The sequence below is a fragment of the Marmota flaviventris genome, chromosome 11 (genome assembly GCF_047511675.1).
Source record: "Marmota flaviventris isolate mMarFla1 chromosome 11, mMarFla1.hap1, whole genome shotgun sequence".
Taxonomy (NCBI): Eukaryota; Metazoa; Chordata; class Mammalia; order Rodentia; family Sciuridae; genus Marmota; species Marmota flaviventris.
Window position 1 is genome coordinate 20,069,895 of NC_092508.1, and position 72,089 is coordinate 20,141,983.

The 72,089-nt window shown below is 46.1% G+C and overlaps 1 protein-coding gene and 1 long non-coding RNA gene across 4 annotated transcripts in view; one reads left to right on the forward strand and one right to left on the reverse strand.

The window, feature by feature from the left end:
* Positions 1-14,677: 14,677 nt before the first annotated feature.
* LOC139707703 (uncharacterized) lies at positions 14,678-41,881 on the reverse strand. Of its 3 annotated transcripts, XR_011709164.1 has the most exons (7): positions 41,256-41,881; positions 36,055-36,179; positions 34,934-35,087; positions 30,249-30,379; positions 29,839-29,949; positions 22,643-22,772; positions 14,678-15,486 (listed from the first exon to the last, which is right to left on the reverse strand). It is a non-coding gene; the product is annotated as an uncharacterized lncRNA (long non-coding RNA). The 3 variants fall into 3 exon arrangements; XR_011709163.1 differs by lacking the exon at positions 22,643-22,772 and having other exon boundaries at positions 41,256-41,876; XR_011709165.1 differs by lacking the exons at positions 22,643-22,772; positions 41,256-41,881 and adding an exon at positions 36,796-37,142.
* Positions 41,882-65,333: 23,452 nt separating this feature from the next.
* Igfbp5 (insulin like growth factor binding protein 5) overlaps positions 65,334-72,089 on the forward strand; it is a 19,814-nt gene continuing 13,058 nt past the window's right edge. The window contains exon 1 of the mRNA XM_027942031.2: positions 65,334-66,468. Coding sequence (XP_027797832.1) covers positions 66,135-66,468 — 334 coding nt within the window. The 5' untranslated portion in view covers positions 65,334-66,134. The remainder of the gene's footprint in view (positions 66,469-72,089) is intronic.

Genomic DNA, 72,089 nt, shown 5'->3' on the forward strand with positions numbered 1-72,089 from the left:
CAGTGGAAAGGGACCATAAATCAAGGAATTCAGGCTCCTTCCAGAAGCTAGAAACAGGTTCTGCCCAGAACCTCCAGAAAGGAATACCATTCCGTCATAATCCATCAGTACCTATGACAATCTCTGCCCTCCAGAACTGTCAGATGATAAAGTCATGCTGTTTAAAGCCATGAAGATTGCAATAGTGTGTTACATCAGCAAATGGAAAACTTAATGCACCAAGTTGCCTCTGTGTGGGTTGCAGTCTTGCAAGTTCATGCACCTGCTCTGAGAGCAGATTTCAATGGCCTGCCACTGGGAAGGAGGGTAGGGGGCAGGCAGGACTTCTCTAGGCACATGTGGTTGAAAACCCCTGGTCATTTGTGTGTCTGCACACTTTCCTGTCCAGCTCTAGTCTTTCCACCTCTGGGCCGGTTGCCTGCTGCCCCTGCCTCTCTGGGCCTTGTCCTAGCCTCTCCCCAGTAGCACCTTCTGCATAGAGGACCCTGGAAGTCTCAGTTCAGCCAACCCAAGCCTCAGACAGCCTCATCGCTCAAAAGACTGACCATCAGTCTGGAGAGCCAGAACATGGCTGTCCACTGGGGTTGGGCATAACAGAACCCAGTTAACAGAAAACCAGTTAATAAACCTAGGTGGCCTGCCTTTCCTATGGCCAGAGATTGCTTTGCAGGCAATTGGTGGCTCATTAGCATATTAATGGACTAGGGAGATTTTCCCCATTAATAATGACCCTAGAGAGTGGAGAGTTTTGAATGTGGATGAAGTGATCAACATGACCTTTCTCTTGGGAAAGCAAAAGGGAAAGTGACAACTCCCCGCAGTGAGTAGCTCTTGATGAAGTGTGACCTAGAATCCCCTAGGGACCTTTTCCAATGCCCCACTCACAACAGGCACATCCTACTCCATCCAAGCTCTTGTAACCTTGTGGGGGCCACTGCCTTGGGAGCTGATCTGTGAGAGCATCAGTACACCACCTGACAGCGTGGAAATACACACCTATGAAACACCCCCTGTGCGCATGTGCACACATGTACACAGTGCACACATGCACTTCTAATCAATGGTCTCCCCAAACTAGGGGCCCCTCTCACCTGAGGGTGCCACTCCTGTCTTTTCATTTTATACATAAAGATGAGAAAGAAGAATGGATTGTCATTCTTCCAGAGATTTTTGGACATACAACCAAAGAAAACATGCCACCGACTATGAGACTTTGGAAACAACACAAAGTCTCCCTCCTTCATTCAGCTGATATTTGTTCTGCAAGAACATCAGAGACGTCACCCTAGGTCAGACCAAAGTTACAACCTCCTTCTGCAAGCTCCCAGAGCAGCCCATCAACATCCCTAACAGCACAGGCTGCGACCGTGGTTCCAGCCCATGTTCCCTGACCTTCGGGCCAGCCACCAAGCTGCATGTGTGTCTTTATTTTTTCTGCCCCTGGGTATACACACTGACAGGGCATAGGGGGCCATGTGGCTCTTTGAGTCAACTCTAGTCAGTGAACTCAGTTTTGAGCAGGTTTTGTCTGCCGTGGGTTAAGAGGACAGAGGTGAGCTCCCGAGAAGGCGACATGCTCAGTGGACCCTGTGAAGTCAGAATAATAAAGAGCTCTCCTCAAAAATCACAGCACGGAAAGGAACCCCAGAGGATCATGGGACAGACACCAAAATACAATATCAACTGCACTGTTATGAACGGTGACTCATTAAGCGCCATCTTAGGTTCTTAAAAATAATCATATCAAGCATGTTTTCGGTATTATGCCACAAGTAGAAAAAGGTTAGAAACTAGTGGGTTTGGGGCTTACCCCACCCCACTATCCTCCTGCAAGCTTGTTTGTGATCTACTTGTACCACTTTTGAAAGATAATAATCTCTACTCATTGTATTAATGGTCCTGAAAATGTGTGTCCTTTTACCTTCTTTTCTAAAATTACCTGTTTTATGCTCCTAGGGGTGCTGCTTCCTCATAAGGAAGGAGTGGGGGAAAAAAAATCACATCTAGGTTGACCCTATTTCATCCTCCAACAGCCTCATAAATATGTTCCGAATGACTCCTCAGCCTCTCCATTTTCAGGATGAGGAATTTTCTGTAAAAGCAGATGGCAGGTCTCCCCTAAGCTGGATCACCTGGTGAGCATCTTTTATTTTTATTCAAGACCAGAATGAGTATATACCACAGCTATAGGAGGAGCAGAACACTGGCTCCTGGATTCAACCTCCATTTTGCCAAAGCTCTCTGGCAGGCCCCTCTCTGTCACAGCTAATGGCCTTGTCTCCAGTGGTCTGCAAAGACTCTTGGTTTCTGTTTCTAGGGCTGCAACGCTCAATAAAAGTTAAAGACAGCAGAATACAACAGACACTAGTATGGCAATATGTAAATCAATGGATGTGTAACTGATATGATTCTGCAATCTGTATACAGGGTAAAAATGGGAGTTCATAACCCACTTGAATCAAAGTGTGAAATATGATATGTCAAGAATTATGTAATGTTTTGAACAACCAACAATAAAAAATTAAAAAATAAATAAATAAAAATAATCATGAAAAAAAAAAGTTAAAGAAGACTTGCCTGGCCCTAAAAAGTCAAGGTGAAGAATTTCCCACCTCTCAAGGAGGTGTAATAAACTTAATGTATATTTTTAATTATAAAAGCGATATGAGTTCATTGTACAAACTTGGGAACTTGAGAAAAAAATAAAACCAGACTTCCTCATATCCTCTGTGTGGATCTGTATATTTTAACACAATCAGGATCGCACTACTACTTTTTTGACATAGTAATAAGATGTGAACATTTCAATAAAGACTCTCCCCTTGACCAAACTTGAGCCAGGATGCCTGTTTTAGTCAGGGTTTTTTTGTTTGTTTGTTTGTTTGTTTGATGCTGTGACTAGAGGACCCAACCAGAACAACTGTAAAAGAGGAAAAGTTTATTTGAGGACTCACAGTTTCAGAGGTCTCCATCCACAGACAGCTGGCTTCATTCCTCGGGGCTCAAGGTGAGGCAGAACAAAATGGCAGAAGACTGTGGCTGAGGGGAGCAGCTCACATGATGATCAGAAAGGAGAGAGAGAGAGGGGAGGGGGGAGAGAGAGAGGGAGGGAGGGAGGGGGGAGAGAGAGGGAGAGAGAGGGAGGGGTAAGGAGGGGGAGAGGGGTGAGAGGGGGAGAGAGGGGGGGAGGGGGGAGGGGGGAGAGGGGTGAGAGGGGGAGAGAGGGAGAGAGGGAAAGAGGGAGAGAGAAGGAGGGAGGGAGAGGGAAGAAGGGAGAGAGGGAGGGAGGGAGAGAGAGAGGGAGAGAGGGAGGGAGGGAGAGAGGGAGGGAGGGAGGGAGAGAGAGAGAGAGAGAGAGAGAGAGAGAGAGAGGGAGGGAGGGAGGGAGGGAGACCACTCACCAGATACAAATATATACACCAAGCCACGCCCCCCCCAGGCCCCACCTCCTCCAGCCATATCCCACCTGCCTTCAATTACCACTCAGTTAATCCCAAGAAGCCAGGATTAGGCAGATAGGCAAGGATAGGATCCAGAGAATGGAGGGATTGAAATGTTAATTCCTTCAGAGCCCTTCCTTCACCCTTATCAAGATAACCTGCCCCTGCTCCAATCTGTTGCTAAGGTAACCTGTCCCCACTTCCTGCCTAGATCACTCCACCTTGGCCACTCCAGCCCATCTGCTTCTCATCTCTTGGCCATCCCACGGAGCATCTCCTAGGCCTAGTCATGAATGCGGGAAGGGAAGAGATAAGGGGGAGAGAGCAGGAGAACAAAGGAAGCCTGGGACATATAAAAAGGCAGAACACTCTCACTTCTTGGGATACCAGGATACCAGCTGTGGCCCCCTGCTCCCTCCCAGGAGAAGTCCATATTACCCCTTTTTAAGTAAACCCTGCTGTATATGCTTGCCTTGGTGTGCTTCTCTAATGTCGTACTTCAACACATGGGGAGCAAAACTTGTCACCAATAACTGGCGGGATTGCCATCAGGTGAATAATTCACTGATTGGGTTAAGGCTCTCATAACCCAATCATTTTTCTCTGAACCTTCTTGCATTTTCTCACACAGGAGCTTTTGGGGAACAACTCACATCCAAACCACAACAATAACTTTCAGTCCTGGAGTTCTTGACCTTGACATCCATCACTGTCAAGCCTGTATCACCGAGTTGCAGCAAGAATCTTGTTCAATCCATTTAGAAAGAACCCCCTAGCCTTGACATCTGATCAAATTCCTCAGTTGCCCCTTTGGTTTCTGATCGCCCTGGCCTGTCTTCAGCAAGCATCCAATCTAATATCCTTAGCCAGAATTCCCCCCTCCTCCTGATGTTTCCTCTTAGTAATTTTCCATCCATTGATCCCACCTGCCCCTGCTCCAAGGCTATAAATCCCCATTTGTTCATGTTGTACTCAAAACTAAGAGCCCAGTCCTATACTGAGGTCTCTTACTCCCTAGCTATTACCATATCACCACTGTCCAGCTCTGGTTTTCTCTAACAATTTCTCCTGTCATTTGTGTGGATTTCCTCCGACATAATTGTTCCTGGCAACTGGCATTCTACCATGTGGATATGTCCTAATTTATTAAACTGATCCTTTATTAGTAGCTGTTTAGTCCATTTTTTTTTTATTTTTCACTACTTCAAACTGTCTTCTTTATTGAACCATAATCTGTAGTGCAAAAGTTTTAAATGTTTCGTAAGAATGCTAATTTCATGATTGTGTGACAAGTATCTAATTGACATCCATTTAAGCTGATGACTTTACCAGGAGCAACGAGAGAAACAAACAGAAAGTCCTCAGAGAAATTCATCTGAGGCTCTGAAGATAGTACTGCTTCAGTGGGTTTAGAGATGAAAGTACACAGACCAACAACATGGAGTTTATCAAATCTAAAATACATGCCTGAGAAGATGCACCATTTATTTAAGGTCCCATTGAAAAAGAAGATGTCGTCATTTGTAAACAGCATTGGGTTATTTCAGAGACCAAAATCCAAGGAAGAAAGTCTTGCTGAAGAGATGCTGGCCAGGAATAGAATCTGCGAGTATCTGGGTGGAAGGCAGTCTCTCCCTAGAACCCAGGACTATTTTTGGAACATTGGGAACAAATATCCCATGACTATGATGAAAACCAAGCTGGCCTCCCTGGGGAAGACGAGGCTGGGATTGCCAAATCACGGTCATTTCATTTGGCCGCCCGTTACCTTGAAATAGTGAAACAGGCCTTTGGACCCAGCACGTACCCCTGCAACCTCCACTCCCTGACTTCACCAGGCTGTTCTGTCCCTCCTCCTGTGCACTTTCAAAAACAGTTCTCTCTGCCCAAACACCCTTTTGGTCACAAAACACGCCTTCTCAGGGAGACCTTTCTGATGTCCCAGAGAAGGAGCTGTAGCCTCCTGACCAAAGGCACGCTTCCTCCTGGGCCCCCCACTATCAGTGTGAACCAGGCCCTCTTGACCAGAGCGGCTTAGTAAAGACAAAATCCTCAAAGAGGGCTCTTGGCCTGGTGTTGCCACCTCTGGGAGCCAGAATCTTAATGATCAAGCAAGGTTCCCGCAGTCTGGTAACGACAACCTTTAACTGACACCTGACACAGACCTTTTTGAAGATAGTAAAAGGATTTCATGAGAAAGGTAGAGCCCAAAGAGGTTAACATTTACAGAAATGCCAACTTCACTGTATGCAGTGCCGCCGGAGGCTGGGGTGGTCTGCTAGGCACAGCCGGCTCCCCTCCCTCTGCTCCAGGAAGCCCTCAACTGCAGGAAGCAGCTGAGCAGGCCTGGCCTCCGGGCCTCTAAGTCATGCTCCCAGTCCCTCCAGTCCTGTCCTGTGCATCTCACATCCCCAGCTCTCAAAGTTTATTTTTAAAACCTGCTCTAAAAATAAATAAATAAATACACCCTGCCTTCCTAACAACCCGTGCAAATCCCGAGGCTCTGTTTATAGAGTCCAGCAGCTTTCTCTCTAACCTGGGCTTTGAGGCCTGAGATTCCCAGTGTTCTTCTGGTTTAGAGCATCATTTCAAGTTCTTTTTTGCAGGAAAAGGAAGTTCCTACCTGGAGACTTGGCTGGGAATGATCAGTTGTTCATTCGTTCCTCAGGACCCATTAGGAGCTTTACTGTTGAGCTACTTCAACTGCTTGCTTACAGACACCAGAAATCCTAATCACACTGTGGGGTTTTGTTTGTTTGTTGTTTGGTTTGGCTTAGCACTGGGAATTGAATCCAAGGGTGCTTTATCACTTTGAGAAAGCATCTCACTAAGTGGCTGAGGCTGGCCTGGAACTTGCAATCCTCCTGCCTCAACCTCCACAGTTGCTGAGATTACAGGTGTGTGCCACCGCACCTGGCACACACTGAATTTTAATTAAGAATTTCCATACCTGTGTGACACAGTTCCTAGATAATTTGGAGTCACATCCAAATTATCTTCAGATTCACAGCAAGGAGCTCAGTGCGTGCAATCCCCAATAACTGATACTTTAGATGAATAAATGATGCATGAGTTTGACTCATACTGGATATAACGTGGAACATGACTGGGACACTGGCGATTCATTAATCACACTCACATGACCCTCTCTCCCCTGTGTCCCATCCTCAGGTGCTCACCAGCCACTCTAAGTCCCTTCCCTTTGTCTTTCCATTTCCGCCTCTGCTCCCCTTTCTCACCACTCCTCATTTCCATCATCTCCCCAGTTTCTCAAAAGCACATGAGATTTCATGATTTAATCACCTGCCTGGGAACGTTTGCTCCTGATATGGCTTCCCCCGCTTTAAAATCCCCTCCTCCCAGGCAGGCAGCCGAAGCTGGGTGTGCAGAAAATAAACAATACAGGGAGCAGGCAGTGGCCTCCAAGCCAAGGTCTTTGGAAGATTGCCTATCCCCAGCTGCTCTGCCACCCCATTTCCAGGAACCCAGTCATCTGGGTCACACAATAGGGTGCCTTCTCTGTTGGGTGCCAGAGTTGCTTCTTATTATCACCCCATAGTCATCTTTCTTATCGGAAAGTATCTCGTGGCACCTAGGGATAGAAGGTTTAATCCTGTGTGTGTGATGATTTCTGTCTATAATTACCAGGTACAGCAGTCAGAATGGACAAGCAGGTTGTGCTCTAACCCCCAAGTACCAGAGGCTGTAATCAACCCAGGTTAGTTAGACATACGGCAGTGCACATCTTCTCCCTCCAAGACCCAGGCTGATGAGGCAGCTACAACTCAGAACTGTCAGTGTCAGTGATGAAGGACAGAAGGGAATGAGCCACATCTGAATTCAAGTGGATAGAAAAACGATAACTCTCTAGGCTCTGTAATCCTAATAACTCGTACCCCCCTGATCCCAGCGGCTTGGGAGGCTGAGACAGGAGAATCGCAAGTTCAAAGCCAACCTCAGCAAAAGCTAGGTGCTAAGCAACTCAATGAGACTCTGTCTCTAAATAAAACACAAAATAGGGCTGGGGATGTGGCTCAGTGATCAAGTGCCCCTGAGTTCAATCCCCAGTACCCTCCCCACAAAAAAAAGAAAAAGACAGAAAGAAAAATGGTAACTCTACACTACATATTGTGTCTTCCATTAGATAGGAACTCAATTAATCTATGTTTGACAGGGAGAAAAAACATTTATTTACTCCCAAGGGCAAGGGTAAAGAGGAGATGGTTGTTTTACAGAAAGGAAATGAAGCATGCAGAGAGAAGGTAAATAAAGACTGGGTTGCTCTATGTAAAAAAAAAAAAAAGACCGATCTCGGGGAAAGGTTCAGATGTTCCGAGTGGAGGAAGGAAGCTTGGACTCTATCTAGGGTTAGGGAAATAGGAACCAAAGGGGTAGAGTAGTAGAAAGAGAACAAAACAAGGCAGAGGTTGGTGAAAGTGGAGGTGGTTAGAGGGCATCTAGAAAGCTTGGCTCTAAGGGATAGGATACGCCTCTCCCAGCAGCTCCTCCAGCTTCAGGAGCATGACTTGTGGGTTTGCAAAGTGACAACATGCTGAGGCTAGTCTTGGGGTAGGGCACAAGGCGAGGCCAGAGGCTGCCAAGAAGATCCTATTACTGTCTGCAGGCCAAAGTCAAGTTTCATTCTGTTTTGTGTTCCTGATCTGGCTCCACCTAATCTCTCTTCACCTTCTCTGACACCCCAGCCCTCTCCAGGGCATGCAGGCTCTAACCCATCATCACCCGAGGGCCGGTTGGCACTTGCTTCCTATGCCTCAGGCTTCTCACCCTGCCCACCTCCTAAGGTCCATCTGCGACTGCCCACTGTCCACCGCTCCACCTCTCCAAATCCTCCCCTTTCACCAAGCTACATCTAGAGGCCACCAGTTCCCTTAACTGACTAAGATGAGGCACTCATCCTTCTCCGGCCATAGCCATCCCCTTCAAAGGAATGCCACCATACTGAAAGCCCTTACTGGCCTGCTAGCTCCCCTAAAAGATGGAGACACCCTTAAGGATAGGAGAGAGTTTGTGCCTATCTCAACTTTTTGACCCCAGCTCCCATATGGGATTGAGCATGAGCAAGTAGTAAGAACAGGGGCAAGTGGCACTTCCTGAGACCTCATGTGCAAAAAAAAGTGCATCCTCACTTTATCTGAAAAACCACTCTGCTGAGCAATACTATAGCCTCTTTACCCATGGAAAACTGGAGGCCCAGGGGGTAAGTAACTAATCCAAAACCATCAGCCCTGGAGTTGGTCCGGCCCTGATTTGAGCATCTTCCTAGTCACTTCAACTGTTGTATGGTTAACTCAGCAATCAACGGCTTCTGAGGCTGAGCTTTGAGCCTAAATCTTCCTGAGCCCAAAATTATGTCCTTAAGTCCAAAGCCTTAACCACTTGGCCATCTTAGTGGAGGCCCAAAATTATGTACTAAAGCTCAAGGTGCTCCTGGTGGAGACCACGTTGCTTTCACCAAACCATCATGTCTCATCCTCAGGGAACATTTCCAGCTTCCCGAATGTCAGGTGTAGCCGTGTGGGCAGGAGTAAAGAGCGCCACCTACAGGTTGGGGCTAGAACATCTTCTCCTTCAGCCCTCTCCTCCCACCAGCCCTGACATGGAGGGCACACTAGGCTACAGTGGAGGACCCAGGGCTAAAGATAAAAAGAGCCACTAGGCAGCCCATAACTTCAGAAAGCAGAGGCCCCCTCCCCCCAACCCCAGCCTTCCTCCCTGGAGATGTAAGAAATAAACATGTATCATGTGAAGCCACTGAGGTTTGGGTGCTGATCATTAATGCACTTGTCCTGTCCAGTACTCAACAGGTCGCTGATTTTAAAGCAGCATTGGGGGTCATAGTGAGATTGTAAAAGTTGCCTTTCATGCACAGGGGCAAGGAGAGGGTCTACTGGACATCCATTCATCCCTTTGATGCCACACACTCGAGGGCAGCTGCTAACTAGGGCCTTAATGAGTGAGTCCGATGAAAGGATGATGTGCGGCCAGAGAGCTGAGCCCAGCCCCTGGGAGCACACAAGAAACAAGCAGCTCTGGGCCTTGGACAAAACCCGGATGGGGCAGGGGCAATTTCTGTGTATGAGAACAAGCTGGAGAAACTGAGGTCAGCTCCGGAGAGGGAAGGAGGTAAAGCTCCTAATCGGCCGGCAGCCAGGTGGGAGGAGCCCGGGTGGCCAGGCAGCCAGGGCACCCTGAGGCCTCATGGCAAGCCCTGTCTCAGGTACCCCTCTGACATGAGCGGTGTCCCGGCAGCCAGCTTCCATTCCTGCCTTCTCCTCTCTCTCTCTCTCTCTCTCTCTCTCTCTCTCTCTCTCTCTCTCTCTCCTCTTTCTTCTCTGGCCTCTTCTCTCCCTGTCTCTACTCTGCTACTGTTAAGTCACTTCATTAGGAAGAGATTGACAGTCCCTTGGGGAGGACTCCCTAAACCTGCAAGTGACTGTCCCTCTGCCACCCTGCATATTTGCATGTCGATACCCAGAATGCCACACTTATCACACCAGAATCTCAGGCCAGCTTCTGGGGCTGGGAGTTGGCAGAGCTAGTTGTGCCTTTGAGGGCAAAGTGTTTGCTTTCATCCTATGGAAATTGGGAATGAGTTGCTTCACCTGCAGCTGCAGTCCCCTTGACACAGTCCTATAAACACGGCTCAAGCTGGCATAAAGCTACAAGAAACCCAGATGCACTAAGAATCTGAAGGATCTAATAATCTCTCTGATATGTGGATGCTAACCCACAACAACGGGGAGAGAGGAAGAATAGAAGTTTAGTGCAGAAGACGGAGGGGAATAAAGGGAAGGGAGGGTGGAGGGGAATAGGAAAGACAGTGGACTGAATCTGACATAACTTTCCTATGTACATAAATGAATACACCATCGTGAATCTCAACAACATGTACATCCGCAAGACTGGGGTCCTAATTAGAATAAGACATAGTCCATGTTTGTATAAATATATCAAAATAGATTCTACTGTCATGTAGAACTAAAAAAATAAAATAAAATAAGTAAAATTGAAAAAAAAATGGCCAGCTTTCAAGATTCCCCACACCACTCACCACCTCCATCCACCAAAATAGCCCCCATGTTCCTTCTCAGATAAGCCTTCAAGAAAGAGTATGACCCTTCTTGACCATTATGGCCACAGGAGAACCTTCTTGAAACCCAGATTGGGGGCATTTTCTGCCCATCTTTACATAATTTCAGTGGGAACAGTCTCCACTTTGGGTTCAGAGAGAGCAAGCACTTTGCCATAAACCACACAGGCACCATGAAACCCCAACCTTGTCCCGGTGTCTTGAAGTTCCTCCCAAGTAATGAGCTTGAGAGGAATCAGTTCACAGCTCCCGAGAAAAACTTGGGGGAAGTCAACTTCTCCAGGTCAGAGAGGAAGACAGAGCTGAACATTGGGTAGCATAAGCATCAGGACACCCAAGAGAATAAACGTAATAAGTCAATGATTCATTCATTCAGTTAAGCCCGCCATGCTCACTCTGTGCCTGGTACCATGGTGGTACTGGGGACACACAGATGAACAACCTCAGCAAGGTGGCATCTTCACATGCCAAGGTGGCCAGCAAGCCCCTTTCCTGCCTACCATATTCAAATGATTGCTTTCTAGACGTTGGGGATGCATCCCTGGGTCACCCATGCTCCCTTGTCAGGGCAGCAGTAACCCCAATGACAGAGGGATAACAGTGCACTCTGGAACCACACTGCTTCCACTCAGAAGTAGGCTCTGCTCCTTCCCAGGGTGAGAACATTGGGTGACTTTCTTGTCTCTGTGCCTCCTCGGCTTCTTCATCTGACAAATGGAGCTAATAACAGAACGTCCCCTGGGAGCTCAGATGAGCCCTGGCTGAGTCGGCACAGGTGCTGCTCTGACGGTATCTGACACATTCCAAGCACTCACAAACACCAGCGTCGTTATCCTTGCTCCTAGCCACACCATTAGCACAAGTCACGGCCAAGCCCAAGGAAGCAGCAGCCCCTGGCCACAGACATGAGCAAAGCTAAATGATTTTCACAGAAAACTAGACCAGGAATTTGGCCTCCTAGCCCGGGACTCCAACCAGATAAATATAGAAAAGCAATCATGTATAACATCTAGAAGGCCCCGGGTGGGGTGGGGGTAATTTGGTTATTGGAATGGTGATGGACCAGTAAATTGGGAGAATTTCAGATTTGAACTTGACATCTGAAAGATCTACTCCTGCTCCCTGGCTCTCAGCCACTGCATTGCTGTGGAGCAGAGGTTAGGGGATAGGACAGATCACACAGACACAGGGAGATTTGGAGAGAGTGATCTGGTCCAGAACTAGGAAAGCCAGGGGTCCCAACATGAGGTCACGGTAACTCAAGCTCCTGGGAGAGGTGATGGGTGACCATGGCTGAATGTTTTCACGACCTTGATGTCTTAGTGTCTTCCCACCTACCCTCCTCCATCCCAACCCTTAGGATGGGGTTAAAAAGAGGGATTGGGAGGGCTGAGACCCAAATCCCAGGATAATCCCTTTCTCTGTTCTCTCATATTAGAAGATTAGGAGGAGAACACAGGTGCCCTTCGCCTGTGGATTCTGCAGTTCTCCCACGTCCGCCTCAGCAGCCACTGAGTTACCACCATCTCATGTGGCTAGAGAGGGGGCTGAGACCAGTATTTGACGGTATTTGACACACTCCAACGATGGCTGCATGAAACAGGACCTCTGTACCCAACACCCCTCCCCAAGGCACTGCTCTGCCTCCCCTGTGAAGCTTGGGCTAGAAGGGAGTGATCATGCATGTGTGTATTTGTGTGTGTGTGTGTGTTGTGTAGGTTGCTTAGGAAAAATCAAAGATAAAGGTGAGACATACAGAAGAAAATCTCCCACAGATCTTCTATTCCGAAAAAAAAATGCATGATTCCCACTCAGTTTTCTTAAATTCAGAAGACAATGACCAGAAGGATGTCAACTGCCCAACGGATACAACCCATTCCCCTTCTGACAGAAACACACTTTGTAAAAGAGATTCACTTGGACACCCTTGGAAAACTGAGGAATGAAATTGGGGTATCGTGAGTAGAATTTTGGCATATTTCTTCCAGTTTTCTCCCTATAGATCTTAAATATGTACAAGAATCATCCTACAATTCACACTTTCTTGGGTGATGTGATGTCTTCTTCTTTTCCTTAACGTTATACCACCCGCATTTTTCCATGTTCTGCACATTCTTCCCATCCAGCTTTCTCATAATATGAAGTGCAATTTGAGGACTGATTGTTGAAGAGGTTCAGTGTCATTCACAATAGGAAAGGGAGGGTCAAAGTCACCATGTTTAAGCTCCTTTCTGCAGGGTCACTTCCAAATACAATATGGAAGGCAGTCGTTTCAGGTCCAAATAAAATAAGAGGAAAGCAATGAAAACTGAAGCTGTAAGGAAAATTCTGCTGACTACAAAGATAATTATAAATGATTGAAGTTCCCTGGATCTTTCTGTCCAGGGTGAATTATGGTCAGTTCTTCCTAGATGCCAAGAGATACACAAAATGTGGCTCCTTTTACCAAAAGCATTTAGTATTTGACAATTCTTAAGAGCCTTTTCTTCAGTTCCTGATTTTTCTCTGATGAAATTAAATTCACACACATTCCCATTTCCAGTAACCACCAGCCCACGTCCTAAACCTGTCCACCCTCTCTTCCTCACTGTCTATAGGTTGGGCATTATGGGCAGCATTGAGAGGGCCCTGAAAATAACTGCTTTTCCTCTGGAATTGGGGGTTTGCTGGAAAATGTAATTCTTAGCCAGTGCTAGTACCTTATGTTTCTGCCAATACTTAGCTTCAACCTTCCTGTTCTCGACAGAGAGCTGACAGAGTAGACCTTGATAAAGCATCTAAAGTAGAAGTGTGTTGGCAGAACACACGGTCAGTCTCTGCTTGGTTGAGGGAATAACCTCTGGAGAGGTAAAGGTCCGTTTAAGGACAGAGGTCCACAGGGAACAGAACCTTCCAACCTGAGATTGCCACTCGACTCTCCTTCTCTGGACCCTGGGGCAGGGATGGAGTTTCTAAGACCAAGAGGAAGAGCAGTGGACCCTTCCTCCCTCTCCAGCCTCCACAGAGGCACCAGTGGTCACTAACTGGATCCAAAAAGACCTAGTTCTGTGGGGTCTTCCCAGTGCCAGCAGCCTCTGAGGCTTTGGTGGAGTCTTGCCATGGCCTACAGAACTATGATGTGAGTGAATCAAAAAGGCAAAAACTTGATAGTCACAACATGGAAGGAAAAGAGCTTCTTCTCTTTAAGGCCAATTGCCTCAAGTGCTGGGAGGAGGATGGAGAAGAATATTTTCATGGTTACGCAATTATCAATGGGGATTTGAGGAACTGACAGACACTGTTAATAACTGATGTCCTTCCTCTGTCTTCTCTGGAAAATCCTTCCTAACTCTGCTTCAGCTTCCAGTACCTGAGTTCTTCACCCAACTGCCCTTGGGTGACTAAGAGTTGGCAGGTGGTGGGGAATGAAGGAGGAAAGGGAGGTCAAGCAGGAGAGCATCGAGATAATAGAGGCCCCGACCAAAATTGAAGGGAAAAATGTTATTTCTTGCTCATAGAGCAATAGAGCAATTTGGAAAGGTATGGTGTTCCAAGTCCTAAGTGGTTGATAAGGGAGATATGGGTACTGTGGGGGAAAAGAAGTTGATGATTCTTTTCACCAGCTTTTTTAAAGTTATAACATATACCTGTGGTTTGGATGTGGTTTTTCTTCCAGACCAGCTGGAAGCTTGGTCTCCCATGTCATGGTGTTGAGGTTCAAACCTTTAAGAGTGGAGTCCAGTGGAAGGTGGTTGGATCACTGGCGTGCCACACTCAGAAGGAATTAATGTAGTTCTTGTGGGATCCAGGTTACCTCTCGAGAGATGGACTGTCATACAAAGAGCAAGACTGTCCCCTTCCTTGTCTCTGGCTTGCAGTCTCACCCTTGATCTCACTCTTTCACCCCCAAACCCACCAAGATGCCATCTGCTATGTTGTGATGTAGCAGGGGCCTCAAGAGAGCTGAGCAGGTGGTGGTGCCATGCTCTTGAATCTCTAGAATGATAATGATAATTTAGGGATAAAGAAATCTCTTTTCTTTATAAAGTTCTCAGTCTCAGGATTTTATTAGAGCAACAGAAAACATATATATATATATATATATATATATATATATATATATATATATATATATATACATACATTTGAAATAAAGGACCTCAAATACCATCTTGAACATTCCTCCCTTCACAAATAAAGATATCTAGGTTCAGGCAACCTAAATGGGCTGCCCAAAGTAATGTGTCCAGTCAGGGCCAGAGCCGGGCCTACAGCCACCGTCTTCTGAATCCAGATGTTGAGTTTTTGTATTATCCAGGCTGGTATTCACACCATGTGCCACCCCGACAGCCTCCCTGGGATGATGCCCTCTCCCCGACCCATCTCACTTTGAGTGAGGATTATTCCCATCCAGGAACCCTGGATGCTGAGGGTAGCCAAATGTCACACAGTAGGTAGGGAAGCATACATAGAGGGGACAGTGACCACAGAGGACTCTAGGGAGAGCTTAAGGGGGAAGGCAAATGGTTAGGAAACAAAGAGCAAAGACCTCAAAACATTCTGACTGGGAAAATTTGGACGTTTCTGGTTCTATAACACCCATGCTCTGTACTCCTGTCTTCCTTCTCACGACCTTGTTCTCTCCGGGACACCAAGTTCTTCATGAGTAACGCTTTCTTTTTTTTTTTTTTTAATTTTTAATATTTATTTTTTTTAGTTCTCGGCGGACACAACATCTTTGTTTGTATGTGGTGCTGAGGATCGAACCTGGGCCGCATGCATGCCAGGCGAGCGCGCTACGGCTTGAGCCACATCCCCAGCCATGAGAAACGCTTTCTTCAGGAAAGAATCTCATGGGCACATCCACACTGAGGTGGAGCTGACCGAAAATTCTCTCAGGTTCCACAGGACAGAGCCAGAAGGGACCCGAAGGGACCAGAATATTGCCATCCCAACCTGGAAAAGAAAATATACAGAAGCTAAGTGATAAGCACCCTCATCACCGTCTACGCTGTGGGCCGAGAATGTAAATCAAAGCACTTGAAAACTGTCACTCAGAAGGTACCCACAGGCGCCACCTCCCTTCCCAGGAGAGCTCCCTTCCCAGGAGAGCTCCCTTCCCAGGAAAGCCTGGCACAGGGAGGTGTTCCCAGGGCTGGATCCAGCGTTATTTCTCTCATACGTCCTTTGGGATGCTCTGCCACAGCCTTCACCTGGAGCCACTTCCTGGTCCTCCCAAGTGTCTGGAACAGTATTCCTTCCAAGAGGCCATTACCCCTTCTCTCCTGGAACTTGGCAGGAGTTGGGATGAGACAGCACCCCCTCTCCTTTGCTTGGCCATCATGAGACTAAAACACCAAGCTATAGTTATATGTGAATTAGAGAAAATGAAAATGAAATGATTATCTAGGCTGGACACTGAAGGCGGACTCTCTCAGCTCCCAAGGGAAGCATCTAAGGCTCAGATTTTCACAAGGAAGAGGTGGTGGTGCAGGGCGACCATGTTGCACAACTCCTGGGGGCTCTGTGGATGTGACAGTCATACAATGGCTCTCCTGGCATTGTGGGGGTGTGACCCACAGCCTAAAGGCAGCATTGCCTTGTCCCTAAGTCAGCCCACTACACTCAGGTCACTCACATGTCCTCGAGCAGCTGCTCCTCAAGTGTCCCTGTCCTGAATGCCTCTCTCCTTCAGGAACCCTCTCTCTTTTCCATACAAAAAGGTCTTGGCTTCCTAAGTCAGTCCTATTTAACTGTCTCAAGTAGAGCTATTCACGCAGCCTACGGTCAGCACCAGTATGTTGGTTGCCACTCAGACTTAAAGATACCAGGGAAAGCAAGGGTGCCAGATGATGGGTGACTATAGGTCCCCGGATTCTCCCAACAGTGTTCTAAGGCCTAAACAGGTGGGAGATAGAAGGGTACACACGGGGTAAAGATTCTTGCCCTACCCTTTTGGTCAGTGAGTCCCATTATTGTACAAGCATTTGATTTTCCTCTCTTGTGGACAGCCAGCCCCACAAAAGGGCTACACTGGGGTTGACTTGCCATTCCATCAACGACCAACAATAACCTGCACAATTCTCCAGAGAGAAGAACTTCTCTCTAACACATGCATTTTTAACAGGGACAATATTGCTGTTGGATCTTAACTATTACAATAACTCATGATCTCTAAAGCATCACAGTATGTGAACAGACGTCTACGGAAGAAAGGAGGAAATGATAAAGAAATCAGTGTATACGAAGACTCCTAAAGGGAGTGGTAAATGGGGGGGGGCGGGGGTGTTGATAAACACCTCTCCAACCGAGGAGGAAAATGAATGGAGGAAAGTTTCTAATCCTTAGGTCCATAATAGTTATTATTATCACCACCACCATCATCATCATCATCAAAACATGTTTTGCCCATCCCCTAAGTTAATCCCCTAACAATCTTAAGGGCTAGTATTATTATACTCATTTAAGATGATGAAACGGAGCCTTAGAGGTATTGTCTAAGGCCACACAGCTAGTAACTAGCAAAGGCATGATTCTAATTATCCACGAACCTAGTTCATGGTTTCAACCTTCCTACATCATCATCCCAGTAAAAGGGAGGTGAACAACAGTGAATCTCTAAATTCTACCATTTACTCCATCAACCCAAGTCCGGCTCTAAGACCATGCACAACAGCAAGATCCTAAGAAAGGAGACACCTGGGAAAACTAGATTGGGATAAGGATGGGAAGGGAGGAGTTAGCCTCTTTCTTCTAGTCTAGGAGGCACAGTGGGACTAGGGACCTTGAACCTGGGGCAGAGAGAGAAATGAGAAGAGGAGCACGGCCCTGGGGTGTGCTCAGCTACTGCTACTGAAACCCCAGCATGGGCTGCAGCCAAGCCCAGGAGATGGGGTGACCTTGATGCAAACAGAACTTCCCTGGGCAATGATTCTGCAAATATAAACACGGACTCACCACATGATGGGTTCAACCAGTTCATGTAAACACTGAAGGGAGAAAAAAAAAATTCAAAGAAAAAATAGACTTCACAGAGATGGAGCAGGGAAGTTTTGTGACTCAAAAAAGAGAGGCAAGTCCAGGGCTACAGAATTCTCTGGGCCTGAGACAAGGTCACAAGGGCACTTCCAAACTTGCACAAAGGGAACCTCAACCCCCTCATAGTGTGGGAAACCCTTTGTCAAGGGCAGCAAATCCACATGTGGCTGGCTTTTCCCCTACACCAAAAGCCATTGGGCTAGACTTCTGCAGTCCTGGAGCAGGATGCATTAGATGTCAGGACTTCCTAATTGCCAGGTGCCTTCCCAGAAGAAAGGGAACTCAAAACGAGTATCTAAGCTGAGGAACAGTTGCACTACTTGGAGGCAGGGGGATAGATGGAATGAACGCTGAAGAAAGAACACACCACTCCTCCCTGCCCCTACTGTTTGTGTGGGAAAGAGGACGCCTTCCTCGGTAGCCCTGTGCTATCTATGAGGATGCCAGCAGAGTCTCTGGGTTTTTGTTTGTTTGTTTGTTGTTTTGTTTTGTTTTTGCAAATAATCCAGGCTGAATCTGTAAAAAGAGCTGCTCTCCAGAGCACTTGTAAATACCATGCTCTCCTGGGCCAGAGGGTTTTGACAGAACTCCATCTCTGGCTTTCCAAGACACCTATTACCTTCAAAGAAGCCAGCCACGGAGAAGGTCGGTCACAGGTCCCAGTAGACAGTGGGGGACATGATGCTTTGTATTGCTGTCATGGTCTCCCCAGCGTTTCCAGAAAGAAACACACACACACACACAAACAGAGAGAGAGAGAGAGAGAGAGAGAGAGAGAGAGAGAGAGAGAGAAAGCTGTGGGAAGCTGCAGCAATCAGGGCAGTCAAAGGTCCAAAGAGGGCTGGAGATGTCTCTCCCAGCCACATCCCTGCCCTGGAATTCATTCAGGGGCCAAGCCTCTTGCTGGCTCAGCAGGACACCTGCCCACCTGGGACAGGAGGGAAACTGAGGGAAAGATACTTGGGCAGGCAAAGCCTAGTGGTCACTGGAAGAGACTGGGAGACAGTCTAAAGAAGGAATAAGGACAAGTGCTTTTCAATGAACATTGAGCAAACTCAGGGTGCTCCACATGGGTCAGATCAATAATGGTAAGTCCCAGAGCAACAAAGATACTGGAGGCAACCCAGTCCAGTGGACTCCTAACTCCACCACGTCTTGGCAAATCACATGACTTCTCTTACCTGGGTTTTAAAATGGGATTAATAATAGTAGCATCTCATAGAGCAATTATGAGCATTAAATGAGTTAATTTTTGTGAAGCTCTGAGAATATTTGAAGTGCCTGGCAGATAACAAGCATTATTAGCATTTGCTAAACAAACACAAGCTCCTATGAATTTGCCTAGGGTTTAATGCCAAAGGCCTTCTCTCCCTATTCTTCTTTTATTCATTCATTTGTTTGCTTAACAAATATTTATTGAGTGCCTTCACTCTATCAAGCTCCTGTGTTCATACTGCCACTATAAAAATGAGCAAAACCAACCATGACTTCCCACTCTTGGGGCTTAGAGCCTGAATATCATCTCTTTTGATTAGCTTTTCCTCTGCGTTCCTCCAGACTTCTGTCAGGTTAAACCGGCCCAACCTAGATCAAATCTTGCCTGGGAGCACACACCCCTGAACATAGAATCTGAAAAGGAAAAATTGCTTATGGTTTTCCAGCTGCCCCAGTCTTCAAGCACAGGAGAGAAAACTGCTGGAATCACCAGAATGAGCTCCAGGGTTCAGAACGCAGATGAAGCAGACCAGACTGCCATGCTCGGCATCCACACCCGCCATGACAGAGCGTCCTCCACTGCAGCGGTCCCAACCCCAGAAACTGCATTGCTCACATGTCCACTCAGTGGAGGTTTGGGATGTGATCTGGGATCTATTTCACCTGACACACTCATTCAAGACTCTGAGTTGAAATCAAGTTATGAGGAACCAGAGGACCTATGTGGAAGGTCCATTTACCTGTAGCAAAAGCAGGTGGACCTGGGGCAGGTAGTAGGGGCTGCAGCTTTCTGAGGCCAGCAGAAGCAGCAGCTCCCATAGCAGCCCACTCCTGGAATCTCAGCCTAGAATCTTCCTTCCTCCCTCCTCCCAATGGGCCCATGATGCATCTATACCACCTCACAAACACCTTTCAGCCAACACTAGCTGAAGTGTGACTAGAAGTGGGAAAACCCCGAAGAAGAACTGACCACTCCAGCCATGTAACTATGGGTGAGCCAAGCCCTAAATCTAAGAAGAAAATAAGAAAGCCATATTCCCTAGGTGCTGGAGACGGTGATATTTATTTAGTTATTCTTTGGCTAGAACCAGGAGCAGAACCAGCCATGAGAATTTAACAAATCCCTCCTTGGCATTTTTATTTATAGTAAACCAGGCAGAGAAAAAGTGAGAAAACTAAAAATTGGTTCAACCACTCTGGAAAGCAGTATTATGATGCCTCAAAAATCTAGGAATGGAACCACCACTTGGCCCAGTTATTCGATTCTTCTGTACATATCCTAAGGATTCAAAATCAGCATACTACAGCGACACAGCCACATCAATGTTTATAGCAGCTTGATTCCCAATAGCTAAGCCACAGAGCCAATTCAGGTGCCCTTCAACCGATGAATGAATAAAGAAAATGTGGTATATATACACAATGGAGTATTACTCAGCCATAAAGAAGAATGACTTTATGACTTTTGCCAGTAAATGGAGGGATCTGGAGACTACCATGCTAAGTGAAATAAGCCAATCCCCAAAGAACCAAAGATTGAATGTTTTCTTCTTTGATACGTGGTAGCTAACCCACAATAAGGGAGGAGGATTTAAAAAAAAAAGAAGAAGAAGAAGAGTAGTTCAGTGGATTTGACAAAAGGGGATGAAGGGAAGGGAGGGGGCATAGGAAAAGGAAAGACAATGGAATGATTCTAACATAACTTTCCTACGTACATATATCCATACACCACGGTGGGTCTCGCCATCATGTACATCCATAAGAAATTAATTTAAAAAAATAACTATGGGTAAATAAAAGAGAGATCAGCAGAAAGAAGGGAGCAGGGGGAGGGGAAGGAGAGGGACTGGGGACTGAATTAGAACAAGATATAGTCCATGCTTTTAAAATTATGTCAAGATGGATTCTGCTGTTATATAGAACTGAAAAGAACCAATGAATTAAAAAAAATAAAAAACTGTGAAATCTCTCCTAACTGCCAGAGGATAGGGTCAGTCCTATTCTCAGGCTGATCCCCTGCTGTGAACAATAAAACTCTCTCTTTTCTCAAAAAGAAAGAAAAAGAAAAGTAAAAAAGAAAGTGGGAAGCTCTTGGCTGCACAGGCCATGGAGGGAGTGAAGGAGAGCAGACGTGGGCAGCACCGCACTCTTCCCCTCCTCACCCTAATCCTGCCAGACTTCTCTCGAACACACCCCAAGTGTGCGTCGCTGCCCCGGGTCTTTGCCCTTGCTGTCCTCTCTGCTGGGAAGTGACCTCCTGCCCTGTGTCCCCATTCCTTGGTCTCTGCAGCACTGATCAATTATTTTACTGATGGGTTTACTTGTGTTTATGGTCTCTTTTGCCCCCTTAGGACATGAGTCCTGGGAGGCCAAGAGCTCTGGTTTGTTCCTGCTGAATCCTTCCTTGAAGAACAAGCCTGGCCAATGGAGGAGGCCTGAGACTAACTTGTTCACAGACTCTGATTCCTCAAAGCCCTGCTTCCTAAGGGCAGGGGCTTTGGAGTGGACCCCAAAGGGCCAGGAGACGGACAGGGCTGCAGCCCACCCCAAGCCCATCTTGAGAACAGAAGGGACTCGTGGGTTAAAACCAGAAGGTCAACGGCAGGGAAATCCTTCTGCCTTCAGAAATTAATAAGCTAAATCAGATGGAAATAAACTTAATCTTCTCTTTCTTCCCTTATTACCCTAATTGGTTTAAATTTGTGGCAACTTCCCAGCATTCTCACAATGGAAACAACTCGTGTTGCGTTGGAAGCCCAGAAAGTAATTACCCTGTGGTTTTACTCTAATTCACTAACAGATACTCTTCAGCTTAAAGATCCCTGAGAGGGAAGGAGTAAATAATGAAGATTAGAAAATGCTCTTTCCATTCCTCTGCTGGTTGAAATTTTTAAACTATGACAGACATAATTAGTTAGGACGCTTTTCTTAAATTAAAAAAGCACATAGCTTAGAGTACAATGTAAAACGTAAATAAACAGATGCAAACATAAATACAACTGGCCATCTCATTGGTGAACCTTTAGCGGGTTTCAAACATTGCTGAATACAGCCTTGGTTTTATTCCAGCACTGAGCAAATTAAATTCTTTTTTGATTATCCTAACTTGGACATAAATTCTCCCCGGGGCTTATCCTAAGTCGAGTGTGCTTTGTGTCTTCATAGCAGTTTTTGTTTTTTAAAAAAAAAAAAAGAGCACAAGGAGCCTCCAACCAACCCTGGTCTCTTTCTAGCAAGAGCGACCTTGACTGTCCTACTTGCAATTTATTAAAGAAAAGTTCAATTTGTTCTTTTAAGTCCCTCAGCTCTTTTCCTATTTCCTTTCTCACCTTCATGCCTGCCATGGACACAGAATGTCCTGTTAAGAAAAGCATCAGTGACAGCTGTTGACACCAAACTGGTGATGAACGGGGAAGAACACTATTTAAACAGGCAAGAATACATTTTCAAAAGACACGTAAAGTGATTCTCTACCATGTTCTCTCTCACACACCCACAGTACCCAAATTTACCTGCAAGATCCTTTGAAAGTCCTGAATAACAGCAAAACAGAGACTAACACATTTCCCTCAAAAGGAAAAGGTTCTGGGAATAGCCACCAAGGACCACAGGTGACTCCTTCCCTGTGCCATCCCCTCTTCCTTCTCAATTTGGTGATGTGGTCTTGGGTACAGGAGGCTGTCCTCATCCCCAGGGCTCTGAAGTTGAATCTACCACTTGCCACATAGTGGGGAAAATTTTCCATAAGTCCATCTACAGAAACAGATTTTCAGAGCTTGGTTTGCAAAGAGAGTTAGAGAGGTAGAAGAAGGGAGCCCGAGAACACAGAAGAAAAGGGGTGTGGACACCCCAGGCCTACCAGTCCACGACGTCCATATTTTCTGTTGTGTTTCTGTCTGCACAATACATCTCTAGGTGGTGAAGCCTCTGAGTGGCATGACCTCTACCTCCTCTCCAAGTTTCTTCTTCCTCCTTGGTGGCTCCTCAGGCTAGAAGAAACCTCCGTGGATCATCTGTGGCTTATAGATTACACAAAAGCAAACAGTCCTCCAAATTTGGGGGCCAATACGAGCATGTCAACTCCTCATTTTCCAAATACTATGTCAGTTAGGGGAGCTCCTGAGGACAGTGGTGGAGAACCCAAATCAAAGGGGCTGAAACTATCAGGAGAGCCATCTTCTCCTGTCACCAGAACAACAAAGGTAGATGGCCTTAGGCAGTGGCACATCAGCAGACAGATGATACCTCAAGGTATCTTGAGGCACCCCCTCTCTATCTTGATCTTTCCCTCTCTCCAGCCTTCTATCCATATTGTCTCTCATGACTGGAAGAGACAATTAGTGGCAACAGAGATGAGAAGCTTTCACATTCCAAACAGAGAAAGCAGAGAAATTTCTGCCCCAGAAGCAGAAGTTAAAATCCTTCCATCATCTAATCTACTGGGCTATATGTCACCAGGTTAGACCAGGGGTTTTCCAACTTTTCTGACTTGGGACCCTTTAAAAATTCTAACAACTGTGTAAAAGTAGGGAGAGCTTTCGTGCAGGTGGGTCACATCTATCGATAGGTATTAGAAATCAACACTTGGGAATTCTTCTACTATTTATCGATTCGTTTTAAAGCAATTATATCCTCATTACACAGTATACTTGTTAGGAAAAATAACTGTTTTTTAAAGAATCTAGCGAGAAGCATGACTTTGTTCCTCATTTTGGCAGCTCTGTTTCATTTCCAGTCTAACAGAAGGCGGCTGCACACCCCCTTCTGCTTCTGTGCTCCCTCTGTCACAACCCCACGGGACATGGAGGCTCTGGAAAACTCCAGGGTGTCCTCAGGAAGGAAGGACAGTGGAAAAGGCAATGAAGGGCTTAGTAAAAAGTATTTTTGATGTCCCAGACCCCTTCCAGGAACTGATGGCCACAGCCGTGGGACTGCTGGCTGACCGACCAGGATGGCCCTCTGCAATGCGGGACGGGGTGGAGACCCAAACAAACGGGAACCTGATGGAAGTGGAAGGGACCCTGGGTTTGGGTAGAAATCACCAGTGTCTCCTTCACAGATGTTGCAAGCAGACATAAACAACTGCCATCTCCTATCCCCTCCATTTTCTTTAAAAAGAGCCTTTTGATATCAAAGATACGGGATGAATAGAATTTCACGATAAAAGGTAGTAGCTTTGATTGAATATGTATCATTTTACGAAAAATTTACGTTGATTGGACATGGACCAAGAGGGAAAAGGAAGCCTATGTGTAGATGTTCTCTGACTTGAGAAGGAGGGGGATGGGGTGGGTATCAGCAGAATAGAGACCAAATGGGGAGCAGGTGGGAGCAGGAAGGATGGATGCCATCATCAGGACATATTGAGCTTAACTCAGCCCTGGGAGTCACACTCAACACTCTGACAACTGTGTGTAGAAGTATTTAGATCTAAGGAAAAGATCTCAGCTATCCATAGGAAAAGCTCTGCAGGCTTGAGGTATGCGGATCCTAACTGAAGTCTTGGGAGCAGAGAAGGTGGTCCAGGGGGGCAGGTGAAACAGGAGACCAGAAGAGAAGAACCCTGGGGGCACCCTGTATCTTTAAGGACAAGTAGAAGAGAAAAGACAGGCAAAGGATAATGAAGAGAGGTTTCCAGAAAGACAGGAAGGCATGTTCCAACTGATGGTCTGGAGAGAGTTCAAGAAGGAGTGTAAAAATGGCGGAGCTGGTATGTGGGAGCCCAGCCTGAAGGACTGCACAGGCCGATTGTGGGTAGCTTTCCTGGCTAATCTCTTTCCTGAAGTGCCTGCAGCCTTGAGCTTCCTCCCTATTAAAAGACAAAAACAAAATACAAGAAACCTGCACCGAGAAAAGAATCCCTAAAAATATCTGCAATGGCAGCCCAGTATTCTGCTGTATGGGTGTGCCGTGGTGCAATGGTAGTGCCCACAGTACAGTGTTAAGGGAAGAAAGCAAGACACCAGCAGGGGAGGAGGAAGATTCCGGCTGGGGGACCCATCCATGCGCATTGGTATGCAAAAAAAAAAAAAAAATTTCCACACATAAGCGCACACATGTGTGGAAATGCAAGCACAATAAAAGAAGGCCCCAGGGGCGTGCTTGTCGGGGTTGGGCTCTTCGGTTTAGCTGAGCTGTGTGCAGCTGCTAGCTCTGTGATGAGCTTTGGAAGAGATGGGGGGACGACTTCAGTGCCAGGTGGCTGGGGAAGAGAGAAAAGAGAGAATGAGACAATTTCCACCAGGATTACAATGTTGGAGAAAGCACACAGATGTTTAAAGAGTGTAGACAAGGCAGGATTTGCTGCATGGTGTAATGCAAACATCTCTATCATCTCCCAAGGAAGTCTAGAAAAATCTTCATTATTCAGCAATGCTTTGGGAATCGAAATTGGGGAGAATACTGATTGTCCCCCAGATGGCACAGAACAGGGACCACAGCAGCACCCATTTACTTGTATTACCAAATAATAACACTAAAAACTGTGACTTCTTGAGCACTTGCCGTATACCAGGAACTGCTCTAAGCCCTTGGCATGTACTATGTCACTAAGTCTCCACCACAGTCTCATAGCATAGGTACCATGCTTGTCCCAATTTTACAGATAGAGCCACTGAGGCAGAAAGAGCTTCATCACTTGTGCAAGGCCACAGAGCTTCAGAGATTTTGATTTTGGCCTCCACACTACTTTGCCTCTCGGCAAACTAAAGAATATGCCTGTCAGAAATAAGAACAAACCCTCAACCACACTCGTCTCTGAGTAATGAGAATAGGGGTGACTTCCATTTTCTTCTTTTTGTACTTTCTGTATGTTTCATATTTCCTACGGTGATCAGGAATCACTACAATAGTATGAAAATACAATGAAAGGATCTCATGACATCGTAACTACCCAAATGGCAGTTACATCTGATCAGGGCGTACAGGAGACCTCTCTTGAAAGGATTGTACACTGGAATAAAGAGTAAATTCATAAGGAGACCAATTTCTTACCAGAAAGTAGATTAGAAAGGCACTAAGCAACTCCGTGAGACAATAGGGCTGGGGATGTGGCTCAGTGGTGGAATGCCCCGAGTTCAATTCCCAGTGCCACCCTCCCATTGCCCCTCCCCCCCAAAAAATAGCTGGTGGCAATGAGAAACTTAAAGAACCTGAGTCGCTGCCTTGTCCTTCTCAATACCCTCCTAATCTAGCACATTTCTCAATAAATTTCAATTAATTGATTAATACGATTTTCATTTCCATAGGTGATCTACAAAGAAGGAAAGAATTAAGACTGTCTCCCAGGAGGAAGCTGTAAAGCACAGGGCTCCAGGGACACAGTGTCTGCCTCCCTGGAGATGTTCCCCCAGCACGACAGCTTTTGGGGTGTGAAGAAGCAGAGGACCCGCCATGCTGACTCCAGCGACCCTCGTGGTTTGGAAAGAGGCAGCCCTAGTCAGGAATCAAATATGAACAAACATCTAGGCCTGGGCTGAAGCCCCAGCTTAGATGGGCTTTTAGAATTGCAGGGTGTGATGGGACTTCGGGACTTCAGGTGGACAGCCCCTGCAGACCTTACCACAATGTCACCACTTGGCAACCTCTAACCTCCCTCTGATCCTATCTAGGACTATGGGGTCTGACAGGTTCCCCAAAGATCACATCCTACTAACAGATCCCTAGTGAGATGTTTAAGCCTCTCTGTCCATCCCATTAAGAACAGATGTCCTGGATTACTCTAGGACATAGAACCTAGTGGACATTCAAGACTTATTGTGCACGACATTCAGCTCAGCCCTCTCTCGCACTCACCGGGACTACCATCTCTCATCAGAATAACCCAAATCCACGATCGTCGGTGCTTTTAGAATTCTTGATTCATTCCTCTAAGCAGCAATATTTTCAAATAAGACAAAATCTGGCTAACTCTGTGAATGCGATTAATCTCCAACTTTCCTTAGGCATCCATTTCCTCCTCTGCGAAATGAGAAAATTAGACCCGAGAATCTCCCACTGAAATCTAATCCAAGACAAACACTATGAACCTGGGATCACTCTCGCTGGTACAGTGGCAGGTGGGGAGAGAGAAAGTACCCAGGATTTCATGGGAGTCAAACCTGAGCTCCAGGTAGCGATCGCCCTGGCAAAGAGCAAAGGCTGTAAATGGGAAAGTGGGTGTATTCACACTTGAGAGCTGGGAGGCTGCCAAGGGTCCAGGTACACAGAGCAAGGCCAGGCCTCAGCTCACTCAGGGACACGCCCACCTAGGGGGAGGGCCCCACTTGCCCAACAGCTGTCAGGGCTGGGGACAGGGTGCTCAGAGCTTTACACCAGAGCTTCAGAAGACACGTCCCCCTCGTACGGCTCTGAGTCTGCAAGAGGCTTGGGGCGGCAGGTGACTGTTGGGGGAGAACTTGGCAGGGTCTTTCTTTTTTTTTTTTTTTGAATATTTATTTTTTAGGTGTAGTTGAACACAATGCCTTTATTTTATTCATTTATTTTTACGTGGTACTGAGGATTGAACCCAGAGCCTCGCAAGTGCGAGGCGAGCACTCTACCGCCGAGCCGCAACCCCAGCCCTGGCAGGGTCTTTTCTAAGTGAGATTTCGAAAGCTTTTTTACAGGGCTTAGGAAAACCCTGGGCAGATCATCAATGAGGGAAGACGAATGGAAAAGTCCAAGGGTTAGGATATCAGGAAAAAGCAGATGAAAATAAGATCACAGCCAGGAAAATGCGACCCGTGGTGTGAGCACCATGACCATGGCCCCAGGATGCCCCCACGGAGGTCCTCAGCCCTGTCACAGCAGGCAGCCTGTAGCCATGAGAAGCTTGTCTGGCTTCAAGTCCCATCTCACGCGTAACCCACAGTTGTGTGATCGGGACCAATCATTAACCTCACTAGGCTCATTTTCCTCATCTGTATAATGGGCAAAATAATACCCACCTCCTGAGGTTCTTAGGGGATTTAGTGAGATTATCCTAAAAAGCACTCAGTAAACCTAAACTGCACCCCGTCGTGTTAGTGATGCTGGCAGGAATCACAGCCACCATCGTCTCCTTAAACTTGCCCTTGCCTAGTCTCAACCCAACAAAATTGCTATTGCCCATTCCTGAAGTTCCAGAGTTTGAAGCAGATGATGGAAAGGGGAGGCGGATAGAAAAAACGGATCCCCAGTGATAAGCCAAAAGAAAGGGTCTTTTTCTTCTCAACAGCCTGCACCCAGCTGTGCCTCCCAGGGCTCCTAGCACGGGGCCTGCAAGGGGCAGCCTGTGAACCCAGCACAGCTGAAGTGACCCAGAGGCTGACCTCCTCCTCGGGGACAGAAAGGGGGTCTGAGGCACAGAGGTGAAGAACACCCTCAGCAGAGATAGGAGAGGTGTTTCGTGGTTGATGTGAAAGGGGAGAAGAGGAAGATCATGAGCTCACATACTGTGCAGAAAGTAGAGTTCTCAGATCAAATACAGGGCTCCCAATTACATCTGAATTTCAGATAAACAAGAAATAAGTCTGTAAGACAACTATGTCCTGGACAGTACATAAGGGAGACTGTGAAAATTGTTGTTTCTCTGAAATCCAAACTTAACAGGATGTTGCGTGTTTGTGTTTGCTAAGTCAGGCAACCTTGGCAGGAAGCAAGGTGACAGCAGGCTGGTGGGAGTCCTCTGGGGGGAGGAAGGGGAGGGGACTCAGCCTGGCAGGGCCTGGGAAGGGGGGATCAAAATCAAACAGTGTGGACAAGAGGAGCTCATGGCAAGGGAGTAATATCCAGACTATAGAAGGAATTCAGAAAACTGAACACACACACCCCAAAATTAAAAGTGGGCTTGGGACCTAAATAGACACTTCTTCAAAAGGAAACAGAAATGGCCAAGTATATGAAAAACTGCTCAATATTAATAATCATCAGAGAAATGCAAATCAAAGACACAATGTGATATCATCTTACTCCAGTTAAAATTACTACCATCAAAAAGACAAAAAATAGCAAATGCTGCTGAACACGCAGAGAAAGGGGACCTCCCGGACGGACACTGAGGAATGTGAAATACTACAGCCATTACGGAAAACACACGGAGATTCCCTCATAAAACCAAAAATAGAACTGCCATAAAACCCAGCAATCCCACTGCTGGATATATATTCAAAAGATGAAATCACTATACTAGAGAGACATTTGTACTCTCATGCTTATTATAGCACTATTCTTTTTTAAAACAATATGGTGCTCTCTTTTTTATATATATATATACCTTTTTTATTTTATTTATTTATTTTTTTTAGTGTGGTGCTGAGGGTTAAACCCAGTACTTTCCATGTGCTAGGCAAGTGCTCTACCACTAAGCTACAACCCCAGCTGGAATCAACTGAGAGCTCCATCAATGGATGAATAGATAAGGAAAATGTTATACATACATATAATGAAACATTATTCAGCCATGAAAAAGAATACAATCATGTCAATGGCAGCAACATGGATACAACTGAAGGTCATTAGGTTAGTGAAATAAGAAAGTCACAGAAAAACAAATACCATGTGTTCTTACTCATTTGTGGAAACAAAATGTCCATCTCATAGAAGAACAGAGTGGAACAGTGGTCACTAGAGACCAGTAGTCCTTAATTCTTCTCTTAAGAAGAAATAGTTAGTTCTAGTATTTTGTAGTATAGTAGGGTAACTATTGGTTACAATGATCTATGATATATTTCAGACTAACAAAAAAAAAAAGTAGTATGAAATTCCTGACATAAAAATGATTACCATTTGAAGAGACAGAAGTGCTTACCCTGACTTGATCATTACACGTGGTGTACACATATCAAATTATCACACAATTCCCCACAAAGATGCACAAATATTATGTTTTAATGTTTAAAAGGGGCGGGGTGTCAATCAGGACTCCTGTGAAAGATGGCAAGGCTGGCCAGGCAGAGGCGAGAAGAAAGAGTTCTACAGGCCTGAGTGCAAAGACCTGAAACGCACAGAGCGTTCTGAGCACCCCTGGGACCCATGCAAAGGGCACGGTGCGTGCGGAGGCAGGACAACCAGACCATCTGCTAGAGTGACCCTTACCTGGAACACATCTGTGCAGAACTTCCTTACGTCTACCATGTGCCGGTCTCTTCCTGAGGATGCGGCAGTAAGCAGGAAGGCGAGCTCACAGTTCTCCTGGGCGACTCCTCGCTAGCAGGACCAGAGGGTGTTTCAGATAAACAAGTAAACAGTGACAAGAGCCAGAGGTGGCCGACTAGCCACCAAGCCCGTATTTACTTGGTTAATCTGATGCACCATTAGGTATTTCCCAGATGTCGTCTCCTGGAAGAAGCCTCCCCTAGCCCATTGGCCAGGGACAGGGGTCTCAGGCACAAGGCTTAGTACCTAATTGAGACGGAGAGTTTCCTTCTCCACACCACCCACCAGCCCACAGACCCCTGGGGAAAGGCTATTAATCCTCTAGTACCCAGCAGGCAATTAGTACTTACTACAAGCTAAAAATTTTTCTGTTGAAGAATTCTAGGCTCTTTGGATATGGGACGTATCCAGTTGATTCCAGCTGGGGTTGTAGCTTAGTGGTAGAGCACTTCTCCTGGTGACTCCAGTCAGACTGATGGATCTGCAAATTCAGAAAGGATCGTGGGGTTCAAATCAGAGTTTTTAAAATTTCAATGTACGGACCATTTGTTGAAGAAGCCATGAGTGGGAGTGTTCTTGCCCAGGACAGTATAAGCATCATAGAGTTCCATAAGATTCTTTGGTTCTTTAGTAAGTAAGAAGAATCAACACTAGAAAACTTGAAAAAGAATTTTTAAAAAGAAAACAGCCAAACCACACAAAGAAAAACAAAATCCTCTTGGTGAATAGGGATTACTTTGGGCCTGAGATAGGTGGCTCACAGGATCAGAGGGAAAACTGGGCACCAGGTTTAGAAAAGCCAGATCCACAGCATGTCAGGATATTTGTGGAGTAGGGAAGAAAACCAGCATGCTCAGGAGCCGCTCCAAGCCCTTACTCATTTCAACTAAGTCCAGGAAGAGAAAACACAGCTGGCGCAACTCAGGGCACAGACCTGCTTCTCGCTTTTACAGGTCACCTTAACTGAGACCACAACTACACTCAGGGGGAATTCTGCACAGGATAGGATGTTAGAAAAAAAGAAAATGGACCCTGAGTGTCCAATATCCGAGTGCCCTTTATAATTATGGAGCTTTACCAAACCGTCAGAATGTAAGTACAGGAACAGGTGGCCCAGGGATGCTACAGAATCTCCTTCAGCAATTTCTAAAGAAAAAAATTCATGAGCCCCTTCCTGGAGTTATTTGAATGGAACATTGACTAGAAATAGGAGAACAAGCCAGATAACATCTGTCACCATTCTTTATAGATCTACCCCCAAAAAATCAACATTTCAGGAGAACAAAGAAATTATCCATCAGTGTGTCTTTTGTATGTGGGAGTGGGAAGTCACGCCGTCTCATTTTTTTGGTGTGGTGGTGACAGAAGGGCAGGGGCTCGAGGGAATGAGCTGTTGGGATAACCAGTTTCAGGGTTAATGGGTGGCGTCTAATTTATGTACAGATGTGTGTTCAGTGTTGCAGGTGCACGTCAAGATAAACATCCAGACACGTTGCTGCGCTGCAGGCAAGTTGCCCTCTTGTTGGAGCACCTGGGGTTTGCAAATTTGGAGAAGGCATCCCCACCCAAGCAACTGTCAAGAATGATGGATGCTGAACTCATAGGTGAGAGGGAGGCAGGAAAGAGAGGGCTAAGCTCTGGGAACCTACTCGTATTTAGTTCCATTCTCCTTATCCTTAATTATCAGGGACTGGCGACTAGAAGTTCTATCCAGGATTCCCAGGAAGCCAAAACACCAGAGAAGTTATTGGAGAGGTAGTAAGAACAGCTTAGAAATTATCTGCGGGACACAGGAGAAGAGGAGGGGGCTGATAATGGGGGACAGAGAGACAAGGGGGCAGAGAACCAAAGGGAGAGACCGAGAAGTGATTTTTGCATGTCAGGAAAGAACAGGATAATTTCCCTTTGAAACTATTGTTTGCACAAGAAATTCTACTCTCCAGCTGTAATACCAATCATCCTTCTCCTGATTTTCAAAGCTCAACAGTCTTTTCATGGCCTTCCCAAATTCCCCTGGCCAATTCATCTTTCCTTTCACTTCCCATTCCTTTGTTTCTCATTTAAAAGCTAAAGGAGACTGGCAAACAGGCATTCAAACTGTTACAGCCCACAGACACCATGTCCCCAAGTTTTAAAAGAAATAACAGCAGTCCTTTTCAATCCTCACCAGATTGAAAACCATTTTCACATATGCAATCCCATCCAATTGCCACCTCGGCCCTGTGAAATAGGTCAGGCAGGCAATGTCTTTCTTCCAAGATAAGAAAACCGTGGTAGAGAAATAAAGACCTGGGTTCAAAATGATGCAGCCAGTCAGGAGTGCAGTGGAGGGGCAAAGCCCAATCTTCCCTGCAAGTTCAAGTTCCTTTCTAACACCACACTGCCTGAAGTCTGTGCTCTTCACCTCTCAACAGAGGGAAATGTGATTATTCTGGAAAAGAGGGAAGGAGGTGGAACTGAAGCACTGCTCCTTAGGATGGGGATCCCCTGCAAATGCTCTACTGGTGGGGAGATACCATCCAATCCATCCATTCTGCAACGGTGCACAGAGGCATTGATACACAGCTATGTTGGGCAGGTGGCTGCTTCTCCTCCTCCATTGTGTAGCACTTATAAATTGGAGGGAAATGTGACCCATCCCCAACTCCAAAGACAGCCTCCAGTTGGTCTAAACCCATCAGACAATCCCATCAATTTACCATAAGAATTGGTCCATGGGGCTGGGATGTGGCTCAAGCCATATCGCGCTCGCCTGGCGTGCGTGTGGCCCGGGTTCGATCCTCAGCACCACATACAAACAAAGATGTTGTGTCCGCCGAAAACTAATAAATATTAAAAATTTTTTAAAAAAAGAATTGGTCCATGGGTGAACAATAACCCAAATTTAATTCAGCTGGGCCATGCTTTCCCCTGGGAGTCATAGTGGCCGGTTCGAGTTGGCTTAATGAGAGTGAAGCCCAGGACCAAGGCCAACTTTATGGCTGTGACTGGCAGCCACACAGGCCCTGCACTGACTAGATCCCCATCATTGATTTGATTCTCTGGTTTTGTCTTCTTGAAGGTCTTCATAATCATTGTTAACTTAAGGGGCCCCAATTTTTTTTCTTTCTTACTAAGCCTCAAACATTATATAGACGATTCTGCGCAGGACTTTGATTTGTTAATGGAAAGTGGAAACAAGGAAACAGGCGGGCTGGCTACAGTAGGCTGCCATTCTGCAACCATGAGAAAAACCAATCACGAGAGCAGAGCCAACATTCAGGGGAGGGCAGAGCTCAGAGATCACAGTGAGCTGCAGTCCGGGCCATGCCTACAGTCTACCACTCAGTTGGACTCAAGGTCTTACAAGCTAAAATATCCCTTTCTTGATTTAAGCATATTTCAAAGAAATTTTCTGTTACCTGCAATTGAACACATCCTACATGATACAAGCACAGAATGAGTAAGAGAGCTCTCAATGCAACAAATTGACATTTAGAGTCACAACAACAGGGCAGGAAGGAGTGACCTCAGCCACCTCCTCCACACATTCTGCACTCCACCACAGGTTTTCTATGAACTTCGTCCTGTCCACTCACTCCAGCACCTATGGGTACCCCTGCCTCATTAGCAACTTGACCAAATCAGCACCTACTTTCTGACTCCTTGGCATGCAACACACTCAGCCCTGAGTTGGGCTGAACCATTTATATGCCTTACAGCGTCGACTTGGCCAAGAGGCATAAAAATGGTAATGTTTGGAGCTGGATAGGACCCTATAATTTTCAAATGGAAACAAAGCTCACAGGGTAAGTGACTTGTCCAGGGACATACAGTGATGCAAAGGTCTTCGGAAGCCCAGGAACCATTCACACGTGTCTATGTACAAGTTAAAAGATTCTATCTTTCTCCCTATTAAAGAAAATACATGGCCCAGTTGTAAAGGGTTTGGTACACAAAACTATTCTATCTGCTCCAAGACAGACTCTCCAGCTGTTTACAAAAGTCCAAATCAGCTCCGTGTTCTATTCTGAGAAAACTTATCTATTCCCTGATGGAATTTAATCATTCATATTCTGTACTGAATTGTCTGGGTTCACAACCTGAATTATTCCACTGACTAACTCTGTGATCTTAGGCAAGTTTTTCATATCACCATGATTCAAATTTCCTCCTCAGTAGAACAGGATGATGGTATCTACCACAGAAAGGTGAAAGGATGAAATAGGTTAAAGAACATAAAGCACTATAACAGGACTTGCACATAGTCTGTGCTTAATGAAAGTTAGCTATTGTTACTCTTATTATTATACGCTCCCTTACAGCATTGCTCATGGGTTATCAAGGATATTGCTCATGATTATTAAGTTGATATTTTACTTTTTACAAATGTCTGCTTTACCTTCTCCCAAAAACAGCTTCAAGAGATTGATTAAATATGATTTCTACAACACCTAGGACAGGGCTCTGCTCTCAGTGAGTACTCAACAAAGAAATGTTGATTTGTTTTATTGTTGTTGTTTGGTACTGGGGATTGAACTCAGGGGCACTCAACCACTGAGCCCATCCCCAGCCTTATTTTGTATTTTATTTAGAGACAGAGTCTCACTGAGTAGCTTAGGGCCTCGCTTTTGCTGAGGCTGGCTTTGAACTCTAGATCTTCCCGTCTTAACCTTTCAAGCTGCTGGTATTACAGGCGTGTGCCACTACACCAGGCTGAAGAATTATTGATTTGTGATTCGCCTCCTCCTCTTCTGGCAGTTGGGATATAAGAATTTCTTCTCCACCAGCTTTTAAAAAGCCTAGCTTTCTGGTTTGCAAGATGCAGAAGCCAACCAAGGTTGGGATGCAGCTCAATGGTAGAAGACTTGTGTAGCACACATGAGGTCCTGTGTTCAATCTCCAGCCTCCAAAAAAAAATTAAGGGAAGTTTCCAGGATCTCCTAGAAGTGGCAGGAAAGAACCTTGTTCTTTGTTCTAAGTGCACACAGGACCAATACGAACTGGGCTCCATTATAAATGAAGACATTTGCATTACATGTCAAGAAAAACTCACTGTGTTGGGGCGCTGGTAAACTTTCAAAGGAGGTCATGGTGCTTCTTTTCTGGAGATGCAGAAATGGTAGAGGCTGCTTTTATCCTAGATGGCTGGAATGAGATCCTCACTGCTGTCAAGTGAACTGTCAGGTGTCTCATGTTCTTGTGTGGACCTGAAATCAAAGCAAAGCAAAAACACAAGAGTCCTGGAAGTCAATGCCTCACAGCCCAGAAGATTCCCTGGAGCACCCACAAGTCACAGAAGCTGTGTCCAGGGCCACTTCTTTTGTCTCCAGGGTGAGACAGGATTGGGGACAAGTTGTGAGGAATTAATGACATCTTATCCCTGCAGGAATCTGAGCTCCTTGGGAGAAAGGTGTGGTCTAAACACCAGGTATTGTTATAATGAATCAGAATTTCTTCCCTTCAAATCCTTTCTACACCTTAATACTCTTAACGATGAACCATTTCTAGGAAAGGAGAACTTCAGGAGCCTTGAGACATCACTTTCCAACCCAGTGAAGTGTTTGGGTCCTTGCAGCCAGGCTTCCCAAGCTCTTTTCTTCTCGGGGATCAAATGCCTCCGAGTGTCCAGACACCCTTCTGTCTAAACAGGAAATTCCCTATTCCTGACCTCTACCTTTCCCTTCTTTTCCTTCCTCGGTTTTCTTTACCCTTTGACCTGAACATAATATAAATATTTAATCTCATTTAGTACCTGAAAAATTATCTTTATTTATTGTGTTTATTTAGGTGCAAGTTACTTAAAAACAAAACAGGAACTACAGGATTGGGTCAAATGGGTCTGATTTTTCCACTGGAGGTCATCCTTTTGGGTATTTAGATAATTGACTAATTTCTACCCAAACATGCCACCGATTTTTCCAGCCATCTCGTTTTTGGTCCTTCCTTCCCACCACATCTCCTGACAAAATCCTACTCACCTTTCAAAACCTCTTTCAGATAACCCCCCTCTGTGAAGGCTTTCCTGGGAGCCCCTCCTGTCCCCTGCCAGCTACCCTCCTCTGCATTCCCAGAGTGCTCTGGGCAGGCCTGGTGTGGGTCTTTTCACAGCATGCAATTCTCTGGGGCCTACTGGGAGGCAATAGGTGTCCAAGCAGGACTCCTGAATCACCCTACCTGGCTTCCCAGACAGTCTTGAGATGCCAGGCAAGTGTGATCTTTTCTCTGGGCCAAAGATCTCATCTTGTTCATTTTGCTGTTGTTGTTGTTGTTTCTGATTTTGAGGAGATTCTATGCAATCTCTGGGGAATGAATAGAGAAGGAAGAAAAGGAACTGAAACAGTATAATTAATAAAGAAAAAGCTTGGAGAAGTTAGAAGAAAGAGGGGAGGGAAAAGGAAGGGTTTTGTAAAAGGAGAAAATACATCATTTGAGAGTGGTCCAGATGTCAAATATCCAGCCCCTGAGTTAGCATCCCTCACTCCAAGACAAAGCTGCTGTGAGCATCTGCACTGGAGTGGGTTGTGGGCTTCTGTGCTGGGGTGGGGGTTGCTATGTCAGCTAACTCCATGCTCCCGTGCACCCATGAAGTCTTGGGCTGAGGCTGCGGTACAGCGACAGGACGAGGCATGAGCGGGCAGGTTCCGCCAGCCTGCCCTGGCACAGTTCGCACAGTCTGCCTCTGAGGCAGGACCAGCCTTTCTGACTACCCCGCCCCCTCCTCTCCTAAGCCAGACCAGCATAGCCTCAGGCTAAGAGAAGCCTGTAGCTGTCAAGTTTGGGGATCAACTTATCCTTTTAACACAAAAGTCAGACCCTGTCATTCCCATCCTGAAGGCTCCCCAGGTGCCCAGGATATAATCCAGGGATTTTACGATGGCCCCAGTGCCTGGCAGCTTCTCTGCACTCTGTTCCTACCTGGCCTTCTAGCTGTCTCTTAAAGATACAAACGAGGCCCCCCACTCCGTCGGCCTTGCACTTGCAGTTCCATTCTGAGGAGCTACTCCTCAGTTGCACAGCCTGCACCCTCGTTCATTCAGTTCTCAAATGAGCCCATTGGGAGGCATCTTCCATGACCACCTCTTTCTATGTTATTGTGAGACTGAATAAAAATTGTAAACAGGAGGGACTTCATAAACTGGAAGATTCTGTAGAAACCTGAGTCGGAGGCAACATGCTGTAGTGGAAAATCACTGAACTCAAAGCCACAGGGTTGAGCAGGGCCCAAGGACTGATTCCATCACTTACTTCCCCTGGGACTTTGGGCAAGTCATGTAACCTTAGTTTCCTTTTCTATAAAAATGGTCTGTTGTGAAATGGAGATACCATATGTAGGAGCAGCAAGTACTGGTTCCCAGCACCAAGCAGATCATTGGTCTGGATCTGCTCATGACCGAGAAGACACGGGAGCAGCACAGAACACCTGGTTCTGATGAGGCTTAAAAGGTCTGTCTGAGGAACAAGGAGGAGTCGGACTGAAGGGACCATAGGGAGAATGAGGAGGAGGTTGTGAAGAGCAGAAAAAGCAGTTTGGCCCCCAGAGTCACTAATGGGCATTAAGGATCCATTGATGGTTTTAGAGAAGGAAACAAGAAAAACAAATGTCCTCTGTGAGAAGTAGCTCAGGAATAGGGAATGCTCTGAAATCCTTGGGTTCTCCACTTCAGGGCTAGGAAGCACCCTACTGGAATGAAATGTGTGTTTCAGAGGACCAGGGCCTGACTAGCATCTTCTTTCTCATAGCCAGAGCTCAGAGCAAAATATCTATCCAGATTTCTAGAACTTGGACCTTGTATTAATTATCTATGGAGACATAATAAATTATTTCAGGAATTGGTGGCTAAAAGCAAAAATGAGCATTTATTATGTCAGTTTCTGCAGAATAGAAATGGGTGAGGGAGCCTAGGTGAGTAGTTTGGACTCCAGGTCTCTTGCAAAGTTGCGGTCAAGATGTCACCCGAGGCTGCTGTGGTCCTCTGAGGATCTGACTAGGGCTGGGGGTTCAGTTCCACAGCAGCTTCCTCACATGGATGGCAAACTGATGCTGGTTGTTGGTGAGAGGCCTCAGCTCCTCACCACATAAATTTCTCCAAAGTGTTGCTTGATGGTACTTGTGACACTCGAGGACATGGGCACCTAATCCCCACAGTGAGTGTCCGAGAGAGACTAAAGCAAATGCTACAGTGACTCTGTGGACCTAACCTCAGAAGACACTCACCATCACTTCATGGTATTCTGACCAATTCTGATCCTCCGGGAGAGGTCTAGATAAGAGGGTGATCAGGCATCACTGGGGGCCATCTTGGAGACTGGCTACCATGGCCAGGGAAGAGTGATGTTGAATAGAAAGATCTTGGAACCAAATAGACCTGGGTTCCAATTCAAGTCCTTGACCACTCCCTGTGTGACCTTCTTTTATATAAAACAGGTGCCAAATAATAGTGCCAATGTGGCAGAAGGGTTTTTTAAGAAGTCAGCCAAGTGGTGAGTACAGAGTGCTTAGTCCAGTTCACAGGTACGGAGCCTTGTGAAACAAAGGCCGCTTTGCTTATTGGTATAAGGGATGAGTAGGTGGGGCACAGTTCAACATTCGTGTGGTCAGCCGAATAATGCCCTGCACCAAGGTATCCGGGCCTCATCCCTGCAATATGTGAGCACGTTACCTTGATGGCAAGAGGGACTGCACAGATATAAACCTAGGACTTGGGATGGGGATATTATCCAGATGAGCCCAATCATGTAACCACAGGGGTCCTTTAAGAGGCAGGCAGTAAAGACACAGCCAGGAGAGAGCAATGTGAGAGCAAGAGCAGAGGACTGAGTGGCACAGCCAGGAGCCAAGAAACCCAGGTAGCCAACAGCTTGAAACCGAAAGAAGCAAGGAACAGATTCTCCCTTGGAGCCTCCAGAAAGAACCACCCCTGTCAACACCTTGGTTTTGGGATCACTTCTGGCCTCCAGAATAAAAGAATAAACTTGTTCTCTTTTAATCCACTGTTTGTACTAATTTGTTATGGCAGCAAGAGGAAACTAACTCAATCCTTTGAGAGTGCCTAACTGACACCTGGGGCTTAAGGAGGAGGCTGGATGGGGAGAGAAAGGGCAAAGGAGGAGCAGGAGGAAAAGGTGCACATTACTGAACCTCTAAGGACAACCCGCCACCCTCTTGCAAGTCGGGGTGAGCCCTAACTCTCTAGGTGCTGGAGGTGAGGGAAGGAATGGGTTTGGGACCCAAATGCAAATGAGGTAGAAAGCAAAGGGCAAGACAGTGATTTTGCAGCCGACTGGCCAGGCCATGGACTTGACATTGACAAGAGGTAGCTATTCCTCATGCCCTCAGCGGCCCTGCTCCAAGGAGAGCAATCTGCAAACTGTTTTCTCCCCTCTGAAAAAAGGACACGGAAAGGCTCCAGGAAATGCCATCTCTAAAAACCTTCAGGGGGTGAAGAGGAGGGGGAAAGACAGCTTGTGTTCCTCTGTCCCACTCGCTGCTTTGTGACACTGAGAAAATCTGTTTTACCTCCACTGGCCTCAGTTCCTCTGTCAAATGAGACATTTGGGGATCACATAGGTGGATGCATACAGGATATTCCATACAACAGAACAGTAAGCAATTAGCACATGGTAGCTGTTATTATGGTAAGCAAGTTCATTTAGAAGCATTTATGAAGTACTTAATGTCTATGAGACAGTGTAGACGCTTGATAATAAGACATTGTCAGCTCCTTGTGAGTTTATGGTCAAGTGCAGGACACAGGCCATTCCTACAGGGCATCGAGGCCAGGCTGGAGAGTCCTAAGATTATGGGTACTCTAATAGGTAAGCAAAGAATTATTTCTGCAGCAAGACAGACTTCAACCCCATGGCAAACCTGAGAGCACTATCTGGGTCTAAAGACGACAATCAAAGTCTGGTCGTTCCTTTTCCACACCCCAAAGTCACCATGTGTAAGACAGCAGCTATGGCTGAGGATATGTAGCTCAGTAGTAGAACACTTGCCTGGCATGCATGAGCCTTGGAGTCCATCTCCAGTACAACAAAAGATAGAAAAAAAGAAAGGAAGGAAGGGAGAAAGGGAGGAAGGAAGGAAAGAAAGAAAGGAAAGGAAAGGAAAGAAAGAGAGAGAGCAACTGTTCTTGGTTGGTGTTAAGATTTCAGTAAAATAGCTGGGTGTGGTGGTGCACACCTGTAATCTCAGCAGCTCCAGGAGCTGAGACAGGAGGATCACAAATTCAAGGCCAGCCTCAGCAAGGCCCTGAGAAACTGTCTCAAAAAAAGACAAGAAAAAAAGGAGGGGGGGGGGTCTGATCTAGGGCTGTAACTCTGTGGTAAAAGTGCCCCTGGGTTAAATCTTCAGTACAAAAAAAAAAGAAAAAGAAAGAACAAAAAAAGGATTTCAATAAAATAATCCACATAGTAATGGCTCCATTAGTAGCAGTTACTCTTATTAGTATAGAGAACCCAGGCTTTGGAATTATGCAGTTCTTTATTCCATATCTAATGGATGCACTTACAATCTGTCTGATCTTGTAGTTTAAATTTACCAAGTATCTGCTGATCATTCATGAAACCAGAATGATCCCCCTTACTTACAGAGATGTCATGAAGTTGAGAGATATTTCATGCGGCGAGCCTGGCACTTGGTAGATTCCATAAAAGAGGGGTATGTTGGCCAGGCTCACCTGCAAGGAAAAGCTCCTCACACCACACAGAAATTGAATGACACTGGAGGGTCGTTCTGCTCCCTCAACTTTTGTTGCTCACCTGGTTGGCCCTGCTCGGAGAGATGGCGAAGGTGCTAAATTCTTGCTCCATACCAGACATGGCTAATAGAAAAAGTAAATACTGAGCCATGAGCAGTGCCGGCCAGAATACCTACAGGATCCTCTGTTCCGTGCACAGCCACCTTCAGGCAGCCTTGCCAGGGTCCCCCTCTGGTCTGATGCAAAGGCAGTGCCTCCATCTTCAGGAGCCACACTGACTTCTCCCTGACAGAGGCTCTCATTGACCCTACTTGCAACCCAGCTGAGTGGGGCAAGAAGGCAGATGTGTCCTGTCCACAAATAAAACCCACATAATCTCCCAGGATAGCAAAGAAACAGAAGCTTCTATCTAAGTGCCTGTGTTTGGGGCTGGGCTGAGTGTGCCCTTAAGAAGGGACTAGTACTATTATACCCATTTCCTGGTAAGTAAACTGAGACCCTGAGAAATGAAGTAGCTTGCTGCAGATGGTAAGAATCAAGATTCATATCTAGTCATTCAACTTTGGAAAGGTTTTAGTCTTTTTTTTTTTTTTTTTTTTTTTTTTTTTTGCTGCTGTAACTAAAGGACCCGACCAGAACAATTGTGGATGAGGAAAAGTTTATTGGAGGGCTCACAGTTTCAGAGGTCTCAATCCATAGACAGCAGGCGCCACTTCTCGGGGCTCAAGGTGAGGCAGGACATCATGAAGCAGCAGAGGGAAGAGGCTCACATGATGATCAGAAGGAGAGAGAGAGAGAGAGAGAGAGAGAGAGAGAGAGAGACTCCACTCAGTAGATACAAATATATGCCCAAAGCCACACCCCAATTCCCACCTCCTCCAGCCACACCCCACCACCTCAGTTACCACTCAGTTAAACCCTGTCAGGGGATTAATCACTGATTGGGTTAGGACTCTCACAACACAATCATGTCTCCTCTGAACCTTCTTGCATTGTCTCACAAGTGAGCTTTTTGGGGACACCTCAATCCAAACCACACAGAAGCCTGATTTTCCCACCAGGGCATGCTGACACAGTCTGAGGGTCCCAGAGTGCCAGAAATTGCCCCCTAGCTAACCATGGACTCGGGGAGGCTAAGAGGTAGCAGATGCCCACATGGGCATCTGTGGAATCCCAAGAGGCTCCCTGCCTTGATAGGATCCAACCAGACTCTCTAGCCCCTGCAGGACCCTGTCCCTCCCTTTCCTTCAGAGCCTTCTCCGTTGCTCCTCTGGAGAGAACTCTGCTAAATCATTGCTGGAGAGAAATCTGCTAAATCATTGCTGGAGAGAAATCTGCTAAAACCAAGCCCTCCCCAGCACCCCCAGGTCAGCCTTGGGGAAAAGGCCTTCTTGGCTAAGGACACCAAAAACTTGTCAACCTTTCACAAGCGCTTCCCAGGCAGGGAATTAGAGCAAGAAGACAGAGGGGGGAGGAGGAGCCATTGACCGGCGCTTCCCCCCAAACACGGAGCCAGTCCAAAGCGTCCTGAGGGCTGGAGCCCAGCAAGTCGCAACTCACCCAGAGCTCTGCCCCTGCAGCTGCGCCAGCTAATTATAAGGGAGAGTTGAAAGGAAGGCTCCAAACTTCACATGACAGTGCCATTTGGTCTTCACCCTCCTTCTCTCCTCCTCCCTTCCTCTTCTCTGTTCCCTTTCCTTTTCTTCCCCCTTCTTTGGTTCCTGGCAGTGTGCTCAGGGTGGGTGTGGGTCAGCTGTGTGCACAGAACCACATGTTTCCTGGAGCCAGCATGGACTCTGCCTCCTGACCCAACACCATGGCTCGTCCATTGGTCCCCTTGAGAAACAAGCGAACAAGGGGCTTAGACTTGTCCCCCTCCTGCTGTCCTCACCTCGCACTGTACAATGTGCTTGATGATTCACAAAGGCACTTAAGAGCATTCTTTATCCCAACAACAACCCCATATCATACACTATCAATATTTGGTGTCGTCGACTCCTGACACTCTCCAAGATTATATATCCAGATTCTCGTATCAAGAACATCCCAAGATCCTTCACGAAGAACCTTCACTATAATTGACATCAGCATAGGCTTAAGGAAGGGACATCACAGTGGAGGGGGGGGCTGAGGGATGGATGAGGTGCCACCCACTTTATAGATGAGAAAACTGAGGCCAAAAGCATATACCACTTTGTCTGCAGACTTTAGCTAAATAGGAGCTAGAGGGGTGGTAAAGAGAAAGGGATGCCCTGGCAGGGTCAACAGAGAATCAGCAGGGACCTGGGTGGGTCAGTAAATTGGACACACAGGGAAACCAACAGGATTCCACTTGAAGCCTCCAGCTTGACCAAATCCGAGTTTTTGGGGATCTGGAACCAGGTGTGCTGTGTGGGTCTGGAGAATAAGACGCTGGTGGACCCACATGGCCCCTCACTGAGGTGGAATGCATGTCCCCAGACAAGGCAGCCAAGAAACAGAGGAGGAGACGCTTGCCGGAGCGACTCAGGAACACTTGGTTCCATGGTACGAGTCCAGCCATGCAAACAGGGAGAACTTGCCAGAGCTGGAAACCTGAAACCAGCTGTTTCCTCCCCACCCCAGTCTTCACACGACTTCATCCTGGTCAGGTCCTCTGACAGCTAGGATCCAACACTGGCAAATCCATCTACAACAGAAGGATCCAGACACTACTGTTCACAGGCAGCCACAGAGCTCTGTGCAACCTTTGAGATGCTCCTGCAGCCTTGCAGTCATAACTGGCCCTCTCTCCTGGCTCCTAGTAGCCCGGGGCTACCAGCCCATGCTCCCCATACCCCTTGCACAGTCTGAAGTCATCCCTAGACCTGCCGAGATCTGACCAACGGCTGCCAGTTTCCCCAGACCTCCCAGACCCGGAGCCCAGAGCCTGTGCTCTCCACATCCACAGAGCCCTCGCTAGACACCCATTCTCATGGGCTGGAACTGCTAAGATCTGATTTGTTTTTCTCCAACCACACCTAAGCTCCCTCAGCTTCTATCTCATGCTTTATCTTCTCAGAGGCTCATCAAAGAGAAAGAAGAGGAGTGTGATGAGAGTAGTTCTAAATAATGGCATAAGGAAAGGGGGAAAGATCTACAGACGAGTCTAAGAATCCCTCCCTGCTAGCTTATTCTTCCAAATGACCTAGTGGGAAATTTAATTAAGAAGATCAACGGGTCAAGTTTTGGGAGGGCCTTTGGAATTCTCCAACAATCTCCAAAGGACTCAAGAAATGTTTGGAAACAGAAAGTTAATCATTGTGGAATCATTCAAAAACAAAAAATAAAAATATGACCTCTGACCCAAATATTGCTTCCTCTTAAGATACAATTCCATACTGACATAAACCCTATTTGTCTAGGTGCCCAGCTTCCTACATACAAATAAATGTGTGCCTACAACATCTGCAGGGCCTGAAGATGCCAGAGATTGTGCCCACCCTGATGGAGTCACCAGAATCAACAAAGAAAATATAGAACATTCAGTTTTGCATTTTAGGTAAACAACAAATACTTTTTAATATATATGTTTCAAATATTGAATGATATATATATATATACATACATACATACACTAAAACTAGCTATTTATCTGAAACTCAAATTTAACTGGACATTCTAGATTTTATCTGGCTTTCTAGCCATAAACATCTACTTCTAGGTCCCCAACAGAGGTATCCTGACCCAAACCCATGTAGATAGTCCCCCATGAACATGACCCTTGACCCATTGTGAATTTTCCCTATTTTCATATAACCATCTGACATTATCCAGGGCTGAGGATCTAAGGAATAGCAGACTTTTTTCCAGGCCTTTCTGCATCTGCCTGGCTCCTCAACTCACTCAGGAATATGGTCTGTGACTCAAAGGATAAAGGGAAAGGGGTGCTCAGATTCTCAAAATGTCAAAGACCTTTGGCATTCCAGAAGGTTATTATATCACTCCTTCTAAATTCTTCCTCTACTGTAGCCCTGGGAGAGGATGTTTGGGTTAAGGACAGGATGAAAGTATTGGCTCATATAAAAAAGTTTAATTCCCAGGTGCTAGAAAAAAAATCAAAGTGGCTTAGATTGCTCTTTCTGGTTTCTAAGGTAACATCACAGAGATGGCCTGGGCGGAGGTGGTGCTGTCTTAGTAGATCTGTTGCTAACAGATGGGAGGAGTGGTTTTGTGCCTGTTGAGAATGGCTCCCAACCCTGCACTCTGGGCACAGAGACTGGCCATGTCATGGGGCATCCCAGGATATTCCCATGCCCTTTCCCTGCACACAGCATGGACAGCTGTGCCCCCTCCAAGTTGGTGGGCTCTCTCTCCTAGTAAAGAGGAAAAAAGATCTCCCAAATGCTTGCTAGGGTCCTTGGAAGCATCTCCCGTGGGGCTTTTCTCTTGCTGGGCACGTGTAAACAAGACTCCCTCATGTTCTGACTCACTCTGAAATGAGCTCCACACAGAGCCCGGGTCTCTCTCTGGCAGCTTGGCAGTTAGCCTGGGAAGGTGAGGAAGGAGCATTCTCCCTCCGTGTCTTAAGCTCGCTGGCCTCGGAGACTCACACAGCCAGCCTTCTCGCTCCAGGTTAGATTAGGTTCACTTAACCAGCTGGGTGTCTGCGGGTGGGTAATGTCTGCGAACATCAGGGGAATCCTCAAAGGGCAGAGCAGAGACCCGACACCAGTTGTCTTGTGAGAGCAAGCTAAGGCTTAAGGCTGTCAGATCAGATTTTGGAGGTCTCTGGGGCCTCTCTCTTGAAAAACAGAGTCTTCAAAATCAGCAAAAAAGGTCTCTGGTCTCCTAGAACCCAACCAAATTAGAGAAAAGTGATGGAATTCCAAGGGTCCCTGAGGAAAATAAAGAAAAATAGAAGAATAAAATATAGCAAGAGTACTGCAGGAATTTCCTAAGAGTAAAAAATGCCTGGCCTAAAAACAGACAGAAGAATGAACCTTTGTCAGGAACTCCTGTCCTTCAGGGTGGACATTACATGAAGAGACACAGTCCCAGTGCTCTCTGAGTGGGTTAAAAAGAGGCCTTGGTGACAGCCAAGTACCACTCAAAATCAGAAAGTCTGTGAAGACGTCTGTGGATGTAGAGGAAACCTCTCCAACGGGCTCAAGGGAAGAGAGAGGTTTTGGAAAGAGTAACAGGAATGGCGTGGAGTCGGACTGTATGGGTTCCTGGAATAGGAAAGCCAAAGCCCCTGTGATCCAGGGCCACTCTCACCCATCTTTAACCTATGGGCTCCTTCCTCCATGCTTGCTACTGAAAATTTGTTCATCTTGTCCTGATCACAATATCCCAGCCTAAGACTTCTCAGCTCCCACAAGCATCCCGGGGGGGGCCTTTTTTTCGACCTTCCATTCATACTTATGAAAGAGGAAATCTAATTGGCCCAGCCTCACGTGGGGATGGACCCTCATAGGGTCTGAAAAGACTCCAAGCACTGACCCTCACTACCCAGGAACAGAGGCAGAACAGGCAATGCCTGAAACAGAAAAGAAGCAAGGTCACCTTTAGAAGAGGGAACTCTCCACTGTCCATGATGAAGAAGAAGAATTTAGACTCCAAGTCAGAAGCTCATATGGTTTATTGGGCACTATGTGAAGATTTTGATATATATAATCCTGTTCCATATTCCCTCCAGTCTTACACAGTAGGTTGTTATTTCCATTATACAGATAAGGAAGGAAAGCTGAAACTCAATATAGTAAGTGACTATGGTCTCTCAGCCACTCTGGTCCAACTCAGATTGAATGACTCTTATCCAGTACATTTTCAGGTAGAGTCAGCCTCCAAACAAGGTTCTTCCTCTGCAAGTAGAGTCAAATGAAACTCAGTATTAAAGGGCAATCTACTCCCCAAAGCCCCCTGAACAAGAAGGAATAGGAAGGAGCTGGGCTGATGGCACACACCTATAATCACCACAGCTCAGGAGCTCTGAGAGGCAGGAGGATCATGAGTTCAAAACCAGCCCCACCAGGTCCTAAGCAATTCACTGAGACCCTTTATTTACAAAAAAAAAAAAAAAAAAAAAGGTGGGGGGGCTGGGATGAGGCTCAGTGATTAAGTGCCCCTGGGTTCAATTCCTGATATCACTCTACCCCCTACCCCAGAAAAAAAGAATAGGAAGGGAGAGGAAGGATGAAGGAAGGAAAGTGGATTTTTTTTTCTTTGAAGAAATAAGAAGACAGCAATAGCAGGAAGGTGGGAGAAGTCTGGCCTTCTGAGAACCCTGGGAGAGAGTGGGGGCAGGGGAGAAAAGTGGAATCCAAGGCCACAGAAAAGTACTCACTTTAAAGGAGTGATTTTGTTGTTCTTTGTTCCTGTACCGGAAGTGCCTATTTAAAAAAAAAAAAAATCCTGCTGTTGCTCCAGCAACAGATAGAAGCAGAGCCCTGCAAAGGCTTTAGCAGGTCCAGAGCATTTTCTATCCCCAACTCCCCAACATTTCTATTGTCAAGGGAAAAGGGCAGAGTCCTGCCCAGGCACACTGCTGAGAAGACCCAGCAGAAACCCAAGTTCCACTTGAACTAGAACAAAAATTAAAGACAGGAATGGTGGAACAGATGCAGGGGTGCTCTGGGCTCTGCCCAGTTATACCTGAGGACTGTGACCGTGACAGACCAAAATCAAGCCCTGGAGAGAATACACAAGAAAAGGAAGAAGAGAGATGTTCAAAGCTGAAACGGGTGTGAGTGTGCACACACACACACACACACTCATACACACACACACTCCTAGAGACCCACAAACACACACAGAAATAGAGACTAGAGAGAGAAAGGAGACTGACTGTCTTGCTTATCCTCGTGAAGAACATTTGGATTTCTCAGTGAGACCTGACTTGGGTCTTTTCCTCATTTTCCAGCTGCACCGAATGGTGAAATGCCTGGCGTGAGGGGCACGGTGAGTCAGCCCAGATTAAACTCTGTCCCTCTGCCCTCCGCTTTGCTCTTTGCCAGACCACACAGCTTCTCTCCCTGTCCTGCCAAGCTGGCTTAGCTCACCATCCAGGTAACGCACTTCAAAGGCACCAGGGTGAGCTGGGACGGGCTGGGCCAACCTCAGGACAGGAGCAGATTCCAAAAGGCACTGGCCCAGACGCTCCTCATCAATTTTCTTGAATGCCTCTCCCCCACCTCCCTCACTTCCCTCACACTTTGAATAACCCCTGGAAGTCAGAAGTGGAAAACCCAATTTTTCACCAAGGCTGTCAGCTTCTTCGGCACGGCCGGCCTGTGCGACTCTGTTACTGAGAGGTTGACCAGATGTCAGCCAATGTCAAAGCCCAGTCCTGCAATATAACTCTGTGTGTTCCTTCACGGAGTGGATTATACTATCTAGGACAGTCAGAGAGACCTGGGGGCAGGGGTGGGGTGCTCATATGACCAGAGAAACAGAACATTGATCAAAGTGTGTGTACTGTAGGGATGCCCCTGCGTGTGGACCTTACAACCTCAAGGCCAGTGGCCTGCATCTTTCTTAAGACATCACCCTTTTGCCACATTCTACTAACTATGAGTGTCTCCCGTGGAAAACCAAAGATCTCTGCCATCAGGAGATATACTCTTCTTTGTGTCCCTGGCAACCCGAAGTGAAGCCCAGTGCTAACTGTGTTAGGAGTCTGCAGAGTTGGGTTCATTTGCTGGTGGCCTCCTCTGACTTCTTTGAAACACTACAGAACTTGAGAATTAGGAAAGTAAAGTCACCACATTTCTTCCCCTCTCCAGTTCTTTCTTCCTTGCCAGTTGGGTTCATGCATGAGATTCAGTACTGGTTCAAGAACTCAGAGCCTAGGAATCATGGATGCCCCCTGTGTAATCCTGGACATGTCACTTGGCCTCTATAACAATGTTGCTTCATACGACTTTCTGCTTGACTCAGGAACTCAAATTATTTAATTTTAATTCATTTTAACTCAAATAGTCAAATGTGCCTAATAGCTATCCTATTAGAAAGTACAAACTTAGAAAATTTCCTCATTTTCCAAAGGAATTTAGAATAAGAACAATCCTACCTCTTGGATTGTCATGAGGATTAGATGAGACACTTATTGAAAATGCTTCATTGGATTATCTGAAATATAATGGGTGTTACAGAGAGATCAGTATGTTTCTTTAATTAACATTATTGGTATTAATATTAGTATTGCCATTGTCATTATCATACAGCTTAGATTTTAAAAAAAGAAGAATTTAGAAATCTTCCTGTTTAGCCCAATTTTACTGGTAGAGAACCTAAGGACAAAAATGGCATTGATTCGGCAAGTACTATGGGAGACAGAAGCCCAAGACTGTCCCCAATGATCCATGTTCCTGTGTGATCCCATCCCTGGGGTGTGGGTGAGACCTGTGACTTGCTTTTTACCTCTAGACTCTGGCAAGGGTTACAGAACATTGTTCCTGAGGTTGTTGCCTTATATGGTAAAAGGTAAAGAGATTTTTGCAGACATAATTAAGGTCCCTGAGCAGGTGACTTTGAGTTGCTCAAAAGGGTAAGCCTGACATAACGAGGAAAGCTTTTCAAAAGAGAGCCTGGGTGTTCCCTAAAGTCAGAAACAAGCCCACAATGACTTATTTCAATAGGCCCAGCTAAACCATGCCTACCCAAAATGAGACAAGAAATAGGTGTCATTCTGAGCTCCTACATTTGTGGCAATGTATCTCATAGCAGAGAAAACTAAATCATATACTTGAAAATAGTCTGTTGCATTTCCATTTAGTGTAAGTGGAGTGAGAGAGAACCTACGTGTGTGTGTGTATGTGTGTGTGTGTGCACGCACATGTGTGTCAAACTCTGTCCCTAACTCATCCTGACTGTGGTCTATTCCTGTGTTTTAGTCAGCTTTTTCACTGCTGTGACCAAAAGACCTGACAAGAACAATCTTGAAGGAGGAAAAGTTTCTTTGGGGCTCTCAGTTTCAGAGGTCTCAGTCCATAGGCGGCCAGTTCCATTGCTCTGTGCCTGAGGTGAAGCAGAACATCATGGCAGAGGGTGTGGTAGAGGAAAGACACTGGGGCATGGCACCAGGAAGCAGAGAGAGAGACTAAGCTCTGCACACCAAGGACAAAATATATACCCCCAAGGCACCCACAGGGACCCTCCAGTCACACCCTTCCTGCCTACAGTTACGCACTACAGTTACCCATCCCTATCAGAGGATTAATGCACTGCTTAGGTTAAAACTCTCATAACTCATTCATTTCACCTCTAAACCTTCTTTGGGGGACACCTCATATCTAAACCATAATATTTTACCCCTGGTCCCCAAAATTCATGCCCATCTCATAATGCAAACTATATTTAATCCATTTTTAAGAGTCCCCATAATCTTAACAGTTTTAGCATTGCCCAAAAGTCCAAGTCCAAAGTCTCCTCTGAGACTCAAGGTGAACTCTCAGCACGAGCCCCTGTAAAAACCAAAAGCATGTTACATATGTCCACCAGATAAGGCACAGAGTAAACACTTCCATCCCACCAGGGAGAAATAGGGGCAGAGAAATAAGGAATAGGGCCATAGGAAGTCCATCTGCGCACACAAGTCCTGTAGCTCCACATCCAGCACCTGGGGCACATCACATCATGATATTTTCTCCAAAGGGATTGTGTAGCTCCGCCCCTGTGGCTTGGCTGGTTGCAGCCCATATGGCCTCTCTCTTGGTTTGTCTCTGCTTGATTCCTGCAACTTTCCTCAACAGATGTCCCTTTCTTAAAGTATCTCACAAACGAGCTTTTGGGGGACATCTGATATCTAAACCATAACACCATGGTTTGTTGGAAAAGCAAGGTCTGGTTAATGACCTTCTGTTCTATCCCCTTAGCCACCTTGACTGACCTCAAATTTGTACTTATTTGTTCCTGTCTATCTTCCCTGCTATATTGCAACCCTTGAGTGTACAAGGACTACATCTGACATTCGAGTCGCAGCTCCTGGCTCCGGAACTGGTACATAGTAAGTGCTCAATAAATAAATACTTGCTGACTGAGGAGGTTTCCAAGAGGGAGACAGGCTTGGGAACTCTTGACTGGTGAAAAAATGTTGACCTACCAAAAAAGGGAGAAAGGCCATTCCTAGCAAAGGTGGAAAGGAACAGTCCCTGCTTTTTGAGTTCTCCCCCATTTATTACTATAAAAACTCTGGTGGAGCTGGTAGATAGACACACCTGGAAAGGTTTTAGTAACTGACTAAACAAAACAGATGGACACAGGGAAGAATATAATCAAAAAGTATCCCATTTAAATCATTCTAAAAATCATTTTTAAAAAAGCAATTTTTGAAAAGGCAATGGATCTGAATAGACATCTTTCCAAAGCAGATATACCAATAGCCAGTAAGTGCATGAAAAGATGCTTAACAGGCAAATCAAAATTACACTGGGCTATAATGTCATACATACCCAGTAGAATGATTAAATCAAAACTCAGATAATGTTATGTGTTGGCAAGCATGTAGACAGTTGGAACCATCATATACTGCTCCAGGGAATGCTCAAAGTATAGTTACTTTGGAATATAGTCTGGCAGTTCCTCAAAAAGTTAACCATAGAGTTAGTTATCGTATGAACCAACAATCTCTTCCAAGGTGTATCACCCAAGAGAAATGAAAACATATGTTCACGCAAAAACCTGTGCATGAGTGTTCGTTTTGGCATCATTCTTAATAGCCAAGAAATAGAAGCAATCTAAATTTCCATCCACTGACAAATGAATAAACAAAATATGGTATGTCCACATAATGGAATATTGTTCAGCCATAAAGAGAAATGACAGTATACTAATCCATTCTACAACATGGTTGACTCTCAGAAACAGCATGCCAAGTCAAAGAAGGCAAACCACAAAAGATCATGTACCATATTCCATTCATGGGAAAGGTCCAGAATGGGCACATCTATAGAAACAGAAAGTAGTTTATTCATTGCTTAGGACTAGGGGCACTGGAGAGACTGTGAGGTCACAACTAAACAGCTCAGAGTTACTGACAGAGGTGGTAAAATGTCCTAAAATTGATTATGGTGATGATTATACAACTGTATGAATGTACTGAAAAAATCATTGGGTTGTATCCTTCAGAAGAGTAGATTGCATGGTATATGAATGGTCCTATTTCTATAAAGCTGTTACTAAAATTTTAAAAATACCCTAGACTTCTCAAATGGCTTTGATTCCGCACACTCTTCCACACCTTCTTGTTCTTTTTGTTCCTCAATAGATTGGATGACACCACTCACATCCAGAAGGGCAGCTCTTCTTTACACAATTCACTGACTCAAATGCTGATCTCTTCCAGAAATACCCTCAGGGACACATCAGAAAGGTACCAGTTCTTTCAACCCAGTCAAGCTGATACATAAAGTTAACCATCACAGCCAAGCAGGTGGGTCAGACCTGTAATCTCAGCTCCTCGGGAGGCTAAGACAGGAGGATGGCAAGTCCAAGGCCAGCCTCAGCAACTTAGGGAGACCCTCAGCAATTTAGCAAGACACCATCTCAAAATAAATAGGTCTAGGGAGATAGCTCAGTGGTAAAGCACCCCTGGGCTCAATCCCCAGCACCAGGAAAAAAAATTTTTAATAATTTTTAAAATAAAAAAACTAACCACCATAGCCATTCATCTAGCCACCACACATCTCTTTTCCTTCTTTCTAGAATAGTCTCTGAGACTGGTTGGTCTCTCTGGTGGCTCATGTGGCGACTCTCCTGACCTTTGCTCTCAGCAACTGTCCACTGCACCTCCCCTGAACTAGAACCTCAGTGACTGTCCACCAGCAGTGGCTCTTCCAGGCAGTCTGGCAGAGAAGCTAGCTTGACAGGTGAGTGTGTAGACTGTCAACTCAAACTGTCAGAGCCCAGGGCCCAACTCTGCTTCTTAGCTGGGTCAACTTGGGCTATGTTAAGCCAGTCAGTGCCTCCGTTTTCTCAATTATAAAGTGAAGCTGATGAATGGGTTCTCCCTTATGAGACGGCTGTGACCATTAAATAAAATAATGCATGTCAAGTGGCTAGTATGCCTTAAGCCTTCGAGGAAAGTTAGTGACATCTAGATCTGTACCAATGCCCTGCTCTCCAGCTGGGCTATCTCCTCTGTGCTTAGGGTGCTTCACCCTGAGGTCTCTTCTCCACCTACTTCTTCTCCCTTTTTCTTCAGGGCTTCCTCTGCCCACATCATCTGCCCCATCCTCGCAGAGGTCCAGAGGCCTCAAGATCATGGATCTCCACCACTCCTTTCTCAAATATGTCTTTTTGTTGTTCACTGAAATCTTCCTTTAGTAGGCAGGCATATCATCTATTTCCCTATTTATTACTCAGGAAGGTTTGGATCCACGTTTAGGGTACAAAAAAATGCTTCATAAACACGACACACCTGAAGCTAAAGAGCCATGCTGTTCTCCTACAGTCAGGTACCACTTAACATGGGGGATACCATCTGAGAAATGTGACATTAGGCATTTTGTCCTTGTGCAAACACCGTAGAGTGTACTTACCCAAACCTAGATAGATGGTATAGCCTACTACACACGAGTCCCTAAATGTATATGTGTATGTGTGTACACACACACACACACATATATATGTACATACATACACATGTGCCTATACACATACGTATATACACACACGTACGTAAGATGAAGCCCATCACTCCTAGGGACATGATGGCTAAAACAGGAGATTAGATCAAGCACGAGAGAGAGAAAGAGAGAGAGAGATGCAAGAAGACATGGTATGGTATGCATGAAATGTCTGAAGCTGCTGCAGGCAGACCATGGCAGACTGTTTCACAGTCCATTTTTATATAAGTAGAAGTACAGTCCAGCAATAAAAAATACAGTAACTATATAAACAAGTAACCTAGTCATTTAGGATCATCCTGTAGTACTGTGTGGGGACTGTCCATAATTGCATATGCTTTCCTGTGAACAACTGGAATGAAGCAGGTTTGTCTGCTCCGATGTCACCACCATGCCTGAGTCAAGCATTGCACCACCACGTCAGGATGGCTACCATGTCACTAGGCAGTAGGGACATTTAAGCTCCACCATCATCGATGGGACCACCACCACACCTGCAGTCCACCATTGACTAAAATGTCATGCAGTACGTGGCTATGTTCTAAAATTCAGCCCATGGGAAGGCAGAAGGCAGAGCTGGGTAGAAGGAGCAGGATGGCCCTGGAAGGGTGGCTGAGCTGAAGGATGGTTTCATGGGATTCATTATCCTATTCTGCCTGCATTTTAGTTTGTTTGAAATTCTCTACAGTGAAAAGTTTTTTAAATAAATTCAAATAACCAGTCAAATATTTTTAAAAGAAGGAAGGGGGAAAAAAGAATGGGAGAGAATGAGCCAGTCCTATCCTTAAGGCTTCAAGTTGTTAAAGAGGCCAGAAGTGAATTGAAGATACACACAGGTTCCTCCTTGAACCTGTGTGTCTCCAGGTCCCACCCAGCCTGCATCCCTCATGCATCTTGCCCACACTGCAAACTCTGTTCTGCAGCTGGGAGAAAACAGACAGCGGAATAGAGGAGACACATGGGCATGGCTAATCAGTATTTGTTATTGTGGTTTTGGTTTTCAGTCATTTCTTTTTTGATGGGGTAGGGGGAGTGGGTCCAAAGACCACTGCAGGAGATCCTTAGTATAGACATTCACCTCTGGGGCTCCAATCATGCAGACTATTGGCTCCCCTCATTTCACATTCCAGTTCCTGCCAGATTTATGCAGCTCCTGACATTTTCAGATCAAGACCCTTCTGATTCAGATATGCCTGCTTGTGCCTGCACGTGGCTTGCGTATTAGAGAGTCATTGCATCAGATGAAAAGGGCACACATCACCCCTTTGTGTGTGTGTGTTTCTGGGGATTGAACCCAGTAGAGCTCTACTTTTGAGCTACATCCCCAGTATGTTTTTATTTTTTATTTTGAAACAAGTTCTCCCTAAACTGGCCTTGCTACATTGCTGAGGCTGGCCTTGAACTTGTGACTCTCTTGTCTCAGCCACCTGAGTGGCTAGGATTGCAGGTATGTGCCACCATGCCTGGCTCATATAATCTCTTTCTGAGGACCAAATAAAGCCCTGTACCTGGTCAGATCCATGGCTCCTCATTTTAGTCAGCTAGTTCACTGCTGTGACTAAAAGACCCGACGAGAACAACTTTAGAGGAGGAAAAGTTGGTTTGGAGGCTCACGATTTCAGAGGTCTCCGTCCACAGACAGCTGGCTCCATTCTTCAGGGATCAAGGTGAGGCAGGACATCATGGTGAAAGAGTGTGCCAGGGGGAAACAGCTCACATAATGATCAGAGAGCAAAGAGAGAGGTCTCCACTCACCAGATACAAATATATACCCCAAAGCCACACCCCAACTCCCCATCTCCTCCAGCCACACCTCACCTGCATCCAGCTACCAGTTAATCCCATCTGGGACTAATTCACTGATTGAGTTAAGGCCCTTACAACCTGATCGTTTCCCCCCTGAACCTTCTCACATTGTCTCGCACATGAGCTTTTTGGGGACAACTCACATACTGTAAGGGTAAAAGAAATTGAAGTTAAAGCATAAAAGTTAAAGGGTAAAAGACCGGGTGAATGTAAGGGTAAAAGAAATTGAAGTTAAAGCGTAAAAGTTAAAGGGTAAAAGACCGGGTGTTGTAAAAGTTTCTAAGCTGCAAGGTCTGAGTTAAAATGTAAAGGAGGTATTGTTAGGTTTCTATGTTACCTGCAAAACCTGAAATTTCTGTAGCTGTTAAGACAATGCTTAGAACCGCCCAGTAAACATTTCCCCTGATTGTCTGGTTGTTTAATAACTGAAGGGGTCTGTGTGGTTGCACGCAGGCCTTGCAGGGCCTGAACCAATCAGTTTGAATGTGTACTCTCCTTAGGAATGACCTATCACTCCAGCCTGACCTGTTCCCGCCAATGAATGAACCAATCATGTTTAGGAGTTGTTATTCAATTTTCCCGTGCCTCATGATGATTTGTTCTGATGTATACAAAGCCCTCCGCCCTCCCCAAAAAGTGTACTTAAGCAGTGCTCAGCCCCTGCTCAGGGCTCTGGCTGCTTTCCCTTCTTGAGTGGGCACGGAGCCCCAGCATGCTGGTTCAATAAATCCCCCTTCTGCCAATTGCATGAGTGGTCACTTGATGGTCTCTTTCTCCGACGTTTTGCGGGACCCTTACAATACAAACCATAACACTCCTTAGGTAAATTTTTTTTTTTTTTTTTTTGGTACCAGAGATTGAACTTAGGGGCACTCAACCACTGAGCCACATCCTCAGCCCTATTTTGTATTTATTTAGAAACAGGGTCTCACTGAGTTGCTTAGTGCCTCACTATTGCTAAGGTTGGCTTTGAACTCATGATCCTCCTGCCTCAGCCTCCCAAGTTACTGGGATTACAGGCCTGCACCACCATGCCCAGCTCTCATTTAAACTGAACCTCTAGAGCCAATGTTGAGCCAATATTGTTTCTTCCTATCTATTCCAAAGTCCCAGTCCCAGCCAATATCAAGCCCTAGGAAATGTCCAGAGTGGACTTGTAATGCCAGATTCGTGGGACCCCAATAGACCTCCAGGAGCCGAATCTGATGCAAGCACACAAGAGTCTTTATTGCAAGCTCGAGCCTGGACTCACAGCTGTTTCTGACGCAGGGGTCCTGGGGAGTGAGTCCTGACCCTTAGTTCAGTGAGATTTTATAGGTTTGGGGGGATACTCTATATGTCACAACATCACACAGCAAATCATTTCACACCGCAGAAAAATCAAACAACAACTCATAACACTGATTAGCACATTCACTGGCGGGAACAAGTTGGATAGGGGTGATTGGTTAGTTCAAGTGGTAGATACATTTGAACTGATTGGTTTAGGCCTCGAGGGGTTGCAAGAGTGTATATGCTAAACTGCAGGGTTGCCTAAGCCTATTATTAATCACCAAAACTACTGGGAAGGTCACCTGGTACTTAAGGTATCTTCCCTGTCTCACTCTGATTGGTTGTTGCTAGGGTCCAAAATTAGGCCTCAAGCATACTTTTGATCTTTTCAGGAACTTGCATTTGCTGAGTCAAGGACATCTGGTATGCACAGGGTAACTGTGTGCCTAGGTTTTCCAAAGACAAGGGTCAACCCTCCTGCCTTGGACAGGCTTTACCCTGAGGCACAGGCTGGTTTTTCAAAATGGAGTCACATCAGTTTCTCAGACTCCAGCTCTCTCTACCCCCACCACTCTACCCCCACCACACAACCCCCACCACCACTGCCCTCTCCCATCCGGCTGAGTTTCTAACTAACTTCAGAAAACAAACGATTATGGAGGGTTTAATAATCACCAATGAAGGAAATTCAAATTTGGTTTCTTGTCTTTTGCCTTTAATATTTTGGTAATCTAGAAAAGGTAACAAGAGAGTCTGGCTACTAAGTAATCAAGAAAGAAAGAAAGGAAGGAAGGAAGGAAGGAAGGAAGGAAGGAAGGAAGGAAGGAAGGAAGGAAGAAAGAAACAGAACAAAAGAAAAAAAACTAACAGACTTCATTTGTTTACCCACAAATGTCCTCTGAGCACCTGCTGTGGCCATTGCTGGGTAAACCCCAAGCAATACCACATGAACAAGGACTCAGATTGCCTCCTATCGAGGCACTTTCTTGTAGGCCTAGAAAGACCAGGAGAATAGAGATGCAAGTCTGAAAATTCTGCCTATTAAAATACCCATCCATGTAAAGGTGATTAAAGAGGACAATGTGAATAAGAATAATAAACGACTACTTGAACAATTACTATGTATTATGGGTTGAATTCTGTCCCCTCGGAACTCATATGTTAGGGTATGAAGTGTTGAACCACCAACACTTCAAAATGTGCCCGGTGTATTGGAACTAGTGTAGTTGCAGTCATAATCAGCTACAATGAGGTTATAATGGACAAAAGGGGGCCCCTTAATCCAGTCTGACTGGTATTCTTCTAAAAAGGGGAAATGTAGGCCTAAACACTTATTAAGAAAGAATGCCACATGAAGATTGGACTTATGGTGCCACAAACCATGCAGCTTGGAAAGAGCCCTGAAACAGACCAGGATCTGCTGACACCTTGATCTTGGACTCTGGCCTCAAGAACTGTGAGACAATTAGCTTCTGTTGTTTAAGTTACTTGGTTTGGGATATTTTGTTAGGGCAACATTAGCAAACTAATTAATACACCATCTCATAGTTGTGGTGCCAAATGATTTCATGGATTATTTCATTGAACCCTCATAGCAACCTATTAATGTGGATCATACCCATTTTACAGAAGAATACACTGAGCCAGAAGGAAGCTAAGCAACTTTCTCAAGGTCAAGCTGCTCAAACCAAAATAGGAGAGTGATATTCAAAGCTTAGGGCTCAAGGAAACCCAACCTCCACATTCAATCTACTACAACTGGGTAAATCCACATCTTTCTTCTCTTCCAATTCTTGTTCTAAATAGATGTTGTCTCTTGATTGGCTTGTTAAAATACTTCCATCTCCTACTTGGTAGTCATATTGCTGCATTTACTTGTTCTAAGTCTTTTCAAGCAGAAGGAACTAGTAAGTCATGATTATGCCATATACGGTACCTCCTACCTCCTTATTTAGCAACAAATTGGAAGCAAATTCTTCTATCCCTGTGACCTCTCTGTATACTGTAGTGCCAGATTCATGGGACCCCAATAGACCTCCAGGAGCCGAATCCGATGCAATCACATAAGAGTATTTATTGCAAGCTCGAGCCTGGACTCACAACTGTTTCTGACGCAGGGGTCCCCATAGGAGTGAGTCCTGGCCCTTAGTTCAGTGAGAATTTATAGAATTTTTTTTGGGGGGGGATACTCTATGCATCACAACGTCACACAGCAAATAATTTCATATCTCAGGAAAATCAAACAACAACTCTTAACATTGATTAGCACATTCACTGGTGGGTAAGGGTGATTGGTTAGTTCAAGTAGTGGACACCTTTGAACTGATTCGTTTAGGCCAAGAGGAGTTGCAAGAGTGTATATGCTAAACTGCATGGTTGCCTATTCCTGTTATCAATCACCCAAACTACTGGGAGGGCCACCTGGCATTTCAGGTATCTTCCCTGTCTCACTCTGATTGGTGGTTGCTATGGTCCGAAATTAGGCCTCAGGCCTAGGAACTTGCATTTGCTGAGTCAAGGACATCTGGTATAGACAAATGACCCAGCAGGATAGCTTACGTGCCTAGGAACGGGTTTTCCAAGGACAAGGGTCACCCCCCACCCCCTTTGGACAGGCCCTGCTCTGAGGTACAGGCTGGTTTTTCAAAAATGGAGTCACATCAGTTTCTCATTGCAACCTACAACCTCTGATGCATACACACACACACACACACACACCAGCCATAACACTACACACTCTTCATGTTATTTGGTTTTAATTTGTGTTTTAATTTGCTGTTTAATTTGTGGTTTTGCCCAAAACTCATCACTCGGTTGTATGAAGACGCCATATCTCAGACTCTCAGTTGTGCCCAGCCCAAAAAGGAAGCTTTCAGAGGACGGGCCATGACTGTTTAAAAGCCACTAATTACCCAGTTAAACTGAGTATAATAAGTTCAAGGTCCTACCAGCAGGCCCGGAGCTGGGGTGGAATCTCTGCTGATAAACGTCCTGGAGTCCCAGACAATTCAAGGTCTGAGAAACTGTGAACCCTGCTTTGGGTTCATGGTCAATACAAGTCTGTATTCCTTGTATTCTGATCCTGGACCAAGGAAATGGCACTGAATACCACTCCTGTTCTCCTTGAGTAAGAACAAAGCCATCCCAGATAAGATAGAAAAGAAAAAAAATAGTGAAGGTATAGACCATTTTTTTCTCAGATTAGAATGGTCTATGGATATATCTTCAAAAGTTGCATTGTGTGTGTGTGTGTGTGTGTCCCCACATGTGCATGTGTGTTTCATTTGCTAATCTTGAAAGCTGAAAATATTTTAGGTCATTTGGATAACCACCTTCTAATCTGGCTCTGGAACATGTTCCATTTCTCCAAAGGCATCAGAACCAAGTCCCACCACTGACATTGGCATTGGCATTGCTGGTGGGAAAAAGACGGAAGGTGGACTTGATCCTGAGATAATGGGGAAAAGCTGCATGAAGACTGAGTGACATGCTGCCTCATCACAAAAGTGAAGGTTTCATGGTTCCATTTTGTTTTGCGAGTGATGTAAGGAATTTTCGTAGGAAATTTTGATTGTACCCAATTTTGATATGGCAAGCTAACTATAAAACTAACCACTACACAAGACATAAGTCCACTGTAGTTTTAAAAGTAGTGGAAGGATTAAATCACATCAAACTTGTGCATGCCCAGCTCAAAAACCTTGCACCCTGACAGTTAAACCATAATCACAGCAGAAGTATTGATTTATTTCCAGCAACACATCAGCCTGACATTAACCAACATAGTAAATTAATGTTGTCATTGTGCATTTTTGAGGTTGGTAGCTTTGGTTGACTTTATTTACATTTTTGTTGGATTTTACAGTGACATAAGCATATGGAATTTCGACCTTAATATGTTTGTACAAATTAAGGTTACATTACAATTAACATATTTTAAGTCCAACAATAAGAGTCTATTGGAATTGCTTTTATTTTAAGAATCCAAAATCTGTATCTTATAACAACTTTCTGATGACTAGAAAGAAAGTAGCTTGAGGAAGGGCATTTTTTCCTAATTCACATAAGTTTGCCCTGTGACCTGATGGCAGTGAGCCAGCTTTTACCACCTCTCCCTGCTGACCTGTGATGAAACCCAGGTGCCACCAGCTCTGTGATTTTATTTCACCTTTTCAAGGCTCAAATGCCTCATATTAAACCTGCTTCAAGCAATTAACATTCTTTCTCTTTCCCCTTATTCCATTTCCCAACCTACCTCTTCTCTCTCCCTCCGACATCTGGATCTACCAATGCTGCCTTCTAACCAACAACAGATCACTCTTTCTGGTTAATCTCATTCTCCAAAATTCAAACAGTTTCTGAGCTATCCATTGTAGGAACATGCCAGATCTCATACTCCAAGAAGACAGGAGGGCTCCAACCCAAAATTGCATTTATGGAGCTCTCTCTGTTCTGCCCTATCTGTCTGGATCGGCTCCAGAGCCTCCTAAACATCAATTCATAAAACTATTAACTTATATGCTGCTCACACATGGATACAAATCACTCTGAGTCACAGTTGGCTCCTGCTCCTTTAATAGTCAGCCTTAGGGTCAATGGAGACTCTAGTTAATTACCACTGCAAGAGGCACCACTACCAAACTTTAACACTTAAAGCAGCATGTGGTTTGACCCTCCAAATCATCCTAACTTTGCTCCATAAGAAACTTCATATAAAACCTAGAAAAACATTGTGCAAAAAAAGATATGTCAAGAGAGCGATTACTTCGACCAAGGGAAGAGGCTGGGATGGGATGGAGCAGGAGGTAAGTTCTTACCTGTAACACTGGGCTGTTTCCTAACAAAAATCTTCAATAATGATGGCAAAATGTTAACATGCATTCCACAAGTGTGGAGAGTACATATTAGCTGTTAGATTAGCTTCTGTTCTTTGTACAAAATATGCCATAATTAACATTTTAAAATGGAAAAAGGAAAATTGTTATGCACTTGATGGGAAGATCACATTCTAATTAATTGTCAGAGAAGTTGCAGGACATCCTTTGATGAACCTAAAAGTCATCAACTTCTGCATTGGCTGTATCTCATCTCCCAGGGATCCTGAAGGCAGCTGCCTGTTGGATCTGGGGGATTTTTGCAGCTCAGGCAAGAATCCGGATGGCATGAGCAATGTCGACAAGGCTGAGGTGACACATAAGTGAACCCACCGTGTGTGGTTATACAGTATGGCCCTCCACCCAAGATTTTGCTTCCCCCAGGCCTGATCCCCATTGTTAAATTCAGCCAGCATCTACTTCTCCCCCTTCGGGAAAGGAGGCGTGTTTTGAATGGTGTATCTATTCTGCCACCTAGCCTTCAGCGAAGTCACTACCGCAAAGCTACCATAAGGGGCTCCTCCGCAGACCTGAGTCTTGCTGAACTTCCCTTACCTAGGGGGAGACCTGAGAACTGGGTGCTCTTTCTTGAAGGTCAGCATGTCTTCATTTGGGACTCAGCAGCATTAGTATGTTCTGGGAAAGGGACTGAAGTCAATGTCATGAGGTCTTGAAAAGGAAATTGATGGTGTAAAATAAGTTTCTCTGAGACAATGGTAAGAGCAACACATAGAAGAAACTGAGGAAAAGCCCCTTGGCTGGTGGGTGTTATTCCCTCCTAACCAGAAGAACCCATAATATTTTGTGTACTGTTAAAAAGCCTAACTTCTCTAAATTGTGTTATCAGGCATCTCCTTGCCCAGGAAATCACTAAGAAACTCACGGAAAATGACCACAGGTAAGGATTCGGAAACTTTATAAAATAAAAATGCCATTTGCCTCTTGAAACCAATTGTGCAGATAAAGACCACAATTTTTTGACCCAATCCCATGTTTTGAAACTTGGTTTTAATACAGAGTTAATGTTTTAAAGGAAAGGGAGGAGTGATCTCTGGGAAAACAGGACACAAGAAGATGATATTGAAATCCTTACATCTCCAAGCAAGATATGGCTAAAAGATACAGAAGCTCATCTGTGCCACAGTAGGAAAGTTCATGGCTGCAAAAATGAATCAGTAGCAAAGCAGGTCTCTGGGGAGGGCACCAGGCACCTGCCTCTGACATTAGTATCTGCATGATTAAATGAGCCCTTCCCAATGAAACTCATTGATGCAAACTTTTTGTTTTCCAGAAGCAAACTTCTAAAGGTATTTGTGAAGAGTCCTGGACCTTCAGAATGGAGGACAGGAGGAATGGAATCAGCAGAGGCTTGCAGGCAAGCCCCACCACTCCATACCTTCCCCCTCCACTGATCTATATTACTTATGGACTCCTCGAGGCAAAACTCACACTGCCAATCCCCAATATTTAGGAAAAAAAATCATTCTAGAACATCCCAGGGTGCCAAGAATTCTTATTTCTCTTGTGTCTTTGGGAAACTTCACCTGAGCCCTAGGACAGTAGCTCTAGTCTTTGAATTCCTCTAGACCTAAACCCATTTTGAAGGGGAAATAAAGAATGGTGGCTTACAGGTTATGAAAGAAACCTAGGTGCCTGTCAATAGATGAATGGGTAAAGAAAATGTAAGATAGATAGATAGATAGATAGATAGATAGATAGATATCACACACAATGGAGTTTTACTCATCCTTAAAAAATGAAATTGCATCATTTGCAGCGAAATGGATGGAACAAGAGAACATGCTAAGAAAGATAAGCTCAGAAAGTCAAGGGTTGTTTGTTTTCTCTCATATGTGAAAGCTAAAAAGGGACATCATGAAGATAGAAGAGAGACCAGGAGGATGGGGATCAGTGGACACAGGAAAGGAGGTAAAGAAGAAGTCCAGGGGAATGGAATAAGTCAATGTATGCTATGTGCATGTGTGAGTATATCAGAATGAATCCTCCTTATGCATAATTATAACCCAACAATAAAAATCTAAAAAAAAAAAAAAAAAACCCAGTGGCTTATCGCTGACAGTCTTAAGCAGAGTGATCTCTCCTCATACCCCTGTCCTCCCTTAAGAACCAGCTCCCACCACATTCTCTTCTTCCTTCTCTCTACCCTTCTTCCTTGCCCCTGTCCTCACACATTCTATTTTTCAGCCACTGGAAATCAGTTGTACAAAAAGAGGTGTCACTTGACACCATCTTCTGGGAATTCAGGGTGTCTAGAACTAGGCAACTTATGTTCCTTCCAAAGGACACCCAATTTCCCCATTCATCTCAAATGCTACCAGTGTACCCACAGTGAGCAGAGCTGCTGGGGCCCTGCAGAAAGGGATCACACACCATGCACTGTTCTTCTAGTCTGAACTGGACACATGTGAGGAAATAACACATGACTTCCCTCACTTCTAAAATGCTTCAACCAAATTTTTGAATATTAATTTGCTCCCTGCTTCCCAAGACTCCAGACAGAAGGGAGAAGCAATTGGAATCAGCCTTACTAAATTTTTTTTTTTTAATTTAATCATCACACACACAGTTCCTCCTCCCTCTCCCAGCCAACGCCTAAAACTCCTTTGGCAATAGGAGCAAAAGCACAACTTTAAACTTTAGGCTTGTTTTAAAATATGCCTTTCGGCAAGTAGATAAGTGAGGAGAGAGATCGGGATCTGGGGGTGTGAACAGCATCAAGTGAGACGTTCCCGAATTGAACTAGCAAGAGAAATATTTTTTTTTTTAAAGCAATCCACCAGAAAGAATTCTTATCATAGATAAGGGTGCAGTCTAGTGGCAAACTTCATGAAATGCAGCCCCTTCTCCAAAGGAGTGTTAGAGAACTTCCAAAGGGAGGAAGGGAAATGTAAAATAGGTAACAGCCCCACCCCAAGTACTCACAAAAGGGTCACTGCCCACTGGTCATTTTCTGACCTGCCTGTGTCTTCCATAGCCCACCTATCACGTCAATTTCAGAAAATATCACCTTCCTTCTATCAGGGCTTTAGTTTTCTTTCATTTTCCTAAGAAAAGAAGGGGACCACAGTGCCTAATAGACTGGCTGAAGTATCAGGTGGCACAAAAAAGTTTGTTGTCAGGATCTCTTCTGAGCAGGTCCCATGGCCCTGAAATCAAAAATCCCTGGGATGTGTCTGTTTGCACCCATTACTCTTAGGACAAGTTCTCCCCTGGTCTGGCACCCATTTCCTTAAGGAATGGTCCAGCCCAACAGAAATACCTCTTTAAAACAGCATGAAGGGTGGGTGTCACTCCGATCTGCCTTCCTTCCATCTAAAAACTCCACACAAGGACACCTTAGGGCATCAGACAAGGTTTACAGACCTAGCAATGTTTCCTCCAAAGAGGGTCTCAGCAACTCACTACTCCCCGACAATGCTGTTGGATGATGTCCCTTCCTGCAAGCACACAGCATGCACACACACATACACACAACCCCCTGACCACTTCTTGACCATATGACCAAAGACAGTCACCCTACTAGAAAGAAACTCCATTCCCAGACTTTCTGGCAGGAAGTGGGGGAAATTCAGGTTTTCTTTCTTTTCTTTTGCTTCTTCTTCCTCTTTTTTTTTTTTTTTTAACTCAACTCACCACCCATTACCGACAACTGTACATTACTGGTCCCCCAAACACACACACACACACACACACACACACACACACACACACCTTACAGGGTAACTCAGATACTAGCAGACAGTAGTTTTCCAAAGCTTGGGAAGAATTTCTTGGGCATGGTATATATCTAGTTAGCTAATAAGAAAATGCATATTTCTCCAGCCAGTATCTTGGCTAGTTAAGGGACAGGAGGGGAGGGGACACCAAGTCACTCTCATTGTGTTCACTTTGCTCCGAAGAATTTTCCCTTCCACTTGCCCCTCCACGTCCTCCCCTTCTCAGCAGCTCCAGCTTGTCCCCCAAAGCCCCTTTCTTACATTCCGGGGGGAGGAGGGCGCTGTTCAGGGAGCGAAGGGGAGCCCCCGTGTGTCTAGAAGGCCTCTCCCCACCCCCACCCCGTGTGAGTTTGTGCTGCAAAGCTCCTTGGCATCCTTGCCTGGGTTGGGTGTTGGGGAGCTCAAATTGCAGCTACAAACTGGCTGGCAGCCAGGGGCCGTCTATTTAAAAGCGCCTGCTCGACCGGAGCCCGCAGTCTCTTTGGAAACTTCTGCCAGGGGGGGAAAAGAGCTAGGAAAGAGCTGCAAAGCCGTGTGGGCTTTTACCTTTTTTTTTTTTTTTTCTTTTTCTTTTCTTCTTTCCCCCCCCCCCCCCCCGCTCCTTTTATTGCCCCCTCCATTTGCACCCTTCTCCCGACTTCACGCACAACCTGCGAATTTCGAAGAGGTGGTGGCAGAGTGGGAGAAAAAGAGGTGTTAGAGTTTGGGTTTGGTGGGGGGGGGGCTTTTTTTCCCCCTTAATTTCAGCCTTTTCTCCCACCCTTTCGGCTGCCGCCAACGTCTTTTACCTGTTTGCTGGCAGCCGCACGCCCCTGGGTTAGAAAGGAGTGGGGTATATTTTGGATTTTAAGCAAAATTTTTGAAGACAAATCCATTTTTCTCCCCCCATCCACCCTCTTCTTCACAGCCTCCGAGCTCATTATTTCGGTGGTTGCTTTAGGGTGAGCAATTGTGTGACTTTTCCCCCTTGCAATTCTGACCAGGTCCTTCTGGGGGGGTTCTCTAGCCTCCGCGCACTCTGAGTGCACCTGGCGCGACTCCTTTTCCCCCCTACCTGTTGCAAGTCTTTAATCTTTGCAATTGGGACTTGCTCGCAGGCACCTCGATCCTCCTTCTCTCCCCACATTTTGCAAGTGTCTGGGGGAGGGCATCTGCTCTACCTGCCAAAGATTTAAAAAAAAAAAAAAAAAATCTCCGGACGCCCTCTTGGCACCTTTCTCTTCTCCCCGCACTCTCGCTCTCCTGCCCCGCCCCGAAGTAAAGGGAGACTCTGAGAAGATGGTGCTCACCACGGTCCTCCTGCTGCTGGCCGCCTATGCGGGGCCGACCCAGGGCCTGGGCTCCTTCGTGCACTGTGAGCCCTGCGACGAGAAATCTCTCTCCATGTGCCCCCCCAGCCCTCTGGGCTGTGAGCTGGTCAAGGAACCAGGCTGCGGCTGCTGCATGACTTGCGCCCTGGCAGAGGGGCAGTCGTGCGGCGTCTACACTGAGCGCTGCGCCCAAGGGTTGCGCTGCCTCCCCCGGCAAGATGAGGAGAAGCCGCTGCACGCCCTGCTGCACGGCCGCGGGGTTTGCCTCAACGAAAAGAGCTACCGCGAGCAAGCCAAGATCGGTGAGCGCGCTCAGTGTGCCAGTTACGCGGCGCACGGGCGGGGAACACGGGACGGGTTGGGCCCGCGCGCGCTTTGCGCAGCAAGTGGCTTAGAGCCGGGTGTATCTTGGGAGTCTTTGGGGAGGGTCCTTGCACCTCAGACTTGGAGCCCTGGAGTATTCTGCCACCCTGGGAGGCTGGGTGTCTATCCCAGCCTCCCCTAGCTTTTGCTCCTTCTTCGCCTACCTCCACGTACCTGAGCCCTTCTTCACCTTCCACCTCATCCGAATACTGACTGAGCTCCTATTCAAGTCTCAAGGTCCAAATCCCCTGGTACCTATTATCGGATCTGAAAAAGTGTATGTTACGTTATTGACTCCCTCCTCCACCCCACCCCCACTTTTTTTCTGAACTTGGGGGGAAAAAAACCCACTTGTTAAAATACTGGTTTAATTGGGGCCAGGAGAGGCGTTACCCATCTTCTGAGCTAATTCCACCTTTGTCCCTCCCAGCCCTCCACCCCACCTCCGTTCCTTCAGAAGTATCTAACCCTCCACCCCTACACATGCGCGCGCCCCCCCCCCCGCGCGCGCACACACACAGCTTTAGCAGCAATTACCTTTCGGATGGGGATCTTAAGGCCCCTCCCATGTGTACACAATGCTTTTGACTGGATATGATTGCAAAAAGCTTTTTTTTTTTTTTCTTTCAGTAAGGGAAAGAATACTTTAGGGGCGCTGAGGTAGGGCATGGGGGTGGAGGGATAGGAAAGAATCATTTGGTGTTCGTCTGTAAATCTGGTTCCCTTTTTTTGTCTCCTCAATTCCGATTTTACCTAGGATGAAAGGTGGACATAGGGTTGGAAGGCAAAGAGGGCTGGGGGATTCAAATTTCGCAACTTCCCGGAGTATGCTGATCCCCGCTCCCCATCCGGTCCCCTCCACTCCACCCTAGCCCCAACCCCCCGCCCCAAGTCTCTCAAACCAGATCACTAGTGGGTGTGGCGTAAATGCAGGAGGGGCCTTGGAATGCAAAATTCAAGGGGCGGAGGAAAAGTCCACGCGCCAGAAGCCTCCCTCCTCTTGCTCCGCCTGCCTCCGTTGCCCCGCCCCCAAATTCTCGGCGCCAGGAGTCTGGGGTTTAAATGATTGACAGAGCTGCTTGTTCAATCAAAACAGTTCTGCCTCCTCAAGCTGGAGTTACCTCCAGTTAAACTGGATAACTCATTTTGGAGTTAACTGACTTTAAAAACGTATATTTTAACGCTACAAAAAGTCTGAAAAGTCAACTTGGTTATGGATGTCTCCTAAAGGTGTTAACACTTAGCTAAAATAATGTTTATTTGGTGTAGTTTCTTACATTGCCATTCTCTCCCACCTATCCCTCTCCGTTACTCACAAGCAATCCAAGGCGAGTTTTCTTAAAAGCAAACTATGGACTCTACACGTAGGAGAGGAGTAATTCCACGCAGGCCAAGAGGCAGAAGAACCTGCCTGGGTTCAGCTTCCATCCCTGGCGAACTATAGAATCTGACTGTGGCAGGCACTAGCCCCTCCAGCCCTGCAATATGTGATAGTAGTTCAACGGGTTGCAGCCTAAAAAAGACAAGGAAAAAAAAGTGGGGGGGGGGGCGTGGGGGGGACGTGCAGGCCCCGGAATCCTCAGGGACCAATTTACCGGGTTATTTTAGTTAAGCTCCTTCCAGCCGAAAATTTATGAATTGATGACCTGGCCCAGGAGCTAGCACTTGGGTAACAATCCTGTCACATCACAAAGATGCAAGTTATCACTCAGCTGCATCCTGGCCCCATTTGTTTTGCCCAGCGGTATGACTGGTGTGTTGTAGTTGGTGTAGGAGGTGTGTGCGCTGGGCGCACGCGCACGCGCATTTGCTGAGCGGACAGCAAAGCAAGCGCGCGTCCAGCTTCCCAATTCAACACGCTCTAAGCGCGCGCATGCACACACACACACACACACACACGAATTTTGTCTCAAGCAAGATCCCCTTTACAGTTCCCTGTAACTCTTCTTCTCAACTCCCACCTTCTGGGTGCCTTTGGCCCAACTCGAAGCACCTTTTCCAACGCTTCCCAGCCCCAGCGCTTGTTGCCAACCCCGCCCGACCTAAGGCAGGTGCCCGGCGGCGCTCCACTACAACCGAGGCTGACGCCTTCCTCGGAAAGACCGGGTGGGAGTGGGAGCTCCTGGAAAAAGCCTTTCAGCTGGAGAGCTATGCCTAAAAGGCTGGAGATGGCGCAGACACGGTTTTTAAGAAAAAGAAAATGGACAGCGGGGGGGGGGGGTATCCTTTCTGTCCTGCAGCCAAAATTCCTGCCCCCTCTTCATCTGTCCCCTCCTCTGTCACCCAAATCTGAGCATGGACTTGCTGCCTCTCCCGCAGTTGCAAGATACGTAGATATATAGAGGGAATATAGATATATAACACTGTATATTGCAATATAATATGGCCATTTAATGTGCATATATTAAATTATATATTTACATATACAACCAAAGAATCTATTATATGTTTATATTATATAACACCCCCCCCCCAAAAAAAAAGGTGCATTTCTGGAATCAGAAGTGGGGAGTGGAGGAGAGTCCGGCGGCAGGCAGCCAAAGCTCCGGGGAGGGAGCGGGGCGGAGACTGGTGTTTTGCTGGGCGCGTTGCTGAGCAACCCGAGCGGGAGTCGCCTGGAGAGCTGGGCGCTGAGAGCGCGCCTCTCCTGCATTTTATTTTGGCCAGTTCAGGGGCAGGGATAGATATAGAAACCGAGGGCGGTGTGCGTGAGCCTGCGAGGAGGCGAGAGACCGGAGCTCTTTATTGGGCCCAGCTTAACAAATGTCCGGGAGCTGCAGCAAGTCGAAGAAGGGTCGGGCTTTGCTCTGGCATTGTCAGGGGAAGGGGCCTTGGGCATACCCAACTGGGTCTGGGAATCCTCGCCTGTGCTGGAAGAGACCTGAAGTTTGAAATATAGGGAGCAGTCCTGGGTTTCAGTCCTGTCTCTGAGAAATAAGAGGCAAAGAGAGAAAATATGCCTCTGGGAAAGAAAGAAGAAAAAAAAAAACGCGTTACCTACGTGAAAATAAATTCAGCCTTTGCTACTTGGAGGGGTTTGGTCTCCGTCACCCTGGCTTCAACTCCAAGCCCAGTCCAAACGCCAGGTTGAAGTCAAGTTCCAGCGTTAGCTTTTTTGGCCAAATTTATGTCTGGGTTGAACAAGATCATGGAAAACTGAAGGAGCCAGATTCCTTTCCCACCCGCTCTCCCTCCCTTTGAAACAAGTCTTTGAGAGGCTGGCTGTGCCTGAGCCAACCAAAACGGGAGGTGGGAAGACAAGAGACGGTGCTTTAACTTGACTTTTCTTGCCTTTTTCCCCAATCTTTCCCTTCTTTCTGCTGTGTCGGCTCAGACTGGAAGAACAAGCATGGCTGGCGCAGTGAGGGCCGATTTCCTTTCCATTCCTCTGATTTCCCTTCTGACGCCTCCCTCCCCCTCCCCCTCTCTCTCCTTCAGAATGCCGTCCCCCAACTCTCAAGCATCCCCAGAGGGCTGGAGTTTTAAGTCCGAGCAGCTGTTAGTCCTGGGGCTTGAGCTGGCTTTGAGTAGGCAGGTGGGCCTGCAGCTGCGGAGGGAGGGCCAGGCTGACCCTGAGCCAGAGGTCACCCTGAGGGTTAGTGCAAAGGGCATGGGAGCAGGAACCCCTGCAGATGCCTGGGTCCCTAAGGCCGGGAAGAGGAGCGAGTGGAAAGGGAGGGAAGATTTGCCAGAAGTTTTTACTTCTACCTGAGCAATGCCTATGAAACTTTTAAAATGTTTAAAGTGTAGAAAATAAAACTTTGGAGAAGGATCGCCACACTCCAGAGGCACTACATCCAGAAACAGGAAGAACTTCATAAACAACCAGGTACCAACAAGGGACAGAGAAGAAGGGAGAGGGCAGAGAATGATTGTCATGAGAGATAAGGGGGCAAGCAGGAGAAGTTTTGTTTCCCTCTAGTTTTGCATTTTGACCACAGGCGGTCACAATTCTCAAAGGCGATCCTTAAATTCTAATCTGGTATATTATTCAAAGCAACAAGGTTGATTACATATTTGCAGAAATACAAAAGCACCTAAATTCAGATTATCCTCCTCTTGTTTCCAGTTTTATTTTTTCCATGATTTCTGTTATGATTTTTTTTTAAAATACAAATCTACAGAAGTGACTAGAAATCTCTGTGAGAGGAGAAGTGGCCTTTCCTGCCTGTCCACTCAGCTTAGCGCTCTCTCCAGGAATTGTCTGAGTATTGGCCAAAGAATTTTAAAGCTGGAAATAACCCATGGCGATCACTACAGTCAAGGTCCTCATCTTTATGGATGAGGATGCTGAGGCCAGGAATGGGAAGTCACTTGCCCAAGATAAGGGGCAGAGTTGGTGGCAGAGACAGGACCAAAGTCTATTCTTCCCTACAGTTCTGGCGCCCCTTCCACCATTCTGGACTATTTTACTGTTCTCCAGGGCTCTTGCTGGGGCCTACCGTAACCTGTCAAGAAGCCCTTGGTCAGCACTGCCAAATGCTGTCCTCCCAAGGTGGGGGTCATAAAGGTGAAATTAGAGCCACCCACTTTGGGAGGCTCTGTTTTAGGAGCAGGAGAAGGAAGTGGAGACTGCAGCACCTTCTTGTTCTTGCTCTTGCTTCTATCCCTTGTTCTACATGGTCTTGCAGACAGGGCTGGTTGATACCGGTGGTTTGATCACGGAAATGGGTCAAGGAGGATATGAAGGAATGGTATTCAGCCCAGCCTTCAGTTCCAGGTGCCATTTCCTGAATGACAAGAAGTTCTTTCGATGTGACCAGGTGGGCTCTTGCTCCCTCTTGGCTGCACAGTGGCCCAGCATCTAAGGGGGCACAGAAGTGGCCTGTTTCTATGGCAACCTGCATCCAACAGCATGGCTTTCCACAGGGCTGGCAAGCAGGATGACAAGATATGAGGTAGGGTGGGGTTACAGAGGAGCCTGGGGGATTTCTGCATCAGAAAGAAAGAACAGAAACCATCTGCCGCAGAAATCGATGAAGAAGAGCCCAAGAGCCACCTGGCTCAGGCATACCAAAATGTTTCAGTAGGACAGGAGGCCTAGGCTTCCAGGTCACATCTGGCCCTTAGGTTGACCTGAGACAGAGCCAAGAGCCATCTTAACCCATCCTGAAGACCAAGGGATGCTTAACAAGGAGGCAGAGAAGACAAACCCCTTTCCCAATGGTTAGAACTGCCAGAGGAAATTTAGGTTTCAACTTAGGAAGTTATCTTATTTCTGACCCCCCAACCTAAAGCATAGATCCAGCCCTTTCCCTTGTTGATCCCTAAAGTGAAGCCCTGATGAATTTGCACTCAGATCCTAACCTTGGGTGACCTCTGCCAGTTTGCAGAGTTGTTTTCTGTGGATTCCAGTTATTTGAACCATCTAGATTGTACCATCAGGGCATTCACAACCCCCTGTCACCCCAGCAAAGATGAGTCTCCCTGCAGATTCAACAGCATCCAGTTGAAGTATAACATAAGCCACATAGGTAGTTTTTAATTTTCCAGTGGCCACATTTTTTAAAGTTTAAAAATAAACAGGTGAGATTAATTTATTTCAAATTATTTCAAAACA